This window comes from Carex rostrata, chromosome 14, assembly GCF_964058835.1.
Source record: "Carex rostrata chromosome 14, lpCarRost1.2, whole genome shotgun sequence".
Taxonomy (NCBI): domain Eukaryota; kingdom Viridiplantae; phylum Streptophyta; class Magnoliopsida; order Poales; family Cyperaceae; genus Carex; species Carex rostrata.
In genome coordinates, this window is record NC_135931.1 from 8,284,304 (window position 1) to 8,355,846 (window position 71,543).

At 34.3% G+C, this 71,543-nt stretch overlaps 5 protein-coding genes and 2 long non-coding RNA genes across 14 annotated transcripts; 2 read left to right on the top strand and 5 right to left on the bottom strand.

Moving 5' to 3' along the window:
* Positions 1–5,604: 5,604 nt before the first annotated feature.
* LOC144565110 (NAD(P)-binding Rossmann-fold superfamily protein) lies at positions 5,605–14,047 on the bottom strand. 7 transcript variants are annotated; one of them, XM_078314760.1, is made up of 13 exons: positions 13,919–14,047; positions 12,987–13,152; positions 12,389–12,529; positions 11,599–11,647; positions 10,997–11,014; positions 10,481–10,596; positions 10,011–10,124; positions 9,432–9,482; positions 9,005–9,093; positions 7,685–7,745; positions 7,501–7,578; positions 6,968–7,075; positions 5,605–6,105 (listed from the first exon to the last, which is right to left on the bottom strand). In XM_078314760.1, the coding sequence occupies exons 2-13, from the start codon at positions 13,119–13,121 to the stop codon at positions 5,974–5,976; spliced, it is 1,092 nt and encodes a 363-aa protein (XP_078170886.1). In that variant the 5' UTR covers positions 13,122–13,152; positions 13,919–14,047; the 3' UTR covers positions 5,605–5,973. The 7 variants fall into 7 exon arrangements, with proteins under 7 accessions (XP_078170886.1, XP_078170885.1, XP_078170884.1 ...); XM_078314759.1 differs by having other exon boundaries at positions 12,987–13,138; positions 13,943–14,041; XM_078314758.1 differs by having other exon boundaries at positions 13,943–14,041.
* A 2,145-nt stretch (positions 14,048–16,192) lies between these two features.
* On the bottom strand, positions 16,193–27,280 carry TOP6B (topoisomerase 6 subunit B). Of its 2 annotated transcripts, XM_078314834.1 has the most exons (19): positions 26,998–27,278; positions 26,832–26,884; positions 26,315–26,412; positions 25,519–25,624; positions 24,537–24,674; positions 24,177–24,228; positions 22,708–22,772; positions 21,808–21,914; positions 21,306–21,408; positions 20,784–20,869; positions 20,123–20,319; positions 19,557–19,672; positions 19,168–19,253; positions 18,606–18,678; positions 18,436–18,527; positions 18,198–18,336; positions 17,923–18,017; positions 17,273–17,453; positions 16,193–16,616 (listed from the first exon to the last, which is right to left on the bottom strand). In XM_078314834.1, exons 1-19 carry the CDS (start codon positions 27,128–27,130, stop codon positions 16,470–16,472), a joined length of 2,067 nt encoding a protein of 688 aa, XP_078170960.1. In that variant the 5' UTR covers positions 27,131–27,278; the 3' UTR covers positions 16,193–16,469. The 2 variants fall into 2 exon arrangements, 1 of the variants encoding a protein (XP_078170960.1); XR_013514849.1 differs by lacking the exon at positions 16,193–16,616 and having other exon boundaries at positions 17,400–17,453; positions 17,680–18,017; positions 26,998–27,280.
* Positions 27,281–31,791: 4,511 nt separating this feature from the next.
* Positions 31,792–32,993, top strand: LOC144565758 (uncharacterized). Its single transcript, XR_013514952.1, has 2 exons — positions 31,792–32,091; positions 32,666–32,993. It is a non-coding gene; the product is annotated as an uncharacterized LOC144565758 (long non-coding RNA).
* A 1,558-nt stretch (positions 32,994–34,551) lies between these two features.
* On the top strand, positions 34,552–38,635 carry PSRP2 (RNA-binding (RRM/RBD/RNP motifs) family protein). Its single transcript, XM_078315456.1, has 5 exons — positions 34,552–34,931; positions 35,628–35,729; positions 36,271–36,468; positions 37,291–37,392; positions 38,399–38,635. Exons 1-5 carry the CDS (start codon positions 34,686–34,688, stop codon positions 38,435–38,437), a joined length of 687 nt encoding a protein of 228 aa, XP_078171582.1. The 5' UTR covers positions 34,552–34,685; the 3' UTR covers positions 38,438–38,635.
* A 3,523-nt stretch (positions 38,636–42,158) lies between these two features.
* LOC144565112 (Rhodanese/Cell cycle control phosphatase superfamily protein) lies at positions 42,159–45,343 on the bottom strand. Its single transcript, XM_078314765.1, has 6 exons — positions 45,177–45,343; positions 44,266–44,477; positions 44,012–44,162; positions 43,318–43,403; positions 43,016–43,120; positions 42,159–42,362 (listed from the first exon to the last, which is right to left on the bottom strand). Exons 1-6 carry the CDS (start codon positions 45,215–45,217, stop codon positions 42,292–42,294), a joined length of 666 nt encoding a protein of 221 aa, XP_078170891.1. The 5' UTR covers positions 45,218–45,343; the 3' UTR covers positions 42,159–42,291.
* Positions 45,344–49,894: 4,551 nt separating this feature from the next.
* LOC144565674 (uncharacterized) lies at positions 49,895–51,006 on the bottom strand. The gene is made up of 3 exons (XR_013514935.1): positions 50,846–51,006; positions 50,435–50,763; positions 49,895–50,154 (listed from the first exon to the last, which is right to left on the bottom strand). It is a non-coding gene; the product is annotated as an uncharacterized LOC144565674 (long non-coding RNA).
* Positions 51,007–56,156: 5,150 nt separating this feature from the next.
* LOC144565703 (uncharacterized) lies at positions 56,157–60,802 on the bottom strand. The gene is made up of 3 exons (XM_078315525.1): positions 60,286–60,802; positions 57,584–57,717; positions 56,157–56,815 (listed from the first exon to the last, which is right to left on the bottom strand). Exons 1-3 carry the CDS (start codon positions 60,657–60,659, stop codon positions 56,286–56,288), a joined length of 1,038 nt encoding a protein of 345 aa, XP_078171651.1. The 5' UTR covers positions 60,660–60,802; the 3' UTR covers positions 56,157–56,285.
* Between the last annotated feature and the right edge of the window lie 10,741 nt (positions 60,803–71,543).

The following is a 71,543-nucleotide window of genomic DNA, read 5'->3' on the forward strand; positions in this document are numbered from 1 at the left end:
ATAGTTTATGATATTAGTATTACTATGGATATTTTGAGTCGTAATTTGGACTTTGTATTAGTTCAATATGAATATTGTAATTTTTTAATCAATTTGATATTATTTATTGTTCTATAAGACTTAGATAATGTTAGTACAAATATATGATATAATTTTTATAAAAATAAGAAAATGCTATGTAGCATAGCTTTCGCTATAGCGACGCTATTCGCTATAGCTTTTTTTGTAGGCTTCCCGCTATGACGCGATAAACGCTATTTAGAACCTTGGTAAATTGTAATATTAAATTATTAGGTCTTATAATCCTAATTAATTGGTAGATTGAATATACAATTATTATGTTTTATAACTGATTATCTAGTACTTGATTATCTAATGGGTTTGAACCCAATTAGTTATTTAAACCCGATTCAATAATATCTTGTCCTACCCTGCTGGAAATCCTGCATCCGCTCCTGCCCATGTCTGGACAAACATATATTTTTATTTTAAAAATTATAATTAAAAATAATGTATGAAAGTAGATGCAGGAGTGAAATTAGAATTTTTTGATAGAAGATATTAAAATTAAAATACTGAGTGGGATTTAAACTCATATCTTCTCAATTACAAAATAAATCTCTAATCACTAAGTTATAAACAAACATTTGATATCAATTAAGGGAAGCTTAACTATATAAAACGTTAAAAATAATCAATCAATTTTCATATATATAATTAAAATTTTGAAATCATAAAAGTATCTAAGCTAGATGGATGACGGTAATATTTCTATCGCAAAAAAAAAATCGAATCACTGATTCGGTTCATTTAGATTAGATACTTCTAAAAAAATCAAACCATTTGTAATACCCTCCCAACCGACGTCTTGTCACAGAATATTCTTCACATCCCTACTTTTTTTTTCTTTCAAAAGAAATCAGATCAATAATATAGTTCTTTAAAAGTTAAAACCGTCTAAAGGAACCAATTTGGCTCCTTTTATGAGATCAAAATTTCTAAACAATCCATCCATTTTTCTATATTCTTTTTAGAGTGACTCTATGGTACTATGTATATCACAGGTTGTTACCGTGCTACGGCTCTATATTCGAGTTTTCAAATCCTAACGGTCGATCCGAACCGTTCATCTTGTTCTCCATATTAATATGTGTTTGGAGACCAAATTTTACATTTTTTGAAATTTTTTTACTATTTTTTTAGATATTTAGAAAATCACTTGATCTGAAAATTCTGGACCATCCAAAAACAGTGATTTTCAATAAATCTAAAAAAATAGTAAAAAAATTTCAAAAAATGTAAAATTTGATCTCCAAACACATATTAATATGGAGAACAAGATGAACGGTTCAGATTGACCGTTAGGATTTGAAAACTCGAATATAGAGCCGTAGCACGGTAACAAATCGTAATATGTATACCATAGACTCACTCTTCTTTTTAATAAATTTCTGTAAATATTTTTCTGGAGTTCTAGACAAGTTTCGAATACTAACAAAAATATTGACCGGTGCAAAAAAATGTTTCCAAATAATGTTACTCAAATTTAATTGATATTGAATTAGATTTTGGCATAAATGCATAATCAACATTAAGATCGTCGTGGTTATTAATTATTATGCACTGGTTCCAACATTAGGGACGGTTTTTTTTTCCCCTCTCTTTGGAGATAAACATAAAAATAAAATCTCTAAAAAAAAATGTAAATTGGAGAAATCAAGGTTATCCTCACCTATAAATTAATCCAAAATGGAGATGGAAATTGGAAGGGAGTGCGTATCCTCTGAGATATCTCATATTTTGCGTGACCGACGTGTCCGGTGCCTATTTGGGGTGACGTAAGGGGCCTGTATTATTTGAGCTTTGAGATTCGCGCAGAATGTATTATAACGGTTCAGATTTTCCAAAAAGTCACGCAAAGTTTGAGATATCTCAGAGGATACGAATTCAATGGAAGGTACCTTCATAATTGATAGATAAAGATGGGTGGGTTAGGATCTTTTATGCGCTAGCTCTCAGTGATACTTGGATAAGTGTTTCACATACGCATTTTCTTGCTTTTATCAAAAGCAAAATTAAATGTATTCGCAGTATTTCTTTTTTATATTTCCATTTATAATTAGAGATCTCTAGCTGTTATATTTGATATTTTACAAAATTTGTATGATCTCAATTAAACAAAATATTATAAATTCGTCAGCTTAAGCTGTTTTACTACTCAGAACGAATACTTGTTATCGTGCACTCAAAAAGAAAACAATACATCAAACTTACGCCAATCTGTCCAATTTTAAGTAAAGTTAGCGTGTACTATATTTATTGGAGAGTTTGGTGGGCATAACTCTAAACCCTATCAGATTGATTTTAAATGTTAAATATAAATCACTGAAACTAATATACATTTCAAATGATGTGTATACATGCAGAATTTTGAAATTTATTTAGTAGAAAGTCCGGTTAATTTTTTTTTTTTTTTATATAAGTTATCTCAATACGTTATTTTTCACCATTTTTGACCGTTTAATTATGTACTAAATGTAATTTAAATGTACATCCAACACTTGTGAATTAAATCAATTTTAGTAATATAAATTCGTTATTTAAAACCCACTAGATAGAAATCAGAGTTATGCTAACCTAACACCCGCTAATTTTTGCTCCCCGTGCATATATTACTACATATTTATCTAGTATTATATTTATATGAGGAGGGTTCAAATGCCTCCATTTTTTGTGCCTCCACTATGCCTCCATTTTTTAAAACTTTAATAATTCAAAATTTAAAACTTAAACATCAAAATAAAACCGTTGGATATGATCTACATCATTTTATCTATGCACATGTAAAAAATTATGATATTTCAATTTTATTTTGATTGTCATCAAGAGCTTGTAAAAAATACACTAATTTGGATGATTTCCAGACGTTGATTTTTGAACTTATTGATTCACATAAAAATAAAATTGAAATGTGATAATTTTTTATGAGCACATAGAGAAAATAACATAGATCACATCTAACGGTTTTATTTTGACTTTTAAGTTTTAAATCTTGAGTTATTAAAGTTTTAAAAAATGGAGGCACGATGGAGGCACAAAAAATGGAGGCATTTGAACCCTCCTCTATTTATATAAGCAAACTAGCAGATTAGTGTATTGCTATTTTTTACTCGAAACTAGCTTTTTGTTCGATTCATTTCTATTTTCTAATGCTAAATTTTGAGTATACTGTTGGGAATCATAAAGGTCAAACAATTACGTTTTATCTAGAGATCAAATAATTACATCTCATCTAGGGGTCAAACACTTACATCTGAAGAAGAATAAACAATCCCCACCTTAACCTAAAACCGTCTTATGCCAAAGAGACCCAAAACATAATCTTTAGTGCGGAAGACAATACCTGATTCCATGTCGTTTGCCATGGAATATCAAACCCTAGGTTGGAGAAGCAACTGTCTCCGTGAGCGTGAGACAAGACTCTTGCAAGTTTTTCCTTTCACGCCCTTTTGGTTGAATCTTAGATTAGGTCTTCCAAAGCAACAAGATCGCCCTTGAGAAATCATTTCCAAGTTTCTAAATGGATTTCTCCTCTCAATTCTTTGATGGTGGAAGAAGGGAGAAGGCTCTCAATTCTACAGAAAATAACTTCTGAAAAAGAGTTGGTTCATCTTGTGCCTTGGGGACCCATCTATATATAGTTATACACTTCTGGCGACACAAGTGCGGGTGGTTCACCCGCACTGGGTCAAAACGTGTTTAAGTAACCGCCTTAAAATTCAGCCCCAAATTTTTTCAAGTCCTGAGTGCGGGTGGTTGACCCGCACTGGAGCTCAGTACGTCCGCACTACGCTCAGACTTTTTTCTGCATTGAACTTCCAGAAAATCGACTAAGTCCTCAATGCGGGTGGTTCACCAGCACTGCGCTCAGACTTTTTCCTGTATTGTCCTGAAGTTCCCAAAAATTGGCTAAGTACTGAGTGCGTCCACACTCAGATCCAGTGCGGGTGAACCACCCGCACTGGGCTCCCAAAAAATTGGCTAATTCCTGAGTGCGTCCGCACTCAGATCCAGTGCGGGTGAGCCACCCGCACTGGGCTCCCAAAAATTGACTAACTCCTGAGTGCGTCCGCACTCAGATCCAGTGCAGGTGAGCCACCCACACTGGGCTCCCAAAAGGCAGTTTTCTGAATTGCAAAGTTCAGAATCAGTCCATCAATGATTTGATCTTTGCTCAAATTGTTCTACACACTTATGGACCACATCCTATTGAATACATAGATTGTCTAACATCTTAATTTCATATTAGATCACTTTAATTATAACAATTATATATGACAATAAATAATTTATAATTATATCACATATATCCTCTGAATTAAGATCCAACATATACAACTTCCGCACGCGCAACTATACCTGCTATTTTGTTTAGGTAGGGGGGAGAGACAAAGATACGAAAAGGGCCAGCTGTTACCAATTTTGCTCTTTTGTCGTGCAGGTGCAGTATCACTGTATCAACTAACGGGCGTGGGGCCCACCGAAAGGTTATTTGCCTCAGGGGCCACCTATCAACTTTCGCAGCTGAAGCATTACGAATTTACGATGAAGGGAGCAAAACGTAAAAATAAATAAACAAGTCATAGAAAAGAGAAAGATACAAAACCAAAAGCCTACAGATGCTAACTTGCGTTCTAACCTTTTCTATTCTAGTCCAGACATTTTCCTTAATTCACTAGAAGTTGTCGTTTAGCTGTCAGGATGAATAAATGATCATGTCAAAATGTAGCTAACATCGACGTATACCTGTGTATTTTTGACGAAATATGTACTTAAACAATGCCATGGCTTCTAATATCTACTGTGATGCTAAACTCCCATTGATATATCTCTGACCCACGGGCTTTCTAACACAAAAGGAGAAAACTGAAATTGAAAGATCAAGAATAATCCATTTCCCGATATAAGTTACAATTGTGTATATACTTCATCATTTTAATATGACATGTATTAAATTCAGTCAATTTAAAAGCTATTTTTTTTTTATGAAATGGATCTGATATTTTCAGCACTGCTCTTTAACAACTTTCCGTTGAACGACCATACAAATTCTAAATTGAAAGTTGGCATTATCGTGTTTACATAATAAATATTGTTTTTTTAATTTTTTGATCTGGACAATTTCGAATTTTCGATGAAGGTAATTAATTACTGTAAGACAAATTCACTCAACAACAACTTTTTTTTGTTTGACCTGTCAACGCTGTCATCGTTGCATGCTACTGTGGATCCGTAAGTTAGCGTCGCTGCATGCTTGCATCAGATAATAAGTTGAGCATACACTGTGCATCTGTTTTACATCTAATTCAACAACACAGCCTATCCAGACAGCAAAAATTAACTTCACAACTAAGCTTTCAATAATCAGAAATCTTAGATATTTGAATTACTGGAATAATTGTTTTTTGAAAGGCCTACATAAGCAAGGGAGCGAGAGGGTATGATTATTAGCAAGATAAATAAAAAATATATATAAGGTGTCAAATTTGTCATTTATGATAATATGATCTAATACCATGGAAACTCAAAAAAGAAAAGAAAAAATAAGAAAGCGTTCCACAATATCTCGAACTATAAATACAAACGTTACAGAATAAATCTCCATGTTGCACTTTCTATCCGCTGTCTGAAATCTGCACCAAGACCTGTACCACTAGGTCAAGTTGCTTATACCTTTTCTGTTCGGTTCACCCCAATAAAATTTGTCAAAATTTCACTCGGTACAAAAATGTCCTTTATCATGATTTACGAATTAAATCCTGATATTAACCCCTTAATACATTATGTCTTTAATGTCTATTACGAAAAAAAAAAACACTTTGTAGTGGGAGTATATTCAATACATTTCAATGAACAAATGATATCTCGTTGTAGTACACCTCTCTTTGAAATCACTTCACACACAATATGGATTCAGAAATTCTTAACAAGGACGGAGGCACCTTCCTTGGAGCTGGATTCAAGCATGGCTTCTAAAACTGCCACGTCACGAGCCCCTTCTACATATAAGTAACGCGGCTCAGGTTTGTAATCAACTGTGGAACCCTGCTCAAGAAGAGAAAAACAATCAAAGAAGAAGAACAAATTTGACCAAGCCCATTGGCATATGTCATGCAGAGTATGCACAAAAAAGCGGATGGGATCCTTCGGCCTTCAGGCCCTTCATTTCTCCATTTAATTCTAAAAATGTCCAACTAATATATTCTCCTTTCTCATGGTTGGTATCTATACAACTACGAAAGAGTGTGATTTCGGAAGCTTTAAAAGGAAATAGGAAAGGAGTGATACATGACACATATTTTGGAAAATTTCTGAACAGTCTATGAAGCACGATGTTTTTGCAGATAATGTAGGATATTTTGATGATTGTAGGAGCATTCCTCAACTTATTCTTAAATAGCAGGTGTGCTTTACATGGAACATCACACTCCTCCCATATCAAAAAGGAAAAGAAATGCTCTACAAAAAGGATATAAAATTGTTCCTTTGTAAAGCAAGTAATCCTCAAACATCTGGCTCTTTCAAAGCTTAATATACATGTTGAGTTTTAAGCTTAATATACATGTACAACATCTGGCTCTTTCAAAGCAAATAAAGTTTATTTACAAATGTTGAGAAAATCACATAATCTCATAGAGCTCCTTTTTTTTTTACTTTTTTTTTATTTTATTCTTCTTTGTTATTGGGGGATGGGGAGAGGGGGAGAGGGGATGTTTAATGTTTGAGAGAAGTTCATGACTGTGATATTTTGATATTTTATTATAATATGTGATATGTGATTATCCTTGTCTATTCATTATTAATTTATTAATTTCTCCAATTTTTTCCTTAATATACTGGACCATTTTACAAATTTATACAACATCAGTCAGGTAAGGTACTACGTATCAGTACATTAATAAACTACCTTGCTAGCATGTAAGATGTCATGAACAAATGCCTTGAGCTCTTCGTTCACACCACAAAATGGATGAAAAGTCTTTGTGCATTCACCATTTTCTGAGAAATAGGATACCTGCAAGCATAGAATACATTTTAATTTTCAGCAACAAAAGATCCCAAGATTTTCAGCATTTACTCTTACCAATTTACCTCGCAAATTACACCATCAAATTCATCATTACCACAGATACAAAAAAAGAAAAATCTGGGAGAGTAAATTTTAAAAAGGTTTTGAGGGTATCAATGTACAAAATTTGTGGATATATTGAGTTCTTTCTTATAACCTTTGGTGGATTTTTTAATTGGACCTAACCAATATCATTACATATGACCTGACAGAACTGTGGATATGCTATTTGTTTTAATTGGTTTCTGTTCTAAAATCAAGTGCTTATTCAGGGTATTAATTGAACTTGCAACGAGCATCGACCTTTTTTTTAATTAATTAAACTAGAAACTGACAGCAAGCCCGGAGAAGGGAGGCAAGAGGGGGGTTACCATGTATCCATGCTTTCCTCGATCAACACTGCGTTGAACTTCAACTGCCCCTTTTGTCCCATCCACACGCCAAAGTATCTAACAAGCAAAACAGAAATATCAATTGGAGTGCTAGGCAAATAAAATACAAAGGTAAGATATGTAAAAAGACAAGGTTTTAGAGAGAGTAGTGATTTTATTTAACCTTCGGTGACCTTGAGTTGACTGCAAATAGGAGAACACCTGCACACCCATTTTCCAGCTTACTGCAGTATTATCATCAAAGAAACAAAATGATGTTTTAATATACTTCTAAAAACAACTAAATGACCATGCAAAGGGAGAAATATCCCATTTTATTTCCCACAACAAGATATCACATGCACTTCCACTATTCTAATTTAGATTTTCTTCTTGTAAGAAAACTACCCCCCTCCCCCTTTCTCCTTGTTGCAAGGAGTAATAGTCTGGGAATATTTCTTGAAGTAACAAAGATAGCAACTGAACAAGGGACATACGATTATACACTTTATTTCATTTCCCATATATCAAGAGATACAGTTCTACTTGTATTTTGGCAGAGGTATAAATTGACAAATTGCAGAGGTAACAACAACTAAGCCTTTAGTCCCAAACAAGTTGGGGTAGGCTAGAAATAAAACCCAACTGGACTCACAAAGTCAAGATAGATAGTAATAAAATAATTAAAAAAAAAAACTACTACCTACTAATGCTACTGTTGCTGCTGCTGCTGCTACTACTAATAATAATAGTAATAGTAATAGTAATAATGGTACAAATTGCAGAGGTACAGATAAAATAATTTGTTCTTCATAAGAATTCTTTTTTTACCTCAGTACCATCCAGTGTAACAAAATGCGGCCTATGCGGCCACATATGCGTATGCAGTTCCAAACCGCATAGAAAATTAATATGCGGTTCCGCATATGCGGCCGCATATTCAGCCGCATAATTTTGACCACATACCGCATATGAACCGCATATGATCTTGCTGTTGTGTATTCTTATATATGTATGTTGTTTTTATATTAGAGAATAATGGATATAAAATAGTTCTACAAACATTGTATTTTTATTCCTGTTGTGAGATTATGCTTCCAAATATACATGAATTCTTATTTTAAAATCCGCATATATACATCCGCATAAAAATCCACATATGCAGCCGTATACCGTATATGCAGTATGCGGTGGCCTTCCGCATACCGCATAGAAACTGCATTTTATAACACTGGTACCATCCTATCAGTTTTAATACAGATACACAGAGGTATGTATGGGATCTGTACTGGTTCTGTAACCAACCCACTTATTATTTATTTATTTTTAAATCTTGACAGTGGCCGTCAAGGTTATTATTATTTTGTTTTATTTTTCTCAGCATTTTTTCTTTCATTGTTAGATAGGGTTACCACAAACACACAGATTTTTTTAAGCTGGCCTAACTGAGAGGCAAGTAATTGCTGGACCTAACATTCGAAAAATGCCTCGCTTGTAGACTTACAAAAGAGAGCACAAATTATCAGGCGGTGGCAAAGTTACATCCACATGGCGAGCAATAGATGATACACTAGCAATTTCACATCCAACAAGCTATCAACAATACAAAACAAATAAATTAATTTAGTAAATTAAATATAATTATTTATAAATTATAAACCGACAAAATTTTGCAATAATACCACTGTTTTTTCAGTTAGAAGGTTGAAGAGCTACATTTTGGCTAACATAGTGGAGAGCAATCTCCTGATTCTCAAATCAGACAATGATCATGAGGACTATGTTTTGGGTTTTACTTGTTTTTGTTCCAGATATTTTGTATCAAAAAAATTTCCACAAAAACTTGCATAACATATGTGCCACCTATATTTTCTACATCTAAAAGTGCACTTGATTTGGAATATATGAGAGGGGAGAGAGAGAGAGAGAACCATCCTCAAGCCAGCAACAAAATGCACACCCATGTCTAGAATGAAACCTCCCTGAAATGATTGGTTAATGGTTAATTTTCAATGAGAACATGACAACTAATTAAACGCTAATGAGAAAAATTGGCACAACAGGCACTTTAGCATATCTAAAATAAACTGGAAAGCAAATGTAGTGTGTATTGACAGCACTTTTCCCTGGGAATCAGTCCTCTCTCTGCCAACTTGCCAAGACAAAAAAAAGTCCTTTGACACCCAGTTATTTCAGAGATGTTAGCAAACATGGTATATTCTCTTCCCTTTGCAATAATACCAACATTGATTGATCTATTACTAACAGCACCAACAACCAGAACTAGGGTCAGGTCCAGTAGAAAAAAATACAATTGGTCATCTCTTTATAGTAACTCTAGCAATATTTTCATGACTTGCTTGTACAAAAATTGGAAACTTGTTTGTAGATATTTTTGCATTTTTATTTGTATCTCATGTCAAGTGAACTGAATATCTATAAAATATTGGGTGCTTTAAGCAAATGGGCCCGATAAAAGAAAAATAAATTATCACATTTAGATTTCATACAAAAAAATTACGGCGCCAAGTGCTACTGAAGTAAGGATTAGAGCTGTTCATTGAGCCCTCCACTATTACTTGTATGTTCATCATTTCTCCTATTTCTTTCACCAGTTTTCCAGACTGTGTAGAGGAAAATAAGGAGTTAGCAAAAATGATAGTCTCTATCAAAAAAGGCACTGAGGGGCCAACAAAAGCCAAGAATAGTCATCCGGGTTTATTTTCTTTATTCTTATTACAGTGGCACTTTGTTTAATTTTGTACTATGCGTATCCCTTATAGATATGCTAGCACTTCAGACAGTGTCATGAAATTTATAAGAACTGTTCATTGTACTCGTAGATGGCAAGTTCTGTTTTATCGTTTGTTTTGCTTGGTTAGTTTGAATAATTATGGGATTTTCCTAATAGCATTAGCTGATTCTGAAATATATGCTTCTACTTTTCATAAATAGAGGGAAGGGAGGAGAGAGTAATGACCTCAACAAAAGCAGGTTCAAATCGGTAGTTTTCAGCAATAGCCCAAATAGGTTTTGTTGGAGATATGTTGTTCAAGGAGTTGTAGTATGAAAGTGCTGTTTCAGCCTCCGCAACAGCTATCAATTTAAAATAAATAATTTCAAAAGTTTGCAACACTGGAATTAGTTCCTTTCAAAACTGAATGTAATTGAATGCAAATTGAGTTCACTATAAAGTTTATGGGACGAATGGATGTAATCAATGTTTGCTGTGAAGGTGAGAGTTATTTAAGGCTTAAATACACATCATGGTTCAACTCAAACTGGGAAGCCACCTCAATACAATACCAGGAACTGGTCATCATAAAAACCATACCACTAAACATGCAAGTTGGGTTGGTGTACCAGCTACTACTGAAACCATATGGTTGTACTGTTTAAAGCCGTAATCAAAGCTGATTGTAACCTTGAGAGAGTGACAGTCATAATTAAGAAATAAAAAAGATAAATGAAACAATGCAATTTGGAAGGCACTCACATCCAGCAGCAGGTTTCTCTGTGTGAATCCATCAAGTCATGCACGGAAAATACCACAAAACAGTTAGGAACTAAAGGTTGTAGCAACATATTGCAGATTCCAAAAGGTACCATCAACAAAAATAACCATCTGGAGCAAAGCTCAAAAGGTGGCCCATAGTTTTAGTGATCACATCAATGTGACATAAACTTCCTTGTTTTATTGTTTGGTCCTTTAAATTAGTTTTAATGGTTAATATGTGGAAGGATTTGAAAGCCTGTTCACCAAGAAATATGATCTATGTTAAAGACCAAAAAAACATGTCAAACCTTTTCTACTCTACTAGTTTTCTATTTTTTCCCTCCAGTAAGTGTCAAGTCTTTTGACCCGGATAATAGCAATTTTCAATGCTGCAAGTAAATATCCATGACTCCAATCAAAAAAAAAAAAGTAAATGTCCATGAAACTTGATTTTATAAAAATTAAAATCTATGGCCCTGATGGAATAGAAAAAGGGTTCAGGCCTCACTGTGACAGCATACAAAAGTTAGAGCAGCCACTTTTGGAGGATTCTTCGTTATTCAAGACTTCTATATTTCCATGCAGAATGTAAAGTTTGGTACCTTGAATAACATGCTTTCCGGCCTTGAGCATCTTTAGGGAGATTTCTACCTAGAATGCATTTCGCAGTTGTTAGTTTTAATCTCTTACTTTAGTAACATGATAATATCTGTTCCAGAGGCAGAGAGAGGACACTCGCGCCCTCACCCCCCCACCCTGCCCTCCCTCAGCAATGAAACTGTGTAGTTATATGTTCAAATTCCATCAAACCTTTTCATTTCATTTCTGTTTTCTATTTCCGATGATAGACTTAAATTGTAGGAAACCAAGTGTTCCATAACGGAATATGAATTTCAGAACGCAAGGGACAGAGCCACTATATTGGTTAGAGGGGGGCAACAAATTTAGGACAGTGTAATTTTACAATCTGCAAGCATAATTTTGCAATAATTTTGAATTTAGGACAGAGCATAATAGGAAGTGGTAAGAAAATTCAAAGGTAATTTTGTAATTTTTCACCCAATTGACAATAGGAGTGGTAAGAAAATAATTACTAGAATTCAAAACCGCACTGTAGAAATGATAAGTCAGTCGGTGAGTTTAATTTTTTTATAAAAAGAAAATGGAGTATAGGTAAGTCATCTAGAATGGAACAAAATAAAATAGCCAAAAAAAGAAGGCATGCATTCTTAAAAAGATTATTACTCTGACAAATTCCAAAATTTAGAAGATTCTTATCCTAAAATTGGGAATCAGTTCATCAATTTCATCTACAATTGTTGCTACTGAAGCTGAAATAACAAGATCCAGAAAACTACTAAACTAAAAAGGAACAGAATGCCAAATACAAACCTGAACTTGACCTGCAAGAACGACAGCCACTCCAAGGATTGAATGGTCATTTATTATGTCATCAAGTCCTGAGTCACCCCACTTACACTCTATCTCTGGTGCAAAGTCGCGAGCAAGTTCAACAGCAGCTTTTGCTGATTCCTACACAGTTTTAATAGCAGTTTTTGGTTATTTAACCCAAAAATCGAATATTAGCCTGGAATTAAAATGGCCAACTGTAAGCCAATATAATTTATTAAACTATTATATTGTGAAAAGCTGTGCCCGTTATAAACCCTTTCTCCACAAAAAAGAGAGATAGGGGGTACTTCCTACAAAAATTAAGGATGAAGTACAAATCACCATTATGGGCACAAGAAATGGTGCTCATTGCAGAAATTAAAATTTTGGGAGTCATCTGCAAATAATTTCCACATCAGATGTAACATGCAAATAGGAAGCCAATAAGAACTTGTTATCTACCTCAGAACAACCCCAAATTATCTTTTACAACCCAAGGTTGAGTGCCAGTTGCAAATGTGATATTTTGAGTGCCGTTTGCAAATAAAATGTGATGTAGTTTTTAAAAGAAAACCATGGTAGAGAAACAATATTTTACCTCAGAACGACTCCAAAATGCCTTTACGACCACAATATCAGCAATTTCTCTTAACCTAGGGATATATTGGGTTCGCGCAAATATTCCTGCCCCAATTACCGCAATTCGAGGAAGAACCGAAGTTGAATCAGCCATGCTTACACCAATATTGTCTGCAATTCAGGTGCTGAAAATATAAATTGGTGTTTATTCAGTTACAGTGGTACTGGCAGGGTCATAAAATGACTGATTGAAAGCGTGCTAATGCTGGCTAAATATTCGTATGAGGTTCTATAGCTTTCGTGGTTTAGTTTAGTTGGGTTTTATTGAAGAATTTAACTAAAAAGTTCAGTTCAGATGCAAACATTTGGCAAGAACTGGTGTTGTTACTAAAGATTTATGTTGCTTTTTATGATAAAATTTAAATTAGAACCATCATTTTACTTGCATTTTCTTTAAGAAGTTGTGTGCTAAAACCTTAAATTAAAACTGTACATCAGATTTTAGTAGTACCTGAAGAAGATCACATTTATGCCAGAAAAAGATTGATCATAAAAATCAGTGAGGCCTGAGGGTGTATATATCTGATAATAACATTGCAAACATTCAATGCATCTAATCACTGATTGGATTGGAGATTTTCTGCATGATACGTAACTATATGAATGACACTCAAAATAAATCAAACCACTGTAGATTCAATATCATTTCCAAATCTACATGTGAATTTCCAATAAATTATACTTTCTTTAATATTTTTAAAATAATATACATATCTGGCGAGGGGTGTGTTTATAGCTGGTTTATGATCAATCACTGCGAGTGAAGTCTGATCAGTAAAGCTAAATATACAAATTTGTCAGACATTGGGAGAAAGATCATTCACGGTTGCATTGACTTGTAAAGAGTAAATGAGATCTCAGCTAAATGTACAAAAAAAGAAGCAAACGTACGACGAATTAGTTGGAGTGACGTACAGAACTAGAGAGACGAGATCACGAGATCCGACCTTTGCGGAAAAGAAGAGCGCTTGGGAGATAGATATAGAGAGAGAAAGAGGAACTTAATATGGTTATTTTATTTTTATTTTTATTTTTTATTAGAATTTAATATATGATCGGGCAGTGAGAGGAAATGGAATCTCGATGGGTATCCCTGCGGTACCCTACCGCGTAGAATAACTCCGCAGTCGAGCGTGCAAAATAATAATAGTTGTCCGTTTTGAGGTTCGTACCAAGTTAAAACTTAAAACGGAGATGCAAATTTCATTCTACGCGGTACTGATTTTTTTATTAATCGAAAATAAAATAAAATAAATATTGGGAAAGGATATCGTTAATCGAAATTTAGAAAAAAAGTGATGGTTTATCTGTCAGCTACAATGTCTGAACGAGATAAACCATTTCGTCCAGATTAGACTAATTAGTGCTTCGCTAATCTCGCTAAGCAGAAAAAAAATCTTGGATATGATAGATTATCCCGTCCAGCACTTTAGCATTTTTTGTTTATTTTTTTTTGTTAAAAAAAAAATATGTTACAATGCTGGTTCAAGATTTTTTTTTAAGTTAAATTGCTAATTAGAATCAAGATTAATGGGACAGGATGATTTATCCCGTCTATAGAGAGTTGAGACCGTCCAATGGATATTGGATCAAAATTGGTCTGATATCGTGTAAGTCATGTTAAAAGTCACACATACTTGTGATCAATATAAATTTTGAAACTAATCGAACAGTTCTGCTCGAACATCTGATCAATTTTGATCCAATATTCATCAGATATCCTTTCATAGCATAGGTGTTACTAATAGGATTATAAACAAACCGAATCAAAATTTGAACTCGGCTTATGCTAAAACGAGGGGAGCTCAGTCAGTTTGTGTTGTGAGTCACATATAAATTAAAAGTTTTCGTCAAAATAATAAAACAGTTGCATAATAATTGTCTTCTTCTTGTAATAAACTGAGAAACATACCAAGTTGAATCAAGTATTTGAATTAGTTATTGTCAATGAATCAAAATTAAACCAACAATGAATTTTTTTTCTTTCGAGTTTATCTTGAGCGAGTTACGAGCTGCTAAATTCTTTTACCAGCCGGCAGCCGTCGCTCGTGATTTTCCGCACTTGCGTTGTGTTTCAATATGTAGCAAAAAGTTCAAAATTAATTTGATTTCGCTGTGATCGCATGATCCTGACATTTTGTGAGGAAAAATATCCCAAAGTTATACTCTCGAGGTTACACATGGGAGTCTGTTTAACATTCACACAAATTCGATGGAATTGTCCGGATCCGATCTCAAACTTTTAATTAATCCTAATTCTAGCCCAAACACAATTCCACTTGGCCGATTATTCTTAACGATTTGGCCTTTGGGTAATGACTAATTTGAGAGCGTAATCGTTAAACTTATGGGGAGCGGAATTGGTCCGAAGCTCTTTGGACCATCTCTGTCCAAAGAGATTATTAAACCGTCCGATTCATATTGTGTTTTAATCAATGATGACGATGCTTCGACTCCCATTTTAACTAAAATGGAAATATTTTGGCTATATTTATTAGGTAGACCTGATAGCAAAAACGGAACCTTCCAGTTCCTTCCACTATTCATTACGGATTGAGTTTTATGAATTGCTAATGTCTCCATTAATTCACATTTTGAGAATAGTAATTTGAAATAATAAAAGTATCTAGATATTTCCGAAGCACATATTTTGATCTCCTTTTTATCTGAATTTATCAAGGTTCTTTAGAAGAAGACTATTTTTTAATTTTTTTAATTACTAACTTCAATAATATTTTCACTTAGTTTTAAATAAAGAGTCATGTAAATATGAAAGTGTATAGAATTTTAACAATAAATAAATTAATAAACTTAATTTGTCAATTAGTAATAAATACTAACTGGTTTGCATTTGTAACTATTAAAAGATTAAATAAATGGAAGATGTATTGGAGATCTCCATTTAAAAAGTTATTGGAGATTTGAAAAGAAAATTGTTATCTAGATTTCTACCAGTCGAAACAGCAAGAAATATTCTTTCTATATGAGCACGTTCAATACATCACCGTTCAAATAATTGTATCGCACGGTTTAAATACTTCTTTGGACGGATATGGTCCAAAGAGCTTCGGACCAATTCCGCTCCCAAACTTATGACGGAAGATCTTTCCATAATTTAACAGTTGTTCCAGAATTTTAACAAACGCATTATGTTTAATTTTAAGAAAATAACATAAATTTTTATGCTTCATGTGTGCTGTTTATTATAGTACGAATTATTTAACGAATCAAAACATAATGTGTGCAATTTGATTAAAACAATTAAATTTCTCAATTTGATAATAGAAGTCACATCACTATGCAGGAAAAAAAAAATTACATTTGAGAAAAGAAATTGATAAATAGAAATAATATTTATTTCCGAACATCCTATGTAATTAACGCTAGAATGAATGACTGTGTCAGTACAAAGTTTTCAAAGTTAGAAATCAGTGGAAGAACCTTACGAAACAAGTCTAAATACAAAAACAGGACTATGAAAATCAGTGAAGTTGTACGAACCCTCAAGTGAATTCAAATAAATATCTTCCCTCGGCTCCTCACTAACTCCACTTTGTGTTGCATACTCTAGGGCCATCTCATAGTCCACCTTTTGTCATTATATAGCAACAATTGAAAAAAGTAACACATAAGATCAAGATGAACTTTAAATTATCAATAATTTATAGGTCACATACACAAACAAATTTGCAAATATTTTTTTGTCATTGGCAAGATCTAATGACAATTGATAGCGATTCATATTAGTTCATACTGATGTGTGTTTATATATCTTAAATTTGCACTCACTGGACAACACTAATAAATAAAAAGTTTCCTTTTCCAAGCTAAACCATGGTGAATCAAACTTCAAATAAAACCCGGCATTTTGTGTTGAATTAATTGGATTATATTATTGGTGATAACAAGCAGCAAGAAAAAAATCAAGGGCATTTCAAGCCGAAAAGAGCAACAAACAAAATGCCCTACTTTTTTCATTTGAATCCCATCAGACCACTCGGTTTATATCAACTTCCACTCAACAAGTTAGTTGATCTAATATTAAATCGACTGATCTAGTGAGCTTGTACTATTGCAGATCTATACAAAATTATGAGTACAACATGCAGAAATGGAAACCATAGGTAATATATGCATAACACCAGAAAATAAACCATGTGTGTACCCCTTGAAAGTATTATTATTGCAAAAGACAAAAACAAATTTGAATATTCCTAAAGATTATAATTGAAATGATTCAAGTACCTGTTCAACATGTTGAGTGAGGCAATCCCGAAGAGTAACATCTGTCACTTGTTCAGATGCTACCTTTTCAATAAGGTCCTCATCTTCTTTCTCATACTTTTTGTGTCTCTTCGAACCTCTACCCTCATTTGCTATTTGTTCAATCACTTCCATAACAGCCCGGCATGCATCAGGGATGTATCTGCAATTTTTTTCCCCGTGGCAATATTAGAAGAAAATTAACTAGTAAACGGCAAGGATTTGATTGAGGAATAGTATCATGTGTGGTTGCCAGTAACAAAACCATAATGTCATTTGTTGCCACAAAATGACAAATATCTTATTTACTTCACAAAAACACGATAAACATAACATATATTCCCTCTCTTCATTTTTTTCTTCTTTAAGTACTTAAATGATGCTTTTACTCATGGGTATGTATAGTTAACAGCAGGGACTGTAGCCGCGTGTTAAGTGAATGGATGAGAGTCAGGTAATTTAGTGACATTTCACAGTATTCTAGAGGCATTTATAACATCCAACCAATTCAGTGTGCATCCATGATACTCGACATTGTTCAGGGTACGCAAAATATCCACCATTCATCGTTCATTAAAGACACTTTTTCCTTTTTATACTAGAACTCAGAAAATTAGGTAATTAGACTTTGCCTATTCAAATTTCTTTTTCTCTCCTGTCTTTCCCGTGCCTGGAGCTTCTTCACTATTTTTGACTTCAATTGACTGCAACACTGCTTAATAGCTGCCTGCACAATTTTTTTGACAAAAGAACTTAGTAAAAAGTTCCAGTAGCAGAAATTTCCATTATGTACCACTAATAAAATAAAGTCCGGTTCTAATAACCCTCTAAGCTAGCATACTTACAACATCATTTGAGCACTGGTAAACAAAAGACACAAACTGTGAAAACAGGCAGACTGAGTTACCTGGACAGCAGAAGCAATTTCAGTTATGTCGTCGCCTATGTACTCTTTGCCTGTTCCCTTAAAGGGTATTTTTGTACTTACAATGCTCACAAACACCCCAATTTTGTCTTGCCCATGGTTTATCTTGTAGCTACTCCAACTGAATAGTAGGAGTTCAAAAGACAGTACAACTTAAATGACATCATGTTTAGCCAACTAAATTTTGACAATGTCATATAAGATCAAATAAAATGCTCACTTAATTCTTTTAAGAGCTGTCCTTGTGATAACATCAGCACCTTGTTCAAATAAAAGTGGTATCCTGTTTGCAAACCTGAAGATATTTATACCCTATAAAAGAATAGCGATGTCACCAAAAGACCACTTATTAGGTATAAAAAAGGTCAAGATTTAAAAATATTGTTTTACCTGTTTGACGTCCTTCCCACCAAGGCTAACCCCCGCTTCCACCATAAATGGATGGCCTTCAAACACGCGAGGGCTAACGTGAAATAAAATATAAATTTATTGAACTCAGAATTAATATATCCAAGCAACTCACAATGTCTATGTTCAAAATATTATATTGGTAAGCACTCAGCTCCAAGCAATGTCATATGGATATATATGCGAGTATCCACAAGGTAGATACAGGGACACATAAATTTTTAAAATCTTAGATATGATATGCCTTTTGCCCCATATATGATTTATTGCTCATTTTGTTTAAATATCACACAACGAAAAGTGACCACCTAACTAAATGTAAAATATAGCAAGTTCAGTAGCTTCTGGTAAACAAATTGAAGTTTGAGTAACTATCTAATCCACTGCAGCATGTACTTCACTAAATTTTTGTAGGGGATAATGATATTAGCTGAGCTAGGAACTTTTAAAAAGTTTGAAAGCAAAAGATAAAAATTGAGTGCTTGGCTTTAATTAGACATATACAATCCTGAACCTAACATCAGAAAAGAAAGGCCGGTCATACCTGCCAGCATAAGTTGCAACCAAATCAGGCTGAAGCTCCTTTATTATCCCAAGTCTAAGATTGTATTCACCTGCTGGGCTCAGACACTGCATGCATATTTTATAGTACCTTTTATCAGAACACTCTAACAGCAAGCCAGATTTTTTCAAATTATCCCCAGAACACTTGGATACCCCCCCCCCCCCCCCCCCCCCCCCCCACCCACCCCACACACACACACACACACACACACACACCCACAAAAGAAAAAGAAAAATGAATGAAAGAGCACGCCTGCCTGTACCAACCACAAAAATTGTACTCGTGTAAATAAAGAGCTTTCCTGATGTACAAGTCATGCCATAATGAGCACGGAATATATCCATAAAAAAATAAGAAAAAAGATATACATCACCACTTGGATCGTCAAATCTAGCCTCGCGAAACAGCTGATGTATGCGGACTATTTGCTGAGCAGTCAGGCTTTTCACAGCCATTTTTGGGCCAAAGTCAGGCCCCATCTCCTCTACATCAAATTAATATCAATCTCAGTAAAAAAAATAAGTTGGGAAAGTTAAAAGGCATAGGGTCTTCTATTTCAGATTATTGATACTGGATCAGATCTGGTAACAGTACTAACTGGTGACAGTACTCCTTGAATAGAAAGACGCATATACAGGAAATTGTCTCATTGAAAGGTCACCTTAATTATTCAAGTCAAATGCTCCAGTTTTGATCAATGTGACCAGTCCATGAGCCTTGTAAAATAGACATTGGTACAGTACCGGATGATAAACTAGAACCTGAATCATTTTTGAAACCCAAGTAACAACAGAAGATCTGAATGATCGACGCCATCCATGTAACCAAGCGTGCAAGAATAGACTAGATGTAGTTTTCATGTTAGCAGGCCCAATCTCCCCAACCCCCCAATCAACAAAATGAAAAAAATATAATTAAGGACGGTTCTAATTACCAATTAACCGCTCGGCATGAGACTTGCTGATGTTAAGAAACTCATGCTGGAGAAACTGCTGGAGGTTTTGTTTTGAGGTCTCTGAGATCAGCCTTTTGATTAGCAGCAAATCAACAGCTGAGGGGTGATACTTTGTTTCCAGTGGGACAGGTGGCATCACATCAGTTCTTCTAGCAAACCTTATTGTCATGTTCTTTCTGGAAGATAATTGACAAATTTTAGTCTGCTATTCATTAATGTCGATCATAATATACATGGACCATGGTCACTCAGTACTTTTCCTCCGGCATCCACTTTATTTACTTGGAATAGGATCATTATTATGGTAAAATTAAAAGAACATTTTAAAAATGATCAAACTTTTATACATTGGCATTAGTCGTGAAATTTGCAGAGTCCCTCAAAGCCTTTTTGCAATTAAATCAAAAGGGCAAACTGCTGATCTCACTACTTTAGTTCTTATGCAAAAAGTCAAAACTCTTATCAAGGCTTGCATTTACAATATTACAGAGTCATTTTGTGATTTTGAAAATTAAAGACTAGCTAGCTTAAGAAGTGTACTAATCCCAAGGATCAATCTCAACTCAATGATACAAAAAACTGGTAATAACTTTCCCCGAAAATAATAATTATTAAGTAAAATAATTAAAAGGGAGCTTACTCTGATGTGTCAGATATGAATTTAACAAGAAACTCGGCATATGGGGTAATTACAGCCATCTGCCTCATGTATTGCAGTATCTTCGACTGAAACATGCTAATGAAACTAGTTAGTAAATCTTAACATAGCTATCAATTATAATACATCTCTTTTTCTTTGTACATTTAATCTTTAATTAATTTTGTGATTACTCTCACCAGAACATGGCATTAGGTTTATCTTCAGACAGTTTTTAAATATACTGCCCATTTCACCCAGCTAGGCTCAGCTCAAAATAGTACATGACAGTGGGTTGACTGATCAGTTTGGTAGCGCGCACACGTACACACACACACAGAGTAAAGAGGGAAAAATATTCAGAATAACTTGAGACTTGGTGTTTGATCTGTATGCATCTATACCACACTAATTTAGAAGGGTGGACAGCATAAAACTTCAGAAGTGTAAGAAAATAAGGTAAAAGAAAATTCTAATTTTAGCTCTCTGAATAGGATATGCAAAAGGATCTGATAGGGTACTCACACGGTGAGTTGTCCAGTTACCCTCTATTATAACATGAATCTCAGCTCCATGCCACCTATCCTTGTTCTCTCTTTTCTCATGCAAATGCACATATGGTATATTTCTGGAAGTTTGGATAGTCAAAGAAATATCAAACAATAATATTCTAAACCAAAATAGGAGCCAGTATTCATCCTGCACATTTTGTTTAGAAATGATGTTTATAAAATTTGGTGTGATTTGGAAACGGCCTGGTCTCCATAGAGCAATTTAAAGATAACGATTCCATTTTATCAGCACTTACAATTTAGATGTTGGCTAAATTCTGTACAGATTAGCGAAGGTTTATCTTTGAGTTCATAATGCTATTCAGGGGCAATTAGTCATCTTTGCTTAATTCTGGTTCTTAATGACTGGGTGCACATTTGCAAGTTAACTAGAAAGCATAGGCACTAAATAAAAAATATAAGAAGCATAAGCTGCAATTTGCCAAAGCCACAAAAGTAAGATCACTTATTAATACTTGTGAATGTCAATATCAAGCCGGCAGAAGGTAGTGAAGTTTTGACCCTTCATAGACGATATAATTTCAATTGGTAGCCCTGTACTCATCTTTGACCATATCAGTGCCTGTTAATAATATCACAAACCCGATTAGTTATCTTTCACATAAAGCACAAAATTGAGGTAATAACAATAAAAGAGAAAATTGAGCTTTACTATAATTTTAAAAACTACACCCAGCAGAATTTTATTACGTTTCAGATGAAAATCATGTTTTCCCAATTTTGTATCTAGGCTGTGTGTATGTTTAGTTATTATGTAAAAAAATACTAAATAACAAATAAGAAGAAAAAACAAAGAAAATAATTGGCTTAATGGAGATAACATTTCTGGAAAGCTTTGTGAATTTAATGCAATATTCTTTTAACCATATTTACATATAACATCAAAATTTATTCAATTTGGTCTATACACTCTTTTTCCTTTTGACTTATTTTGCCATTATTTTAGTGAGGTGGAAAGAATATATTTTCCTGAAACTTTGACAAATTTGCCAAGTCCAATTGGTGAATACTTCTTTTCCCTTAAGAGGGGAAGAATAAATTAAATAAAAACCAGAATAAAAGAAGGTTTATTTTGAGTTTTCATCTCTGATCCAAAGTTTCATTTATGGAGCTATATAGAACTCCATTAGGTCATTAGTACTTCCATGTTAATTTGGTATTGAAAAATTAGCTCATTAGATTTATTTTCCTTCAGATAATACTTTTGCTATTAATTGATAATTGGCAAGTGACTTCGAGTTCAATAAATGCCGATCTCGGTGGCATCCATATGCATCATTTCCACTCTCTTTGGCCAGAGTTAGAAAGAAAGTCCAACTTTATTATTTGTTACATATATATCCAATATAACATACCATCTTGGCACCAAGTCCGAATTTCCCACGTGTTTGTCTTAAGCCATACTTAGTGCCAGATAGAACTGCAAAAAACAAAATATGGAACCCAAGACATGTTAAATGGAGCAATTTATGCGTAGCCCTGAAGTGTCAAAATATATTCACCTGCCAAATAAAAAGTTACCATCGAGATCCCCTACTAAAAATACGACCTATCACATAACCCAATAAAGCCCAAGGAATGTCCTAGGTAACAACCCTTTCTCATTTACTTCGAAATATAACCAAACTATCCTCCTTCCACACTGTTCTTTCTCCATGACTGAGGAAGATACTTTGAAAATTTTGGACAAGAAATTGGTGATATTTAGAATGCTCCAAAGGGGCAAGTTAATTATTTCTACTTTAGGAATATAAATGCTAGCTTGATGTTTTTTACAATAATGGATGCAATTGCTCACATACACACAATACATGACCCTGAAGTCCACATACAATCCCTAGATTTGCAATTACAGCGCACGTTAAGAACTTTTAAAAGTTTTAGAAAAATCATAGTTATTAGAATAGTACAGCTGTCTTATTTGTTTGGGCTTGTGCAGATTTATCATACATTTAACCATATTTGCAAGGTCACAAAATTTCTCTCTTTTATTGCGATAAATGCCAACATAATTCAATGTAATTGAAATCTCACAAATAACACCACTGTTATCAAAATTTACTTGAGCAAAAAATAGTAAAGAACCTCAAAATATTCTCTTCTAAACAACAAATTGCTCCAATACTGGTTCTTACAAACTTTTAACCAATACCAGAATTGTTTGCCTCCTTTCAGGCAAAGAAAAAGAAAGTGCTTCATCAATGTACAGGCAAAACTGTCAGCATTAAACAGAACCCACCTTTTTCCATAAAAAGAGTCTACATGGAAGGTATCATTTGGAAATAAACCATATACTACAGAGTGGGGCAATGATGACAGATGCTGGATCTTATTTGCATACAAAGTCGAAACAAGCTCGGTATTATTTGCAAAAAAAAAAAAAAAAAAAAAAAACTTATAAAGAAAACCTCAACTGCAAAGGATCTGGTATGGGCTAGGATGTACTGGCACAGACTTCGTATTAAATAGTACCAAAATCCAGGATTGGGTTGTTAATATATGTTGTAACCAAGGTTGAAAGCAATTAGCGGTCCTTAGCGGTGAGGGATTCATTTAGCAGTTACCGGTGACAAAAAAAATCGCTAAATCATAGTACCGGTATGCCTTTTATATTTTTTTTCCTGATCTAATAATTATTCATGAATATGATATTAACTGCGGTAAATGACACAATATTTTCAATTGTTCAATGTAAATTCATATAGCAGTAAAAACCGTTAAAATGTGGATTTGTGTATTTCGTGCAGTAGGATTCAAAAGAACAATAACGCACAAGACAGTGATGATAAAGTGTGGTATTTAAAAGCTTGATTGTTACACATACCTCTCCCAAACATGTTAGGGATATCATCATGCGGCATCCCTTTGCCATTATCCTGATAAATAAGAACAACCAAAACATAAGTTATAGTACTGGAATATATTCTGGTACCATTCTGATGAAATGTACTTATTCAAAGCTTAAACAGTGGACTGAATGTAGCCACATAGATACGAGATTTAAGAAATATCATCCTGTTTATGGGTTGATTTCCCTCCCTAGAATACCTAATTGTTCCATTATCATACCTGCTTGAGTTTTTTTTTTTTCCTAATGATCAAAACTATTTTTCTATGTTTAAGCTTAAAACAGCAATTAAAGAGCTCAAAAAACTAAAGAAACCAAGAGTGAAATATTTTATACCTTACAAGTTACTTTGAAATATGCAGTTTCACCTCTGCTTTTGGTTTTATTCCCAGTCGCAGATTCCTTGACTTTCTTCCCAAGAGCTAAATTTTTTGCTTGGCTTTCTTGAACTTTTGCTTCCTTTGCTAGTCGTTTCTATGATAAATATTTGATTGCAGTGCTCATACAAACTTTTGTTCAAAAGGACTTTGATAGGAAAGTATCATGAATAACTCTGAATAACCCCTAGGTGAATATTAACAATAAGCGTATCATAGATAAACCCTAAAGATATTAGGTACTGTTTTTCTTTGATAAGTACCAAGTGGCAGTCAATGACCCTCCTTTTATTTCTACTCCAAGTCCGTTGCTGTGTCTGAAAAATTGGGCAGGGATGTGCAATGATCCCTAAAGTTTATATGGGTAAATGAGGTAAACTCATTTCTCGGTGTTATATGCAGTAATTGAGGTTTTGCATAGTGCAACTAAAACTACCCTTTATCTTCTTTAAAGATATCATCCTTTTAAAAAAAAAAAAAGATAAAAAAGTACCAGTCAATGTTCTTTAAACAATTTCAAATTGCTGCTAATATGGAGTAAAATCACATCTTTAAGTGCTCTACACCAAGAGTTGTAGTTTTGTGCTTATTTACGGCACACTTTAGGTCTGATGGTCATTTAGTATACTCAAAATAAGTTCTGTTGACAAAGACTTCCAAGTGTCCTGTACTAATGACCAAGCATTGATACAATCAAATTTATAAGAAGTTGAACTCCTCGCAAAGGAACTACACATTCAGATGTAGTCCTGATTACTGAAAGAGGCTTAGTAACTTAAGTAATGAGGTGCTAGGATGACTAATAAGATATCATAGTTTTCAGATTTGATCAGCACAATAAGATCAACGATTTGTTAGCATTTTCCATTTATGAGAATATAACTTAGTACAGAGGGTTTGCTCCTTCTCAAGTAAGACTATAAAGAGAATAAAAATTATACCTCACGAGCCTTGTTAGACTCAAAACCATCATAAAGTGCTTGATCCACACGCTCTCGATCCACTAGACCAATCAGTGTATTGAACTTGCTCTTGTTTATCTCTTCACTGTTCAGCAAATGATAAAACATAAGGGAACTTAGTGTCATTGACCATAACGTGACCGAAAAAACATGTATACTGGTGGATACCAGATCATACCAGGCTAGCAGCAATGTTATCTGACTAGCCTTTATATGTTAACATAGGTTTTACATAAATAATAGATGTCAGAGACCCAATTTATCATTAGTGGAAACATGGAATTAAAATCTAGTTGGGTGGTTTCCAAACTGGTAAAATAACCTTTGCAACTTTTCCTTGCATGATTAGCATTTAGTCATTTACTGATCAAGTTTGGGCTTAACTCAGCTAAGTTGCACATTTGAGTAACCAGGGTGAGACTACCAATTCTATGTTATTACAATAGTAGGGCTCAATAGCATAAAATATGCTTAATTGACACTTCCATTAGCTCAGATGGTGCTTAAATACACATTTAAGGGAGCTCTACGATAAAGACAAAACAGTGTTGCAACCATTGAAAGGCTGCATCGCACATTTATTAGGGTTTAGATCTTTGTTGGGCTTGATAGAAGATTAAGAGGGCACCATCACAAGTAAACCGAACCATATATTTCTCAAAAAGCTTGGTTGCATAACTGAAGTTGACAGAGGTCACGTTGAGATCACTAAACTTTAGTTGGGCAATTAAAAAACTTGTACCATAGCAGTCATGAAAATTGCAACGATACTCACATTGTAATCTCAACAGAAGGCAGCTCCGAAATAGACTCAGCTGAATCAAGAGAGTTCTCTACAAATTCTCTCACGGTAGTGTATAGTGATTTCCCCGGCTGGACATATAACCATGTTTTACTAATATAATTGAACCTCAGATAAATAATTATTACATTAATCTAAAGGACAGGACATAGTCAATTTTATCAAAATAATTTTAAAAAGATCACTAGAATTGTGACATTAATTAAAATGCATCAACAAAAGTGGTATTTTATTACCTTAGTGATAGTTTATAATCCATCTGGGACATTTTAAATTTTAGCATGCAAATTAGCACTGCATTTTAAGGATTCACATCCGCTGCCAAAGTAGGTGATGGCACCATGTGCCATTGAGTCCCTGACAGATGGCCCCCAATAAACCCCCTAAAAAGCTACAACGTGTCAGCGACTCAATGGTGCACGGTGCCGTAGCCAACTATGGCAGCAGATAAGAACACACATTTACAGTATGAAAGTTAGAACAAACATACATTATCAAAGCCAGCAATGTTCTTGTTCTCAGCAAAGAACTCAGCGGGAGATTCTGCAATTGGCATTTTTTTGTTGGAGGGAAAACCATTAGCCGCACTTTATCATCAAAATGACTTGAAAAAACAGAGAGAGAAAATGTGAAGTGGAAAGAGAGTAGGAATGTACTCTGTTTGAGAAGGGAAGTATCCTTAGATTTATTCTTAGCATTAGAGGAAGAAGAGGGATTTTTCTTCGGTTTGCCCCGACTGGGTTTCTTTTTAGGTTCGTCCGAGCTCGCGTAGCTTCCATCCGACTCCATTTTTGGGCTCAAATCGAATTTGAAAACGAAATTTGAGGACTAGAGGGGAGGGTTTCGGTGTTGACGGGGTTTAGCAGTATTGAGTTTTCGTTTGGAGGTCACTGGCTCGGGAGGTAAAATGGGGAGGCCGCGGAGGGAAGAAGGGGGTACTTCTCGAAATGCCCTCGCTAAAAGTTCAATTCTCTGCTAAGGAGTGAATTACGAGTGGGAGCAGATCACCTGCCCCCCGTTGCAGGATTTTCCTGCCCCCTCAGTCACTGTGGGGTGGGGTCGAGTTTAGGGTGGGTGGGACCGGGTTTAGGGTTTGAGGTGGGTGGGACCCACTAACAGTGACTCTGGGGGCAGGAGATTCGATCCCATTACGAGTGCGTATCCTCTGAGATATCTCAATTTTTGCGTGACCGACGTGTCCGGTTTCTATTCGGGGATAGCGTAGGGGGCCAGTATTATTTTTGCTTTGAGATTTGAGCAAAACTATTTAAACGGTTGAGAGATTCCACAAAGTCACGCAAATTTTGAGATATCTCAGAGGATGCGAATTCGTGAATTACAAGAGGCCAGATCGAGGGAGTCCGCATCGTCTGCATTAACTCAAAAGAGCATCTTTGGAGTTAATAGATATTGGCCGTGCGATTGTAAACGGAGCCCAGCCGGCCTACGCCTAAAACATAGGGGGTCTTCAATATTAGTGCGGATTTAATTCACACCAATCTTAAAGCTGATCGGATAGTCCAGATGTATTTTTTTTTTTTTTTAAAAGAGGCATAAGCCCATTTCATATTACTGATATTGGATAATTACAAAAAACTAGTCTCAGTGTAGCAAACACCTTGACTAGGAGTCATAAAGTCTCAAACCACAAAAATAGCAATAAGTTCATACATCAGCTATAATAAAACTAGAGCTAAGTCCCAAAAGTAATCCATATTAGCTAGAACTAAGCCACTCCTAATGGGGCTAGGGTATACTATATAGTTAGAGCAAAATGGTAAGGCTTTCTTCATCAGCATCAAAAGTCCACAGAGTCCTCATCTCCGTCAGTACTCTGGTGTATCACCATAGGTAAAGGCATGAACTGGCTAATAGGAATCGCATCCTCCACTACTGGCATCCACTCTCCAACAGAGTCCTTGGTCTTCTTTTTCAACACACCTATCCAATACAAACAAAGAGATTTTATCATAACAATCAAAGTTCTAGCTGTTTTAATTTGAACGTTATTAAAGCACATGTCATTTCGATTTTTCCAAAGTGTCCAAGTGACAGCACTTAGAACAATTAGAAAACCTGTTCGATCTTCATTTTTAAGAGAGTAAGCAAACTGAACCAAACTATCCCAATTATGCCAAAGATGCATTACTTCTTGACTTTTCCCTAACCAAAACCAAACCTGTTGAGCTAAGTTACACATTAGGAACAAATGATCTACTGTTTCATGTTGACCACAAATGTGACATTGGATGTTACCTATCCAGCCTTTTTTAGAAAGGTTATCTTTGGTCAGAATGAGATTGTGTGTCACTAACCACATGAATATTCTTATTTTAGGAGGAACTGGTAAGTGCCACCAAATCATAGCATTTGTTGGTTGGTACCCACCAAAATTCAGAATAGTGTAAATAGAGTGAGTTGAGAACTTCCCTGAATTTTCCCATCTCCAACCTATCTTGTCATGCGGCAAGGTGAATGAAGTAGAGCTAACAATAGCAAGCAATTCTAACCATTCTCTATAGTTTACACCTAACAATTCTACTCTAAATTTCAAAACTTGACCTTGAGTGTGGATGACATCAGCTAACATTACTGTTTTATTAGTGCATTTAGAGAACAAGGAATAGTATTTAATAGAAAGGGAACAATTTTGGTACCACTGATCTAACCAGAACCTAACTTGAGTTTGTATACCAGGAGTATAAGTAGAACTCATATCCCCAATATGACTAATTTTGTTCATAGTAGACCAGAATGGAGAAAGAAAATGTAAATGATTACTCATATATTTGTTTATAATAAGTGTTTTCCAAAGGCCAAAATATTCATTATTTTTAAGTTTCCACCACCATTTAAGCATAAGGAAAATGTTCATTTGTCTAAGGTCTAGTATGCCTAATCCTCCAAAAGTTTTAGCTAACCTAGATGTATACCAGTCTAAAAGGATGTATTTTTTTTTCCTAGAGTTACCTTGCCACAAAAACCTTCGCCTAATTTTGTCTATCATTTTAATAACAGTGAGAGGTATCTTATACACCGAAATAGCATAAAGTGGAATAGCAGCAAGTACTGAATTTAACAATGTAAGTCTACCACCTATAGATAGCATAGTACTTTTCCACAATTGAAGCCTACTTTCTACCTTATCAACTAGGAAAGACCAATCGGAAATTTGTAGTTTTTTATAATGTAATGGAAGTCCTAAATACTTCATTGGAAATTCCCCCCAGGAACATCTAAACTTGTGATTAAGAGCTGAATTACGGTCTATATTTAATGAGAACATTTCTGTTTTATCATAGTTAACTTTGATCCCAGATAAGGATTCAAAAGCTAGCATGGCCCACCATGCAGCTTCCACATTAGCTTCTTGAGCTGTCAGAAAGAGAATTGTGTCATCTGCATAGTGGCAGTTAGTAATGGCTCTACCTTCTATACATTGGGGTCCTAAACCTTGTATAACATTAGCAATTCTACCTTTAGAGAATATTTTACTCAATGTATCTGCAGCTAAGATATATAAAAAGGGAGATAAAGGATCCCCTTGTCTAACTCTTCTTTTGCAATAGAAATATTGACTAAGTTCCCCATTAAAAGTCAGACATGATTGAGAGCTATGAAGCCATTGGGTAATCCATTGGATCCATCTATTACCAAAATTCCTACCATATAGTATTTCTAACAGATATTCCCAATTAATCTTATCATAAGTTTTTTCAAAGTCTATTTTAATAACTACCCCAGCTTGCTTATTAGTATGACAAGAATGCAAGATTTCCTGACTCAGGATGACATTGTCTAGGATGTATCTATTCTTAATAAAGGCAGATTGACTATGATCTATTAATCTATCCATAACTATTTCTAGCCTATTTGTGAGTAATTTAGATAGAATCTTAAAACTACAATTAACTAGACTAATGGGTCTAAATTTCTTAACATTATTGACATCTTTTTCCTTAGGTATGAGACATATACAGGACTTATTAATGCTATGCAGATTTAATTTGTTTTCATAGAAAAAATGAGTGAGAGTCATAAGATCATTCTTAACTAAGGTCCAAAAAAATTGATAGAATTTAAATGTGAAACCATCAGGGCCAGGTGCCCCATTAGGATCAGATGCAAATACGGCATTTTTAAGTCCAGATGTATTAACTCAAAAGATTCCTTTTTAAGTTAATGCAGAGGATACCAGCTCAGATCGAGACGGCCCTGGGCCCTGGGATCTGGCAGATTTTTTTTTTAAATAACTAAATAAACCCATTTAAAAAAAAAAACCAATGTGCTGAATTTCCGAAGAGGGTAGTCTAGGGGTGAAAACGGAGCGGATAATGCTGATAACATATCCGCATCCGTCGGATAATGAGCGGATACGAATACGGATACGGATAGTAAACAGATATCAAAATTCAAAACCAAATCCGCCTTAAACGGATACAGATACGGAACGGATAGTCCACGGATACGGATTCGAATACGGATATAAAACAAATAATGGTCGGATAATTAAGATTTATGGACTTCTAAGATACAAATATTAATTAAAACATTAAATATAAATATTAATGAACTTATAAAAGATGAGAGATAATCTATTCATATAATATATATATCAAATAAATGAATGGTAACAAAAGATGTTGTGGTCTAGTGGTTTGAGTCTTAGTCTAAAGACTTTGAAATGGGAGGACATGGGTTCAAATCCCACCCTATAGTAAATTTTAATTCATCTTTTATATGGGTCCAGCCAAACTATCCGAATCCGGATAATCCGGATATCCGCTCTGTTTAGGACTCCGTATCCGAATTCGGATCTTTTATGGATTTTCGATAATTATCCGAATCCGTATCCGGGAATTATCCGGATTCGGATAATTCCCGGATACGGAGCGGATATCCGCCGGATAATCCGGCTCCGTTTTCACCCCTAGGGTAGTCTTACCGATCTAAAAACTTGATTTTTTTAAAAATCTATATTGGGATCGGTGAAAGTCTTACCGATTTAAACACTTGATTTTTAGGATCGGTATAATTTGTGTTGGTCTTTTTATCAATAATAAAGTTGTTGTAATTTTTTTATTTCTCTCTCTTTTTTTTATTAATTTTTATCAAAAAAAAATTTCTCAAATTGAGAAATCAAATTATGTTTAAAAAAAAAAGAGAAATCAAATTAATTACAAAATTTATATTTGTACATGATTGAAATTTGGGAAATTTTTTTTTATGCCACTCCAAAAATTTGAAATTATGGAATTGCCACTCTAAAACTTCAAATTAGATTTTTGCCACTCCAAAATCACTGAAATTATGAAACTGCCCTGTTTATACAGCTGATATACTTATTTAATTAAAATTATTTTGAAAAGTGTTGTATAAAAAACGTATTTCTGTATTTCCAATTTTACCCTTCCAGAGAAAATATGAAATTAGTTAAACCTTCACTCTATCGTCTCCTTCCCGTACCCTAGCACCCTTCTTCTGTTTCTCTCGCCGAGCACAACAGCGAAGGTGGAAACCCTCGTTGAGCACCCCGCCACGGAGCCTCCCTCCTCCGCCCGCCTATCTCTCCTCCGTTCCGCCGTCGCTGAGCAAAACCTACCTGACTAGACGCTGGCTGTACCCCCAAATCAATAAATAAATCAATCAATCCCAATTCGCATCTTCCAAGCCAAGGCTACCACTCAATAATTGATCGGATCCTGAGGTGCCAGTGGTAGAGAGTTCTAATTTCAACTAAGCCTGCCAAGGTACTTCACAAACTAACTTTTGTCTTTAATACAATTTACTATGTTATTTAATTTCAACGGGGTTTGAATGCAAGAAGTGATCTTTAGTTACAGACACTTCAACTACAAAAAAGAGGAATGACTATTTCACTAGATATATATATAGCATTTCTTTGCAAATTGTTTGGAGATAAGGGCATATACATTCGTCTAAAGTAGCTTCTCCAAATTTACCTTGGAACCAGTTTAGTGATTTCTCAATTGTACCAGGCAAGCTATTTATTTCCTGCTTCTTGTTATTATGTGTGCCTGTACCAATAGATGCAACCCTGTACCGGTTTTAGTGCCTTCTCAATTGTATCAGGCATATTATTTATTCCCTGTTCACTGATGTTATGTGTACCTGTACCAATACATGCAACCCTGTACCAGTTGTAATTAGATAGACACACAAGAAAAATCTGAATGGACATACTGGTCTAGAGAATATAGAAGAATTTTTTTTCTCGATTAGTATATACCATAAGTAGACATCTTTTTTCTTTACTGTAGTTTCCAACTATATCTTATTTTGAAATGGCTGTTTTTATTCTAGGCACATGGAATGGATCATCTAGTCCTACCAACAAGAGATTACTTATTTGCTGATTTGCACCTTCATTTGGGAACATCTGCCGTGCAGGTTTATGCCGAGTAGGGAAGAAAAGGAACATTGCTATGTATTGTATGTGAAATGTAAATTAGATAAATTAGAACGTTGCTATGAAGAAAAAGTCATGATTTTTATGTAACATTTTTGGAGCTGTCATCTTGTACATCTATTTATGATGCATGTATCTTTTTGCTATTGATCTTAATTTTATTATTGTGTTGTAACCTATGTACTTGATGCGAAATTAAAATTACACATATTAGCAAGGGTATTATGGGGATTAGTAACTACTAAAACTGAAGGTGTATGATGTTTGGATTGGAGGAATATGTATCCTTTTATTTTGATGGAATAGTGTCTGAATTGACAATTTGTTCAAGTTTTTTAATTTTTTTAATTAATATCCATTGAATTACTTTCATGTATCATGTATGTGCTTAATGAGGACCTAATTTGCATCATCCTTTATGGTAACTTCAGTGCTTTAGCTAGTAAGCATGTAAATTGTACACCAAGTCATTCATATTTGGTAACTTCATTTTAAGTGATATATAAGTAAAATAATTCATGTTCATTTGATAAACCTCATATTTGTTTCAAGATGACTTTTAATTATATTTTATTTTTTCTAAGAAGATGCTGACAATTGGAGGAAAGTATACATGAGTTCCATTTTAATAGAAGTCCCGGGTTACAGAAAATTGTACCAGATGAGAGTGCCGTATTTTTCTATTACAAATAATATTGCTGCTAATAATTTTCAAACAAAAGCATTGTAACTTGCAAAATAAATTTTTATTCTAGTTGTTTTCCAGTTCTATTACTTGGTACCTGCGTACCAGTAACTAAAATAATATAAAATCACAAAATATAAAATCTCTTCAGGCCATCAAGTCAAAAAATATATATAAAATCACAAATTATACTTGTATTACAAATTAGGAACCATTACATATTAATTATTGAAACCTAAAAAACAAAAAACAGATTAGATGCTTCAGCTACTTGTACACTATCTCTATTTGGATTATAGTTTTTGATAGATCAAACTGTACCCCAATTACACTATCTCTAACATATACTTACCTATTGTTACATATCATCAAAATCTATATAAAAAATAATAATAATAATAATCTTATTTAGCTCCTGATCTGTTGTTGATCTTCATTTGTGGAAAGAAAGAGCGACTGAACGCTGGTACGAGAGAGAGGCCGGTCCGAGAGCAGGCTAAGAGAGAAACTCCGGTGAGGAGAGAGAGAGGAGATAGCCGGCAGAGGGTTCGTGGGCGCGAGAGGAGAGGGGGCGACGCGGCGAGAGAACGAGCGAGAGAAGAAAGAGCGACTGAGAGGCGAAGAGAAATGTACTGGAGACAACAGTTGAATATGATTTGTTGAATTGAAGGGTAAAATTGGAAATATCAAAATACGTTTTTAATACAATACTTTTTAGAATAAATTTAATTAATTATATATATTAGATGTATAAATGGGGCAATTTCATAATTTGAATGATTTTGGGGTGGCAATTTGATAATTTTAAGTTTTGAGATGGCAATTTGATAATTTCTAAGTTTTGGGGTGGCATAAAAAAAAATTTCCCTTGAAATTTCGATGCATCAGAATTCTTACACATGCTAGAAATTTGCACTATCAGTGTTCTTAAAATTTATCTTGATAGTCACTGACTCACTGTTAAGTTAAAAAAGAAAAGAAAAAGACACTGTTCTTAAAATTTTATTGTAATACAATTATCCGTGCATAATCTAACGGTAAAGATCGTATGGCCGACAATTATATGCCGTGTGATCCCACTCCCAGGAATACAAACACTTCTCGTAGAACCGTCGAAGCTCGAAACGGATAACGCACTCTTCCTCACTGTCCATAGCAACTAAACCCCATCTCCCTAGCTCCCCTCCCTCGTTCCTCTCTCTCTCATCCTCTCTCTGTGTCCCGTAAGCATGGCGTCTCTTTCTTCTTCTCTATCCCCAACTTCACACATTGGTTTCTTTTCAACTCCAACCCATCGCGCCGTGTCGATCTCCATGGCTGGACCAAAAACAAGACGTCCTTCTAGAAGCTTCTTCAGCATCGTCGCCGTAGCCGAGGCGAAGAAGCGCCTTTATGTTGGCAACATACCAAGAGACGTGACAAATGACCAGCTTACCAAGATCTTCGCTGAACACGGTTCCGTAGAAAAAGCTGAGGTCTTTAATTATTCCTCTTATTATTTTGTTAATTTAGTAGGAAATATTGCGCATTGCTATAATATAATACCAACATCTAGAGTCGTGTTCCATTTCCTTCATTTTTTTCTGTCAATTAAACTGTGTTGAAACTGAGAACTTCAATTTATCATTACCCATCTCCATTATATTAAAATTATCCGATTTATGAATTTGTGTGGCTAAAGAGAAGGTTTTATATACATAGAAACAGTACTCATTTTCTTCTACTCCAATGAAGAATGTACTGCAAATTTGGTTTCATAATTTTTCTATTTTAAATATGTTCATCTAAATAGTAGTTACCCTACATTTCTAATTTATTTTTGTGTTACTGTAACGCAAATTCCCAATAAAAGGTCACAAAAATGAATATATTTGTAGGTTCCCCTACATTTTTGCATACTCCAGCCAAATATGTTCCCCTACATTTCTAATTTATGCCTTAAAACTGTGCAAACCTGGCCTTAAGGCCAATGATTGGAAAGATAAACCATTGATAGTGGTTAATTTACAACAGGAAGCTCTTCTAAATAGCAAAACCAGCTAGTTTTTTACATCTACAGTGTAATTTATTGTAGTGATTAACTTCATCTAAATGGTAACATTGCTTTTTCCTCGATATTTCTCCTTTAATGGGAATTAAAATATCTTTAATATTTGCTTCCTGTGTAATAGGTTATGTATGACAAATATTCGGGCAGGAGCAGGAGATTTGGTTTTGTGACTATGTCAACCTTTGAAGATGTTAATGCAGCTATTGAGAAGCTCAATGACACTGTAAGTTCTAAACCAGCATTTTAGCACCTCTACCCCAGTTATGGTGGTATTAGACTTGTTTGTTGATCCAAATTCTGCCTAAACTTGTCCACTTCATTTGCAACAAGAGAGGTAGTAGCACATTACAATGTCACCAAATGGAGTGCTGCATTGAGCTGGCATATCTATTTTTTCCTTATATGTTGTTTCTCAAATGCACAAACTGCTGCACCTTACATAAGAGAAAATGACGGATTGAAGGTTGTGATATATTGCTATTTTAGTCATTTCAAAGCAACACAATAAGATGTTGGTTGTGCCAGTAAAGAGAAACTTATCCAGAAGACCACTCTTACCAGATACCGGTATATCCACTCTTATTTTTCAATAAATTCAATTATATCAGATTTGGTGAAGTTGCTATATTTCCATCCAAAAACCAAACAGGTCTGATCTGACTAGTTCCATCAGCAGATTATTAGTCATTTGAAATGGATGTTACTAGATCAATTGTTCTTTATTATTTTCTTTTGTTGAATTTCATGATTTGCTTTTTCAATAGGAGATAGGAGGTAGAAAAATAAAAGTAAATGTAACTGAGAAGCCGTTACAGCCAGTGGACCTCTCCCTTCTACAAGCAGAAGAGTCGGGGTTTGTTGACAGCCCATACAAGGTCTATGTTGGGAACCTGGCAAAAACTGTCACCTCTGAGTTGCTCAAGAAATTATTCTCCGAGAAAGGGGAGGTCCTTGGTGCCAAGGTACTTCACTAAAAGCATGTGCTTGAATTTTGAGAAGTACCGTATCCACATGCATGCACATTAAATTAACATGATTTTGAAACTATTATATCATGCAAACAAAACTTTTGTAGCATTTGTTATCATTGTTAAGGAGGAGGTTCACTACAATAAGAAATTCTATTGTAAAACGGTACTTCCATGAATTGTACCATTTCAAAAGAACATACTTCATTAAAATTAATTTGGATTGCTGTTGTTGTTGGGTAATGTTAAATTAAATGCAACAGCCAACATAAGTTTACACAGAAACTGTTTCATCTTAAAGGGTTCCGCTGCCATAGGTTTGTTATGGCACAAATTGCCAAAAGCCATCTTTTGCAATAATATTTCAGAATTAAAAATACAAAAAGGAAATTCGAACATTGAACTTATTCTTCTTAATGAGGGCTGCCCTCACGTGAAATTTATAATTTTTTTATAAAATAAAAAATGTCATAAATGATTGCTTCAAGTTAACTGTAATGTTCTGTAATAAAGAAACTAAAAATTTATAAAATTTTACATGGGTGCATCACTCTGGAGAAGAACAAGATAAATTGTTTGAAATTGGTTTTTCGATTTTGTATTTTAAAATGTTAATGCAAAAGTGGGATTATGACAACCTGTGCTCTGGAAACCTCTGTATATTATATGTCTAGAATTTTACAGATTAGGGAAATAAAATTTTGTTATAAACGGATTGCAAGTTGATGAATAAAAAATTTCTTCCTCCTTCCTTCTTGTTCATTGTTCTTCTCTTTTTTATCCTTTGGACTAAAGTTATTCTTCTTATTCACGAAGGTATCTCGGGTTCCCGGCACTTCAAAATCCAGTGGCTTCGGATTTGTCACCTTCTCATCTGAAGAAGCGGTTCAAGAAGCTATTTCTTCGTTTAATAATGCTGTAAGCCCTTTTCATGTTTATTTTCTCTTTTTAACACGAAACATTTATCTCCATCTTTTTCTTCGAAAAGTTATTTTGGAAACTGGTATCTGAAAGATAACTATGCTAAAAAAACAAAGAAAGAAAATATTTGAAATGAAATAGTAATCAACTGCTCTAGAAGAGAAGGGTTGAAAACTTGAAATGTCATTTGTTGCGAGAGAACACACAATGATAGCAAATTACTCGTACTTTTTTATCATGACTTGAAGTTGGGCCAGTATAGAACCGCTCTTTGATTTTGGTGGGCTTGCAGAACAAGAGAAACCTTCCAAACAGTTGTGTTGGGACTATGCCTTTGCATATGCCTTATTAGTGCAACAAGAGTAATCCTTGTTAATGCAATATTGTTGGCCCAAAGACAATGAAGAAGGAAACCGATAAAATTTACAAAACATGACATAAACGGTATCTTGCTTCAATTTTGCAGTCCTAAGTCCTGAAAAAGCCCAAGCTAGTTAGAAATTTATAGGAGTGATCACTTGATAATAATTTATCTTGACAATTATGACAATATTTTTCTAATCAATTCAAATAATGTTGACTATATAAAAAAAAAATTAATAGGTATATTGTTTTTTTTGAAGAATTGGCAGCGACATTAATAGGTATATTGTTGGATGCTTAGATAGCCAACCAATCAAATTTATGCAATTTGAGTGCCATTTAGAAATGTATCATGGACAAATAATTATAGAGCATTGAGAATGCAACTCACTTGATGAACGGTAAAATATGCATCAAATGACATAATTTTTTATAAGAATGATATGTGTATCATATACATCATTGCCTATAATATTGGGTTCTAAATTTAAATTATATTTAGAAATGGGCTGTTTTGGCCTTTTATTTCAAAAAAGTAAAAAATTATCTAGTTTGCCTAAAAAGTCAAATAGTGAGAACTATAAAATCGCGTGTTCCTCAAAATCTGATATTTTTAGTTTTATGTTTGAGCTTGTTTCAGCTGCTGGAAGGACAAAAGATTCGGGTGAACAAAGCGTGATGATTAATTAATTCTTTTTGTGCAATACAATTGTGATTAAAGGCACTTGAGGCAGGAGTTTTAGTTCAATAACTTGGACATTTTTTGTTAGAAAGCCGAAGTCATTTAGTTCTGAGCAGTGGACAAACAATTTTGTATCATAATGTCAACTCGTTGCTTAGTTGTAAAATTAAGATTTATGATATATTTGCTTTAGCATACACTCTTATTTATAGCCGTAATTTATAAAGATAAACAAAATATACCTATCTAAAAAAATAGTAAAAAGGTTCTAAAAAAAAAATGTAAAATTTGGTCTCCAGGTGCATTTTTATACGGAGATGGAGGAGGAATAGGTTTCTCGCAACTGGGGTTTGTTTTTGTTTTTGTTTTTCTTATTTGAAGATAAAATATTCAGTACTGTTTTTCTATGCACCGGATTAAACAATTTCTTTGAGGGAGGTCTTACATATCCCACAGCGAGCATCATTATTTATGAAATGGAAACAGAAGGCAATGGATGCGGCAGCAAGGTTTATCAGGGTATTGGCGTAGCCAGGATTTTTGTCAGGTGTAGGCAAGAAAAATATATTATTTTATTTTTTAATAAAAAACTAGAATTGTAAATACATCATTTCTTTCAAACGAATATATGTTGCATATTCAAATAATTTAGTAAAAATTGTCAAAGCTAATTAAAATAACCTTCTTGCGAGCTTGCATGACTGCATTGAACTAAATTAAAAATAATGAAGAGAAGATACAAGATATTAACAAACAAAAACCTTCGAATGATAAACTATTTTTGACCAATATTACCAGTTTTTACCAAATTAATCTCATGAAATTCTCAAAACCTAATTTTCGGAATTTTACCATATTATTTCCATTAAAATTGGTAAATCAAATGAAAAAAAGCCTCAATTTCATAAAGATTGTTAAACCAAAATTATAATTTGTATGAAACAAACACATGTAAGAGGAAAGAAAGAAAATTTGGAACAACAGAAAACAAAGACAAATGTTTGTTTAACTAGTCATTTTACATTTTAATCCAGCTCACAAATCTGTTTTATTTAAACTTCAATTCTTTTTAAGAAAATTTCCAAACAAAAATGTAGAATTCAATGATAAAGTTATCAGCCCAATAATTATATAGATTCATATCTTAATTAGTTTCTGAACATAATTTATAAGTCAAGCCCAAATTATTATTTCACTTCTATTTAGACATGGGCTAAAAGAAAGGTTGAATATTTTTGGGCCCATATCCCATTTTTCCTCTACTAAAAATTCAGACGTCTTGACCTTTCTCTTCTCTGTCGTCCAACACTATCATTTTCTTATGCTAGATCCCCTTTCAATCCGCCATTAATGACTCTGTTCTTCCTAAAAAATAAATATGCAGTTACTCTTATCTCTAGGAGACTCGACTCCTTGCTCTCTTCGGTCAAGACAGGGGTAGGCAAACACATATTCAAGGGTAGACAAAATCCAAATCCTAACATGTTTGGTGAGTTTGTTCAAAATCCAGGGGTAGGCAGCTGCCTACCCCTGCGTGGCTGTAGCTTCGCCTCTGGATTCAGATGTGTGATATGGAAGGATGACAAAACATAATTAGCATCACCTCGAGTACCATACTACCATACGTAGGATTATAAAATCCAGACCGTTCTTTTAACTCTAGCACGAATCTCAAATCAGTCCCATTATATCTACGACTAAATTTCTCTTGGCCCGGCTGATATTAAATCCACACCGTTCTACGGTACACCAGAGGATACAGATTCGACAAAAGAGGGGTGCTTACAGTGAAGTCGGTTTATTATACAATAAATATGGGCCCCTTTATTAGATCTCACACGCATAGACTATGGAAGCTGGAGGTGCCACCAAGGATGAATATTTTTTGTTTGTGTGACTGATGGTGCAGAACAGAGTTTGAACCAAGGTTTTAAAATACGGTTTTGATGCGGTATTCGGAAGACCAATGTATACCGCATATGCAATTTTAATGTAGACTTATATATACAGATTTTTTATTAAATATTAAATATTTTGTTTATTTATGAACTTATATGTGCAAATAAGATCATGATTATAACAGCGTGGCTCAAAATATGAAAGAATCCGCATGATTAAGTCATGCATAATTTGATCTAAAACTGCATAATTTTCTAGTAATATTGCAGCCTCCATGAAGAAAATAAAATGAAACCGTAGCATGCATGGCCCAAATACTTGTCCCAAAAACGTTGAAATAAAATGAAACCCCGTGAAAGGAAATAAAATATTGAACCTGAGGCGTCTCAACACAAAAATGAGATATCTTAAGTCCCACATCTGTAAAATAACATTATGAAGACACGGGAGTCTCTATAAAGGAAGCCCTCCCCATTCCCTTCAGACCAACTTAACTAGACAATTTAGTCTAGACTCTGGATGAGGATTAAGAAATGGGATCCGTTTTATACCCGATATCCTTTCTGAATTCATTTTTTTTTGGATCCAAATCTAAACTTTTTTTAATTAAAAATAAATTATTTAAGTGAACTGTAAAATCTACATTAATCCGTATAGCTGGATTCTATGCGGCCGAGGACCGCAAACGGCCGCATAGATTGCATTTTATAACACTGATTTGAACAGAGTTTTTTATCTGATCTAACTCAAGATAATGCGTTTAGTTTTTTTTTTTTTTTAAGTTTTAAACAATAGTTCGTAGGCTCTATGCCACTCCCTCACATATTTCATTCTTGCACATATAAGATATAAATCAAGGGGTAAGGAGAACTTATATCACTACCAACTGCATTAAGCTGTAACACATGATTGTATTCGACAATAGTCTCCAGCGGGCCCAATTGGATAGAGATGATAGCCCGTAAATTTGGCGACTTTGGACAAATTTATGTACAAATTCTCCTAGTTTTCTAGAAAAGTGAAATGCTTGGCAGCTTGGGATACTTTCGTAACCTTACCAACTGTCTATTTGGTGAATTTGATATGTCGAAGGTCAAATATTTGAGAGTTAGGCTGGGGTGCTATGGATAGCATAGTGGCCTCTATGCTACGGCTCAATATTCGAGTTTTCAAAATCCAAACGGTCGATCCGAACCGTTCATCTTATTCTCCATATTAATATCTGCTTGGAGACCAAATTTTACATTTTTCTGAATTTTTTTGCTATTTATTAAGTATTTTACAAAATTGTTGATCCAACGGTGGCTGCACAAAACAGTAAAACCGTTGGATTAGCGATTTTCAAAGTGGCTTAATAAATAGTAAAAAAATTCAGAAAATTATAAAATTTGGTCTCCAAGCAGATATTAATATGGAGAATAAGATGAACGGTTCGGATCGACCGTTTGGATTTTAAAAACTCGAATATTGAGCCGTAGCATAGAGGCCACTATGCTATCCATAGCACCCCAGCCTAACTCAATATTTGAATTACTTCCATGAGAACTGAGCGTACGCTTTCAAGTGGATCCAGTTCTAGTGCGATTCTAAGTTGATCCCATTCTAATGTAGCATTTCGAATCGCCTTACAAAGTTATTTTATCAGAAGAAAATAATGCCACATTTAGTTATCAGGATTTATTGTTTAAACGTGAATTGTAACTAAACGGCATGCTACAAGGAAAACAAACGAAAATTGACGCAAATGAGATACATAATTAGCACAACTAATTGTTAACTAAGCGGCATCGCAGCTCAAATATCACCCTCCCCTACCCCCAAAAAAAATCTTAACAAATAAATGCAGAGTCGCAATTCCAAGTACCCGAGGAAGTACCTCAATCAACAAAAATTCAAACATCAAGAAACCAAAAGCTCGGGAAACTATCTTGGAGCTACAAAATTTCAATACATCAACTAAGTGGGTTCATTTGAAGAAGCTTTTCAGCTTGATCCGGGAAAAATGTGATGAACAGGAATGCACCTGAGAATATAAATCCAAACGTTAGACAAAATAATTTGTATTCTTTTACAGTTTATGCAACTAAACCCTGGTACAATCAAAACATTAACAATTGCTGAACATTCAATTCTCTTTCCAACCACCACCACCACCACACACACACACACATCTGTCTACGAGGGTTTGAACTCATGACCTCTTTGAAATCATGCCACAGAGCTACTAGGCCATTGGGTGTGGATACATTTTATTCATCAGGACTTGAAACTATGGTATCACTAGTGAGGAATAGCAAATAGAGGAAGAGATATTAAGGGATATGGCACTGCAAACTAGGATAAGACAGATTGGAACTTTAGAAAACCAAAATGGTGAGTTTTAGACATCAGAGACCAAATTGAGGAATAGAGAGACTAGTATGAATTATCTGTGAATTGTTAGATAAGGTAATAACCGATTCACAAGAAATTACCAGACCCACTGGATGATCTAAGTTTCACAGATAACCCAAGCTGATAACATGACGGGACCATATAAATGGTTCAGGTGGGATGAAGTACTAAGCTTCTGAGATTAATGATGCACAGATTGTGACAAGTGTCAAGAGCAAATTAAATTACTCAATTTCACCCAAAAAAAAATGTATGAGAACAGGAGATCCATTAAATGCTTACATATCAGGACGGTCCCAAGTACAACAGAGATTTTCCCTTGCACTTGAACCAGACCAGCCTTTCCCGCATTTTCAATCTCAGTTTTTCCAACAGATTCGAATGTACCTGAACTCATAATTAGTTTTCAATTTACTTAAGTTTTTTTTTTTTTAACAGAGCAGACCAGAATTTAGTGCTATCTATTAAAATTAGGGATATTTCTTGTACTACAGAAGTATAACATATTATTTCAGGGTTACATAAGATGCTCTCCTTATTTTTAGCGTCTTTTCAGAAATGAACTGTGACTGGCATTTAATTACCTGGTTGGAGAGATTGAAGGCCAGAAACGATGCATGCCAAATTTTGATAACCTACTCTCTCTAGCTGATTAGCAGCTGCAGTAGACCTACATAAAATAGTATATTATTTTTTTTTAAAAAAAATATACATTTTCAAGAGCTTTGTTTCATCTGTACAAAAAACATAGCTCATATTCTGAAATTGCAAGGACTCTGTAATTGGTGCTTCATAGAAAAGGAAGGAACATGGAGGAACAGTAAAACTGTTCTTTTCAACAGCATATGCAGAAATTTTTCCTAATTTAATGAATCAACAAGGGTGGTTTGAACAAATATGTTATAAAAAATTGTAAAATTTAAGGTGCTGAATAAGAATTTGCATGCTGGCAAGGTAATCATTAAAGGGTACCCACACAATACAGTAACTGATTTATGTGCTCCTTTATCTGGCTATATCTTGATATTTAAGCATTTTTTAGATCTAAAATATCACTTAGGAAATTAGAAGAAGCAAAATACAGTAAGTTCAACTAAGAAGATCAAATTAGGACTCGGCCGGTACATGCTGGTAAGTGGTAACACTAGAGACAAAAACACTATCAGAGTCTGGTGCAGCTGCATACAGACAATTGGAGAAACTCTTTTGAGAATTACCAAGGAGTAGATCTATAAAAATACAAAGAAAAGACGACAAAAAAAGGTTTAGAAAAATAACCGAAGGCCTTCTTGACAAACAACCAATAATTTACTATCTGTAGGTAGCTGCTCTTTAATGGATTTAATGAAATCGGGGTTCTGTTTTGTGAATGGAAGGCCAAAGAACAAGCCTGAGAAATTGTTGTGCACTGTTCTTTTTATAATTGTTCCTACAAGAAGTACAAAAAATAAAATAAGTGTTGTGCAACAATACATGAGATGATTTACAAAATATTTTCAGAAAGACAAAAGAAAAGATGGAGTGTTTCACACCAACGTCATTATCATTGTTCTCAATGAAGAATGGTACATGGTAACATGATTTAATGTGGGCCCGCTCAAATTGGGTCTTATCTCTAACATCCAAAATCTTGTATCCTTCATTCACAAGTTTCTTAGCTTCATCTCCATTTACAAATATGACCTCAGCTCGTATAGAACTAAATTTTCTCCTCGTTGATATTCTACCAGATGCTCTAAAAATCCTAAAATAAATAAACAATAAACACACAACAACTCAGCCAATGCATATCAATCTTGTTATTCTTTCAAAACATAAAATAGACCCTTCTTTCTTTGCTTTGAAGAGGCTTAGAGCCTTTGTGGTTCAAGCAGAGAAGATGCTTAAGCTGCAGGAACCTCACATGCTACCTCTTCATTTCAACAAAATTCTCACTTTATTTTCACGCATCAGTTGTAGCTTGCATTATTCTATTTCAAATTATTATATATGAAGTGGCCTTAAATATGAGAATTTAGCCAAACACATAAGACTCACCAGATACAGACCAAACCAGCATACAGCTGGCTCCATTAGGTTAGTACTTGGTAACTCAGTTCTTTTTCTGAAAATCCTGACCACCATAAACCGTTAAATAAATGATAAAAAGAAGATGGTGACCAGAATCTCAAACTGGACAGAATCAACCATACATTTTTGCTATGCAGCAGTTTATTTTTACCATAACTCAAATTGAACAGTTTGATTCGCATTTGCAATCAGAGAGAATGGAAGGAAAAACGTCTTTTGGTGCTTCCACTGTCAATAACCAGATATCTGGTAACTAGAAACCAGCGTAAGTTTGGCCATCCTTTAAAACCGTTGTTTTGTAGGGAGGAAATTGAAATTTCAGTCTTGAAAGATTACCAGTTTAACACAAAAGAAAAAAGTGCAAAGATTTTACCTTGGGGAAAATACGGCACCACCTAATCCCAGCACCGCCATTTTTCTACGGTTCGAGTCAGGGTTTGAACTGAGATTCTGAGAAGACAAAAATGGCACCGGTTGCCATGGCAGTGGTTTCGCCACAGAAGGCTGGGCTCCGTGAAATCGCGCTAACCAATAAGGCTGCACCACGTGTGCAAAGGTTCAGTCTGGATAGGTCGAGACTTTGTCAGGGAAATCAAAACTCGTATCCTCTGCATCAACTCAAAATGGAATCTTTTGAGTTAATGCATCTGGACCATCCAATTCACTTTAAAAGTCGTGTAGACTAGATCCGCACTAATATTAAAGAGATCCTGTCATAAAATTAGACGGTCAAAATTTATTAACTCAAAAGATTCCCTTTTGAGTTAATGCAGAGGATACGTGTTGGGGAAATCAAGGGGTTAGAGATATGACAAATCTATTTTTACTTCAGGCAGAGAACAATCAGTCGAGACAAAATGAAAAAACAGTATGACTGGTGTACTGCGTGACACAAAAATAGCTTTGTCAATATATTTACCCAAATCAAGAAATGTATTTGAAATTTTGAATGCAGTGCTCGTCGAATTCACATCCTCTCCCATACCTGATAAGGGAATCTTTTACAATTACTAGATCTGGAGCGTTCTTTTTAACTTGGCACGAATCTTAAAGCTCAAAATACTCCCTATGGTGACCCGAATTCCAAACCGGTTGAGATTTAATCTCAAACCGTAAAGTGAGGGTAATCCTCTGCAATACCTGAGAGGATACGAACCCGTGCTCGTCGCGGGAAATAAATCTGCTGTGATTCTAAAGAGATCGCAGCTTGTTATTTCAAATTCATTCATTTATTTATCTAGAGATTCGTGCATAAAAAATAAGTACTGTTGAAATTTGTCTATTTCAAAAAATAAAAGATTAGATTTGAAATACAGGTCCTGCAATCCCTTTAGAATCACAGCAGATTTATTTCCGCTCGTCGCGTCGTTGCCTCGTTGGTAGGCTGGTAACTCTCCACTCAGCAATAAGCCAATGGCAGGGTTACGCAATTATTCCCGCAATCTGGTACAATTTTTTTACCCACCCCCAGGCCCCAGTTCACAAATTATTTCAGTTTTGACCAGCGTTAAAAAAAATCAGAATGCGCTTGGCAGGTTATAGTTTTGGACTTTTGACCAGTGTTGTAAAAATCAGAAAGAGCTTGGCAGACGAGCAAGGAAGATGAAGTGTCGTGAGTGATTAATGATTATCCAGCCGATTAATCAAATTTTGTATAAATAATTTGACGTTCATATTTTAATGTACATAAATATTCACGATTCAATAAAATATATTATTTATATACTTGAGAATAGAGTATGTACTCTCTTTTTTTGGAAATAAATCTGCTGTATCATGTTATTCTTCATCCAGCCGTTCAAATTTTTTGATGTGCGGATTTCAACAAAAATATTTTATAATACACGAATCTCAACAAAATTAAACGGTTGGGTGAGGAATAACATAGTCATGTTATACCAAAGGAATGACAGCAGATTAATTTCCCATTTTTTTAGAACACGTGCCACCTATTATTTCTAGTTATTTTTAAAAATAAAAGAGATCTAAAAAATGTAAAAAAAAATCTCTTGACACCCAATTAAAATAAATAAAAGAATCTTTCAAAAATATCATTAATTTTAAAGATTCATAAACTTAAACTTTCAAAATTCATTTTCCAATTAGAGAAAACATAATTAATGATATTTAATGAATCTTTCAAAATCTCTTGACACCCAAGATTCAAAGATATTTTGGTAGCATAATCAGGGTAGAAACCTGCACTGAACATTGCAGTATCGGGTTTTGGTAGCATAATCAGGGTAGAAACCTTCATCTCAGATGGAAACTTTGAGGATATTCGCATCCTGGTAGATTGTTTTCACCCGATAGACATACCCAATAACCTTGTTGTATCTGTTCCTCCATACTCACAATCGGTACAAATTGAGTTGGAAGGGTGGTTACATTCGACTGATGTCAGTATAACCAGGGATGTGTCAAACATACCAGATGGTATGACGGATCAGAGTCACAATACTCCACAGAGGCCAACGCAGGCGGAAAGGCCGTTGCCGATATACCGAGCAAGAAACACACCATCACAATCCGAAGGGCGCACATCAAGATCAATGCCTTACACCAGGCCGAACAACGATGGGACAGTACTGGGACTGGAGGGGAACATTCGGGTTCCGACGGGAGAAATTCAACAGACTCTCAATGGAGGGGGGGGGGGGACAACAAAACTGGAGAGAACAACACAGATGCAGATCTGGGAAATTCAAAAGGGAAAGAACTTTGCAAGCTGGTGCGCAGAGAGATTCACTGTCAGTGGACAGTTAACGGTCTAATGGTGTACGACGCAGTGTACGAAGGGGGAAACGGCGCACGCTTCATAAGTGCAATAGTTCACATCATTCCCCTGACATTTATCCCCCAAATCTTGTACTTATTTCACCTTGCAGGGGTACAACTTGTCTTCTTTGATGCAGCGCCTATACCGCACAGAGAAAATGAGGGAACAATTCATCAGACAGACCCTCCCTCAGACCTAGAACCCCTGGGCCTCACAGAAATTCAATTGGCCCAAGGCCCGCAGGAAGAACATAAGGGACACCTCAACAACAACCTTCTGCTGGAAGGAGATGTCACGGGCCCAGCAACTCAAGCCCAGACGCCGCAAAAGGTAATTCAAAGGCAGGCTGCTGATGATCTGGCCCTCCAATCTGATATTACCAACAACCCACCGCCGGGGTTTCCGGGACCTCCGAGGTACACAAACAGCCCTAGACGCAGCTCAAGGTTGGCAGAAAAATACAAAGGAAATTACAGCAACATGGAAGAAAGGGCTAGGAAAAACACCAAACTATATGCAACATCGCTGGCAAGGAAAGCAATGAAGAAGAGAGTGAAAACCAAGGTAACTCATGCCAACCTCGACTACTTTAAGACACTTGAACCATTGACAGCAGCCCAGGCTGAGGTGGTTCTCATGGCGGCAGGAGAAGGCAAGGAGGGAGAAATTGATGCGCAGACAGAGGAAGCCGTCGACCCTGGTGTTGGCCAAAAGGGCAGCAATGGGAAGGAGCAGCTTGAGGCTTTCTAAGTTATCCATGGTTTAGATTGGGGGAAGGGAAGGATTTACCAGTATGTTTAATTTTTAATGTCGTTAAGTTTTAGGTTTAGGTACTTGATTCCCTCCTTCAGAGGGACAAGATTTATCTTTTGGAACTCCTCATGTGGAGGAAGTAGTCAGAATAGTTCCTCCTTCAGAGGACTATGCTTTTGTTTAGGTAAGAGATGCAGGATGTACCTGTCAGACTCTTGTTTTATCAAAAATTCCGATGTAACTGAATTGATGAATGGAAGTCTTATTTTCCTTTCCCAATTTGCAGTTCCAGCTCTTTCACAAACAGATTGTCCTAGTGTAGATGGATTATAAAGTTAAAAATAAATACATAAGTTGGAATGTTAGGGGTCTTGGGCAAAGAGAAAAAAGATTAGCAGTTAGGCAGTCCGTATTACTGCAACAACCAGATATACTTTGCCTACAGGAGACAAAGCTTCAAGCAATTGATGATGCAACTTTGAAGGAAATTTGTGGAAGGAGCATGAGCAGATTTGTAACACTAAATGCCATTGGTTCAAGGGGGGTGTGTTGATAGCATGGCAACCCAGAAAATATGACCTTATACAGACAGAACAGACAGCATATGCACTCACAGTACGATTGATGCATAAAGAACTACAGCAGCACATAGTAATTATAGGGGTATACGGGCCCACCAGAAGAGCACTACAAGATCAATTTTTCCAGGACTTAAGGGATGCAGATCCAGGAGAGAACACACCATGGTTAATTTGCGGAGACTTCAATGAAGTACTGTCATTGCGAGAAAGAAACAACACAAGAGGCGACTGGAGAAGGCCTCTGCGTTTTGCTAACTTGATCTCACAACTGGGATTAATGGACCTTCCACTGCAAGGCAGAAGGTTCACATGGTCTAGCGCAACGGATAGGCCGGCAATGGCAAAGCTTGACCGGTTTCTCATTTCGACTGCTTGGAATGTTTTGTTTTTATTCAGTTTATTTAAACTTTCAAGATTTTTGTAATTTTTTTTGTTGTCAAATTGATTGATATGAAAAATTTGCATGGTCTCCAGTATTTTCTGTTGGAATTGGTTGTAGGCTTAAACAAAAGGATATATACCTTGTTTAATTCAGTTGGATTGATATATATACCTTGTTTAATTTGTTGTCATATAGATTGATCTGCAAAAAAACTAGACATATATCATGTTTATCTAGTTTAATTTATGTTTCTCAGAAGTTGCAGATATAGCCCAAACTGAGCTATCCAACCAGAAGCTGACTATAAAGATTAAAAAAATAACATTATAAAACAAACAAAAGGGGATATAAGGGCTTATAAGCACCGAAAATTCAGCCAGCTAGGTTGGAATTGGTATCCAATACCAACACTGTTAATAATTACATTCACTATTTTCAGTTTACCTCTACTCAAAACCTAAAAAAAAACATCAACAGAATCTCAATGCAATAATAAAAAAGAATTGTTTCGATTTCAAACTCTTTATTCAAACATTATGCTTACAAAGATAAGTATCTGAATCTTAACATAACTTACAAAAAAATTAAAATACCCTAATTTACTATTTTCCACCCACAACACTAGATAATTATGAGTTTGTTACCAGTTACATGATTAAAAAAAAAAACTAAAACTATATTCAACTCATGACATCCATCTCTTGATCTTTTGTGTTTTTGCTTCTTCATCCCAGCTCAAAGACTAACTCTCCTCCAATTTTGCCATAAGAATTGATGTTAAGCAAATCCATCTTGTGTAGGAGCTTTGTGTGCATATTTAAGGCCTCTTTTGCATAAGACAGCCTGAAAGAAAGGTCTAACAAACTATTTTCAAGTGCTTTTTCATAAGAACAAAATTACATAAGAGTAGGTACAACGGAGAGGTGTAAAATTTACCTAAGATTACCTCAAAATGACCTATTTACCAATTATTAATTCATCCCACATTGAGTGATCTACTGGTTTATTTTTTTCACATCTAATACAATTGGAGAAAATTCACAGTTGAATCTGCTTTTAATTGTCAGCATTGATTGCTTTATAGCAGGAAGTTACAACATGACCAATTACAAAGGCACGGGTTAATTTAAACCAACCTGGACTATGCTTCCTTTATTCCAAGGAGTATTTCCCTCATTAGCTCTTGAAATCCTTGACCGTCTCAAAATCTCTTTCTCATCGGTACCAGAATCCTCCTGAGAATCATCTTGAGACGCTCCAAAATTCCAATCAGAACCAATCTGTGTCTCTGAACTAGAACTCAGAGCTATCGACTCACTCTCAATGGTAGTGAGAGCACAAATAGCATGCTCAAATTTGAATTTTGTGTGCAATTTAACATAAAATCCTCGCCCTCCCACTAATCTCTTGTTACTCGGTAAAGGAAATTTCAAGTCGGCATGTGAAAACACCTTTGTATTGCTCACTGCATTGAAAGGATAAAATGCAATTGAATCCAATTGAGAACATTAAAGTAAAAAAGAAAAAGGTTGTTCGAGAGCAGTTACAAGTGGCCATAGGAGAAGAGAAAAGCAGCTTGAGAAGCGAGGGTTTATCTTTCGCTCAGTCTCAGCTTATGATTTGTGAGCTACTATTCAACTCAAATGACGGAGAGAGGAGCTAGGTGTTGCGCAAGAGAGGAGAGATCTGTAATTTGGAGGGGCGCAGAGGGGTGCTAAGACGTACGGAGAAGCGCCGAAGGTAAGGACGCACGAAGAAGCACGGAGAAACGAGATCTGAAGAGGAGGCGATTTTGAACTGGAGGCATGCGCGCGGTGACAAAAACAAATTAATTGTGTGAAGGGTATAATTGGAAATACATAAATATGTATATCAAAATAGTATTTTTTTTTTAGTTTTTTTTTAATAAAAATAGTATAAGAATACACTATAAATGACATTTTCGTAAATTAATCAAGTTTAGAATGACATTTTCACAATTTCAAAGTTTATAATGGTATTCTCCCAATTTCAAGATTTTGGAGTGGCATTTTCACAATTTCCCTTAATATTTTTGTAACTATATACATATATAGTTGGTGATGTATATCAATGTTGTAAAAAAACGTTCGTTTAAGCCGATTAATCGGTCGATTAGTTGTTGGCGGTGACCAATCTATCATGAATTTTTCTGACTAATCGATCAATTATTTCCGATTATGGCTGATTATTTCCGATTATTTTTTATTAATCGCTTGACGGTACCCTGTCCGTCCGACGACCGCATACCGTTATTTACAACACTGGTATATCCTACTCATACATAATATAATAAGAAATATGTAGTTTTCAATTCTTCATCTTCCATTCAATTGTTATTTTTATCATTTTTACAAAAAAAAATTGAATATGCAAGTGGATGTATATTGGCATATATATAATAGTCAAGTGCATTAGTATAACGCTAAAGTGTCTATTAAATTATAGTCAAATGTGTATTTTAATGGGTTTGAAGAACGTGTGTGAAAAATCAAGACAATGGTTGACAGATGTTAATAATTAACACATGTTTTGACTTGATCAAAACCGTGTGATAACTGTAAATGGTTATATCATAACTGAAATAAAGTGTGCTTCCAATAAAATTGTATGATAACAAGTTAACAACTAATATATAGTTATATCATAACTGAAATACACTTCATCACTGCCAATATATAGTTATATCATAACTGAAATAAACAAGTGTGCATAGATATTATAGGTAGGTGGACACAACACAATAAACTTGTATGCTTAGATACACGAGAAACATGAATTCCAAGATGTATGAATAGTTCACGTGAGATGTATAAAGACGAGTTCATGACATATTATGTATGTTTATCTTTAACTAGAGTGACTATATTTATCATATACTCTTTGGTTATGTAGTTGTTAATTTTAAGAGTTTCATAATTTCACTATAGCATGATGTTTAGGGCTGCAAACGAATCGAACCGAATCGAACTTACCCCAGCTTGAGTTTGGTTTGAATTAATTTCGAATGGAATTTTTTACGAACTCAATTTCGAATTTTTTACGAACTTTTTTACGACAAGGAAGAGTAGTCGTAGTCACCGAAAGCGAGAGGTGAAAGTCGTCTAGAATTTTAGAACTGAGAACAAGAGTTACGAATTACGAGTTATGACTTATGGCTGGGCGGCCTTATGTTTTAACTTTTAAATCACCAGCGAACATAAGTCATCAGCGGAAATCAACGGTTCACGTTACTTTGAGATTCGAACTAGAATAGTTTGTGAACCTATTTTGAACGAACCAGATCCAGTTTGAATTTGGTTTGAATTAATTTCGAACTATTTCAAATCAATTTTTTTATGAACTTTTTCGAATCAAATTCGAATCGAATCACAAACTACGAATTTTTTGTGTAGCCCTAATGTTGTTTGTGCATCTCAGCATCTCCTATTTAATTTTCATGTTCGTTTTCAAAAAGTGTTTATCCTTTGAAATTAGGACATTTTTCAAGCTTTGTTTTTCTTTTTCTAGGAAAAAGTCTCCTGGGTCCGTTTCATTTCAAAACTAATAATATTACAACCAAAATAAAAGGTTTGTCTAGGCGCGCTGACACAATGAGCCTAATCTAAACATTCTTCTAGCATCAAAACTGTATACAAAAGATAAACAACAAAGTCTTACAACCATTATTAAACAAAAGAATAACATAACAAAGATAACTGTAACATTAGTTTTTAAACATCAAACAAAGCACTGTAAGCTACTGTCTTTGATTAGATAGTAGAATTGTCTTCCTCATCAGAAAGTGAATCCATCTGCTCTTCAGTGTTATGAGGAATTGATTGCATGAGTATGAGGTTGGTATCCTTGGACATTCACTAGTTCAGCTCCTCATCTTCAGCACCCAGTCATGTCCAATATACCATGGTTGCCATTTTAAAGAGAATAATATGTCTTCTAGGAGGGCAAATTTTATTTTCAAAACATATTAAATTTCTTTGCTTCCAAATACACCAAATTGGAGCTCGAAAAATAATAAAAAAATTGTGTTGTTTATGTCTGAGCAAAGAGAAAGCAAAAGACATAATATCCTCTATTGAATGCCAGGAGCGAAACGTGTCATGACAAAAGGGCATTGGATAAAAAGATGATATATAGTTTCAACTTGATTACAAAAATAACATTGAGAAGATCTAGATCGTTATTTATCTAAAATGTTATCTTTAGTGAGAATTATATCCTGAGTTAGTAGCCATATGGAAACCTTGATTTTTGTAGGGAGTTTAGAACTCCACCAAATCATACTATGTTCAGGTTGGACTCCCCTGAATGTAATGAAATTATAAAAGGATTTAATAGTAAATTGTTCATGTGACTCCCTGATCCAGTGAAGAATATCTTGTGATTGTGAGGGAAAGAAGTTGAGGATAAGTGATTGTAATTCCTCCCAATCTCTAGCATCCACTACAGTACGTAGGTGTCTCCTAAAAGAAATTACCTGACCTTGGGAGATCAGAAGAACCTCATGTAACCCAATGTTTTGATTAGAGCAAATTTTGAATAAAAAGTTATAATAGACAGATAGTGGACAATTACCTAATCAGACATCAGTCCAAAATTGGACCTCAGTGTTTATTTCAGAAGTGATAGTAAGACTACAATCAAGCAAAGATTGTAAGGACATAATTGTTGGAACTTAGTTTGAAAACTCAAAATTTGCAGTTCAATATATTTGCTCAAATCTCTATATGTCATATTAAAATATTTGAGGATTAAACTGAAAATGATATTTTTCTTAATTATGGACAGTTTTGATATTTAGTGTCATATTTATTCCTCAATAATGATTCATTTCCGTTTGTGTGTTGAATTCTCATTATGATCATTAAACTTCATAAACTCTCGCACCATTTCTTTGATTATATATTGTACCATCTTATCTCTGTTTGAGTAGGTGAGAAGATATCAAAAATACAATCTCTTTCTTGATTTGCCCCCCAGAAAAATGAATTTATATAATTTATTCTCCTCTTTCCATTTTATCTCAATTTTATCAAATTCTGATCTATGCTAGATATTGCGGAGTTATCGTCAGTTGCTTCCATGGCGTGCCTAAGGAGCAACAACCCCGGATTATCTTGGTTGCGGTTCCATCTTGCACGATGAGACGGAATACGCTTAAGGAAAGTGTTTCGTACACGATCCGGGTAACTCTATTTCAATTTGATTTATTTTAATTAATTTCTAACTATCCGAATATTCTGAAAATTTATACCAACAATAATGCATTCAAAAAAGAGGAAAGGAGGTATATTTTGTAGTAGAATGTGATAAAAAGGACCTCTTTTCAAAGCCTTTGACAATTTGGGTTTTTAAGTTTCCATAATTATTTAGTAAGTAAAGCTATATTCATGTGATCAATTTTGGTTTTATAATTTCCACTTCGTAAATGATATGTGTGGTAAATGTTTATTAGTTTTGTTCTGATGTGTTGATTACGTATACCTTTAAATCATCTATAGTATATAGATACTAAAATTTTAATCTACGAGTCGTACATGAAAGAATATCTTAAATACTAGATTAATTGGGGCGCTTCAATACTTTAATTTTACTTGTGTCTTGTTGCAAAATATATATAAAGATGCCCATCGTGCAACATTTCCAAAAATTTCAGGTATAAATTTGATTACGCTTCAAGTAGAATTAATTTCTAATCGTTTCTCAATTCACGAAGAATTTGTTTATAGTACTACTTGCAGGCTAACATGTTTATATATTGCACAAAATGCCTATTCATATCTTCTGTAGTAACTAGTAACATAAAATTGGAATTTGCTCAAAATCAGATCAACAATTCAGATAAAGAATGAATAATTTTTAATGAGTAAGGCTATAGTAATATGCATATTACAGATGGACATGTGCTATGAACTCATATTTTCATTCTTCAAGTTTAAATAGTTAATCCGAACAGTTAAACATGATCTCCATATAAAAATATACTTGAAGATCCAATTTGATACTTTTTTTATAGAATTGTGTTTACTATTGTATTGTTTAAATAGGTAGAAACCCAGTGCTTTTAGATGATCCAAAATTTTAAAATCAAGTGATTTTATACCTATCTAAATAATAATAAAAAAATTCGAAAAAAATATTAATTCAGTTTGTATAAGTGCAATATCATATGAAATTATGTTGAACAGATCAGATTGATAGTTTGAATTTAAAAAAGAAAAGAAAAAGAAAGCGAAGATACGAATCATAGTGCATATATATAGTGTGCTCAATTTAAATTTCTAAACCCTATGATCCCAATTCAAAATTTAAATTAATACCAATTCGTTCGTGATCTAAAAGTAACCGCTGTCAGATGTCATCTAAAATTCCGGGACCACATTATTGAGGTCTTGCCTGTTTCTTTGAAATTGCTTCCAAATTAATCCTCACCGTTAATATTTTGCAAACTTCCCCACTCCAGCGTTGCATATATCTACGTACGTATTTGTATTACATGCATGCATGATGCATTATCCGTTCAGTACTGTTCAAGTTCCTGGTATTTTCTTTCGTCACCGTTATTAAAGTCAGCCATAAAGTAATGTCTTTAATTACCAAAAAAGTACATGGTAAAACATTTTTGGTATCACACATGCATAATAAAATTTCCGGATCAGTCCAATTGCTTGGCTCAAAGAATCATGTTTGCCTTTGCTTAAATAGAAGGACAACATATTGAACATTTGAATATATGAATCATGCAGCTTGCTTTACCGTTTCGGTTGGGAAAACTATGATACCTGTAGTATTTAATGGAACATTTCAATTGAGTCGCAACATCACAAATTGAAGCTGGTGCTTTCAAGAAAACGAATCATAATTTCTTCAAAGAGCATAATTTGGGTTAAATATACCCTCGAAATGCTCTGAAAGAACACAAAGACTAGAGGTAATAAAAAAGAATTAAAATATGTATATATGTACATACTAAAGAGACCAGTGGATCAAATCATGACCATTACCACCATCACCATGCTCGTAATTCCTAGTGTTACCATCACTGCTGCTTTCGTTATTCCCGTGCAATGCCGACCCAAGCAGACCTGAATACTGAACTGTCTCAGTGACAGGTCTCTCCATCATGTCTAGCCCAACATGTTGTTGCACAGGAACCGAACTTGCACTTGCGTAGCCATGATTGGACCTACTTGAATTTCCTTCATGGAGGTGTCTAAAGCTGAATGGACTCTGAATGCTGTCACCTGCAGGCCTGCCCCATTGTACCGGAGATGACAGAAGAGAGAGAGCACAACTTGAGTTCGGTGCACCAGCGAGGTTTAGGGTTTCGTTTGAGCTAGATAGGAATTGCTGGTGAGTTGGAGTTTGCACAAAAGGCGGCATACCAATCTGGGGCTGAGTTGGGTTCACCTGAGGTGGTTGGTTGCCCACAAACGTGACTGTTGTACTAGGTCTGGTGAAATCCATGACAAAACCACTTGATACGGACCCATCTACTTCTGTATTATTTGATACATCGAATGAAGTGTCACAGTATGTTCAGACAATAAAACAAAATCAAAGGGAAGTTTTGTCATGTCTAGAAAGATTTCTAATGTAGAACTATATTGTTTGCTAGAACAACAAGAACCAGGCTTTACTAAAAAGTAATCAGTGCAGTATATAGTGCTTATTTTGGTGAACATGTTAAATGAAATATGGCTATATTTGAGTAAGATAATTGGAATCATGATTTATTTTGTAATTAAGCCTCGCATAGCATCATATAAATGCAATAATAAGGCACAAAACAAGAAAAAAAAAATACCAATTGCAAATAACAAATACCAGACCTAGTTTCAGTCTACGATGCGGATCATGCCAGTATTGGTATGAGATAAATGGTTAAAAATTATGTATTTTCTTCCTCAAAATCATATATTGTTATCCTTGTCTTATGTGAACTTGAACAAAAGACTACTCAATATCTGGTCACCTTGATTGCAATTATTTTGCTTTAATTACCAGAAATCTATTTCTGAAAAGCATCAATATACATGTTTCTAAAATAACTGCTTGCATCATTAACTAAAATAATATCTACAAGAATATTGTATGAGAGTGTTTGCTTATAACATAGTAAACTTCACTGGGTAAATGATATTTCATTAAAATTATAATGAAAATCATAGGAATAACAAAATCGAACTCATGATATGGAAATGATATTTGTCTCTAATCTATCTATCAAAGAATTCAGAAAAAAAAAACTAATAAAAAATTCTAACCATGGAAGAATGGCGAGAATGGTCTGCCATGAGACAATGGCCCAGAAGGAGGCTTTCGGCGTCGCTCATTGTGCCCTGCTAGGCGACGGCGGCAACTGCGCTTGTCTTGGTCAAATTCTGATAGCAAGTGGAACCTAACAGAATGAAAACAAAGGAAAAACAAGTACTTTAGAATGCTACAATCTTTCAGACCAGCAGGACAGAATGAAAACAAAGGAAACAAGTACTATTTATTATATTATAATACGATAGCTGTTACAATCCAGACCAGCAGGGCCATATCGATTGCCTAACACAACACTATTTGTTGATACCTTAATCCGGTAATTTGAATTTTTCCTCAAAAAATATCAGTAGAAGACAAATCACTTCCACAGAGAAAGCTGCTAAAGAGCTATTTCAGCAGAAAATAGTAACATTGCATGTAGTATTGCAATAATGTTTGCATTAAGATACTATTCCATCAAATTAAATTAAATTGCAAAACTTAGTTTATTACAGAATAAGATAAAATGAAAAATACAAGAAGAAAAATAGCAGAATTTAGGCAAGATTGTTGCCATTTGTGTATTTTCCAATTCTAAAATAGAGCAGAATCAAGCAAGATTGTTGCTGTTTGTGTATTTTCCAATTCTAAAATTTTAGATAATAAAATGTAATCATCAGTGCATGTGAATTATGTATATACTAGTTATAAGAAGAAAAGGACCAGGAAAAACCGGAAAAGCTTCCCTCCAAATAAGCACTATATATACTTCTTCTTATATTACATGTTACATAAACACCGTATGTTAATAGAAAAAAATGTTAATCTAGATGAACCAATACATCATATCATCACATATTGTCTTATTTAAGAGTTATCAAAGTAAAAATTTGCCAAATTGAGTTTAAATTCATAACAAAAATTCTTAATATCCTCTAGTCGTGTTCATTTCAAGACGCCAGTCCATAGAAGTTGGTAGCCACCAATAGATCATTATCACAAAGTGATCAACATGCTAATAAACAATACACATTGACCAATATAGAATATCTAAAATCCATCATGCACAAGATTCAAACACTCTTGTACACATGTTTCGCAACACTCCCCCTTAGTATTTAAACTGCATGCCTTGGACAGAGTTACCTCATAATTGCCCATTAATTAGGTGCGCCTACAGAAATGCTTTCTACATATTACTACTACAAACTTAGATGATAATACCATTGATCAGTTTTAGCCTTAATTCAAGAGTATATAAAGAAGTTGAAATTGTCCACATATATATGGCGGATGAATATCAATATATAGCTTCAAGAATGGATGGGATCTTAAATACTATGAATAACTTATCCATAATTTATGTATGATTTTGACCGTACACTTATATCACCGCAGTAATTGAATTTCAGAACTTCCACCTTGTGTTATATATATAAATTGGTTATACATATGATGAGTATGTTTACAACTAAAGGATGGACAGGAATTACATGACCAACTTAAGTACGTATAAAAGCTACTTGGCCAACATTTCATGATAAAAAAAAATCAAGTAGAAATATATTTAATATATACATCAAAAAGATTGATTGCCCAAAAGATCAACAGCACCAAAGGAAAATAATTAAGACCAATTTGATGTGCATCCATACAATTTATTGAATTTAAATGATCTATAGGCAATCGAAACCTTAATCTATTTTTTTTTTTTAAATAGTGGTATATACCACCGATTTTATTGAAGTAAAAAACCATAGCATATCTGACCTGGTACCTAAAATTGGTACCAAAACCAAATATGGTAAGACTGTACAAATGTTCAAAACAAAAACAGATACAAAAGAAAATACCAAAACATCATAACCACAACTAAGGCAGTAAAATAAGAAAATACCAAAACATTATAGTATGCATAAAACTAAGTACTAAAATCTAATAAGTCTTCATCCTCCTCTTCTCGTCTTCTCGAGACATTGAAAATGGAGGGTTGCCATCTCCAGATTCCTGCAACAGGAGGTCCAAATATAGAAATGCCTTTTGTTGACTTTATGGCCCATTTAATTACAAGTCCACGAGAGAATTAGCTTAAAGTAATGTTATTAGTTATTACAACAAGGCAGTGATAAATAAATCAATATGATCAAATAATTTTGTGGCCAGTCTGTCAAAAGAAAATTTTATATACAGGGATGTGCCAATCACTACATAGCTACTAGGCTAACTAATTTTTTGTAGTAGGCTTGCCTACTAGATTAATTAATTATTAATGAATCTTTTAGTTTGTATGCCGAATAGGAAAGTGAATTGATATTAGAATGCCATTGGAGCATTGGATCCGGATGAAAAGCAGAAACCAATAAAAGAAAATTGGTTTCTATTGCAGAATTACTCCACATAATTTTCAACAAGCCGTTACAATATTTGCCACATAACACATATCTATATTTGATGCGCAAAAAAGAAGAAGAAAACATATGTTGCTACAGTCCAAAAAAGAATATATGCATTTAATGTGTAATTGGTCAAAAGGAATCTATAAGCTTCAGAACAAAGGAAGATCAACAAAGAAGGCGTATAGGGAAGCTCTAATAAGCTAGGAAATTAGGAAATCGCACACACGCAAAAGCAAAAAAAAGAAATAGTTCCGCAAAACAATTCTTCAAAATGGAAAACAAAATTCAACAAGTGATGTTAAAAAAGGGAAAGAAATTACCTGCTGCACTGTTGGCAAAATCTCTGCTCAATACCTCCGACAACCACTCGAGGTGCCTTGGAGTGGGGCCCGCAAACCCTATGCTTGCAATAGTATGCTTTGGCCCCACTTAGGTCCACCCCGCAACCCTCCACCTGGCACCTTCCCATTGGCTGTTGCGCGGGCCCTTGTGGAGCACAGCTTGGACCCGGCCTCTTCGAGGATGACAGGGACGATGGCGATGACGATGAAGTGGAGGCTCGAGACCCCACCAATCGTCCTGCATAAACAGTACTCGTGCTGATACCACTTCCCATGGCCATTGTTTCGTCAAAACGGATCTTCTCTTCACCAAAGTTGAAAGAGCTGGAGTTTGCGTTTGAAGGCGAACCCATCCGTTTCTGTTTCGCCTTCCCCTCTCTCTCTCTCTCTCTCTCTCTCTCTCTCTCTCTCTCTCTCGCACGCGCAGGAATTGAGGAAAAGGAGAAGAATTCTTGCTTCAACGCCTCTCAAAATTGCGGTACGGTTTCTCTCCTCTCTCTCCCTCAAGAACTTTCTGTTCGAGGGGTTGTTTGGGAGAGAAATAAGAAAAGAGAGTAGATGACCGACAAATGGTGGATTGGTGGATTAACAAGGGAAGAAGAGAGAGAAACACAGACAGCTTTTTGATTTCTCGCTACAGTGCCATTGTTGATGGGATTGAATGATATGAAAGGAAATATTTTTTTAAAAGAGAAACCCTAAAGAAAAAAAAAAAAAAAGAGTAAAAGAAGAGTGGTGGTTTATATATTTGTATGAACAGTAACGTTGGAAGACGACATGTTGAGTGTGGACATGGTAAGAGCTTGGGATTTTCTGTTGCTATTGATTATTGTACTCAACAATTTGACATGTGATCTCTCCCGAGTCCCGACTCCCGACTGCCAGTGAAGAACCTTTTCAGAATGTTTTCCCCACAAATTATCATATAAAGGTTCTGGCATATAAGTGATGTCATGTATGATCTTGCAGGGGAGTACCTGCGTGTTGTCAGGTTCATGTGCTATGTATTGTTTTTATTTTATTTTTTTGCTTAGATCATGCCCGTAGGCCAACTTACAGAAAACATTTGAGCACTTACACTTGTCTTTGCCCTTTTCCTAAATTCTGTCCAGTTCATTTTCTGTTTCGGTTTTTTAAGAACTTCACCGCGGAGAATTCGGACCATCAAATACGTATTGATGCGAATATTAAACAAAGTTAATTTTGTAAAATTTTAAATTAGATTGAATTAGTTCGATTTTGATCGGACTGTTTTTATTTATTTTTTATTATTGACAGTGGTTGTTAAGTATAATTTTAATAAGTAAAACGTAAAGTACATCTATTGTTTTACATTAAAAATATCATCAAAACTACATCAACATCTAAAAAACATCCACATCTAAATATCAGCATCTAACAACATAAACCAACAAAAGAAACAAAAGAAACAAACTATGTCCTTTAGTGGTAAACACTGATGACCTTTAGTGTTGGCTGGTTAGTTACCAAAGGAAATGAGACATTTTTTTTTCTGTTTGGGTTGCGAGTGGAGAAGGCAGGGTGTCGCGGTGGTGGGAGTGTAAAGAGAGAGAAGAGCCGACGACTAGAGCTATTGCCGCCAATTGTCCTTAGTTCTTCCAACAATGGTCAAGGAAGAGAAGGTGCCGATAGACAAGAGAGATGATGATTAGGGCTATTATCGTCAACTTTCTCTTCTCCCAATAGATAGGTGCTAGTGTAGGGGATAGGAACGAGTAGCGTTTGCTGGCGGCTATGATTTTTTTAAGAGAAAGCGATGGACGACAATGGAAGAGGGTGTAGAAGGGGATGGAGAAGGCAAAGAAGAAGAGGAGAAAGAGGACAAGATTCTTCAGGGGAGCGGGAGGCAAAGGCGGGCTGAGGAGGCTTGCTGGCAAAGAAAGACAGCGCGAGATGGGAGGAAGGAGATGACAGAGGCGGCTAGAGTTTTCTTCTTGTGAAACTCTTTTAATTGGAGAAAACAAATTTAAAATCTAGACTGTTTTAATTTTTAACTCGAAATTTTTAAGTATTGTAGATAATAGAGCTCTTTCTTTTTGTTATTTAATAGTGAAGAATCTCCAACTGAGAAGAACTGCTCGTGAGAAAAGGAAATTTCATATCAATTTCGTAGAAGTCTGCACAAATCAAGATAGTAGATTTCACCGAAATTTTCCTATTCATTAAATTTACAATTTTGCATTCTTCTTGCTATTTTTTTCTTTTTGGATCACGTAAAAAATAAGTCTTGAGGAAGAATAATAAGGTCTTGTCCTTACTTGTTATATTGATTGATAAAGAAGTTCCATTTTATTTATGAGGAGTGTTGAGTTAAGCTATTACAATATTGAGCGGTGAGATAGTGTCCAAAGGGTATGCTAAAAAGTTTCAGTACAACGAGATGTATCTTTTAAACCCTAAATACGCTTTTGGTTCAGATTGCAAGTATACAATCCTATCAAAGTAGTATATTGTCGAGTTTGACTTCACGGTTAGGTTCTTCACCAAGTCCCTAACTTTAATTTCTATAGTTCCGGCTTAGATTAAATTGGTTACAATCTTAACCTAAACCTAGGGTATTTGCATTCATAGTTTGGTACTATCCTATTGATCACAGTCAATTTTGGTTCTTTCGAATCCAAAACGGGATACTACAATTCAAGTACTAACTATGTAATTAACACAAATTATTAAATCACAGAAATTAACAATCAAATCACATAAAACAATCATAATAGAAATAAATAACCGAATAAGATAGAATTAAACAAGTTCATGCATTGACCTAAACCCCTAGAGAGAGAACTACTCTCTCTTAGAATGATCCATTACAAAAAGTTGGCAAAGTAAGAAGAAATGAAATAAAATAAGTAATTACACCCTTTAACAAATCAAAAACCTCTATCTTGCCGAATCTCGCTCAGGAAACCCTTCTTCTCCTTGCTTGAAAGCTTTCCTTACTTCAAAATTTATCGCTAAGTATTGTGTATGTGGAGAGAGAGAATGAGATAATGGATTGATGATGTTTTTGAATGGGAATGAACCTCCTCTTTTATAGCCAATGATCATGCCCAATTAAGAGCCTAGGAAGTGGAGTTAGTGGGTGCTATATTTGGATTGTTTCTCAGGATGCCTTGTCCACATTTGGCTGTCAAAACGCGTTCATGATGCGTCAAAAATAGAAAAACTGTCAAAAACGTGCAATTTTGGCTTTCGCAGGTCCAGTGCGGGTGCTCAGGGCTGCACTGCGTATGGTCTCACTCGCACTGGGAGAAATTTGATTTTTTTTTTTTTAGTTTCTCATGTTGTAGATCTTCTCACTAGCTTTCCAAAAAGTGATCACAAACCTTAGTCAGAGTTACGAGTCAAAAGTTATGACCGTTTTAAGTTTAGACTCCATTTTTTGCTGACTGCTACAGTGCGTCCGCACTGGCATCCGCACTGCTACAGTACCATCTTCTAAATTGCTACAGTGCGTCCGCACTATACTCGGATTTTTCTTGTGCGACCAGAGTGCGGCTGTATCGATATCCGTGCGTCCGCACGGATTTTTGATGTTTAGGTTATTATACCTTTTTAAAATTGGCGCGCGTCCATAAATCCATCTAAGTACTTATTGCAGCCATATCGCAAACAGTGTGTCCGCACTGAGCATTTTTCTTCGGCTTTCTTCATTTTTCTTCATTTCCTGCAAGTTAAAACCAAGCAAACACAGTAACTTGATCCTAGGTGCATTATATTCACTTTATATTCAAAATACAAGATATTTGATGTTATTTCATGATAAAAATCAGACCAAATATGTATATAATTTAGGTCTATCACGATGGACTTGATTACCATGGCTGGGAAGGTGTGTAGTCATCAGGTTTTTTAATTTTAGACTGGAGGTACTGCTTTTGGTTTGAATACGCTTGTCTGGTACTGCTACTTGACTGTTTTAAAATACAATTCTGCAAGTTGTGGATCATGTGTGATTGGGGCCTAGTAATATGGTTTAGGTACATGGGATTTCATCTTGTGCTTTTGTTTTTTTACCATGTATCATGGAGAGTCGGTTAAAACTAAGAAGTGCATTTGTGCTTTGGATCACCACTACATTGATTTGTCAGATTGGTATTCCGGATTTACGAGGGGTTGCTGGATGTAGCTTTTGCAATTGATATGATGTATTTCATGGATTTCTCCAAATATAGCTACTCAATCTGGATGTATGTATTTTAACTTTTTGTTCAATGAATACCTACGGATTTTATTTGCCAAAAAAAAAACCACAAGCTAAATGAGGTGCCTAGCGCGTAGGGGTTGTGCTACCCTGCTGCTGTCCATTGTTTAAAATAAAGAAAATTAATATCTATCCCTTTAAAAATAAAAAATAGAATATTAAGACTATAATAAAATTTATTGGTTCAATTCTTTAATACTTGCATCTGTGCCCATTAAATAAAAATATAAATCACATAATCAGTGGAAACATTCATATCTATAATAAGGATTCTGGAGAATGGTACACTTTACACATGCTTACATAGTTACAACGAACCTGAACCCTTTTTTTTGTGAAAGAAGCGTGAGAGTCAAGTCAAATTTCATTTATGATGACACAAAGTTATTTATATATTACATGGTTTAGTTACATAAAATAAAAACATAAAAACAAAAAGTAGATAAGAAACAATAGTAGGATATGAGATGCAATTATTTTTTTCCTTTATTAATTGTTTCCTTTGTTAACTTGATATTAATTAAGATAGATAATAAAGAGAGAGAATAGAAGGGTAAAATAGATGGAAGCTGATATGAGTACCCGCGCTACAGTACCCGCACAGTACCCGCACCTAAACTACCATATATAACTGTTTGTGGGGACCAAACTGCCATAACTGCACTTTAGATCTGTAACTTTTTTTTTAATATTAATAGTCAAATCTTGAAGTATGTAGTCTAAAGAACACAAATATTTATATCTATATAGTAAACAATGTGAATGATAAATTAATTATTTTTAAATAATCGTACCCGCACTTTTTTTTGAAATTTCTGATGTTGTACCCGCATCTAAACTGCCATAATTGCTTGTGGGGACCGCAACTGTTCTAGATCTGTAACTTTATTTTAAAATATTAATAGTCAAATCTTGAAGTATATAGTTCAAAGAACACAAGTATTTATATATATATATAGTAAACAATGTAAATGATAAATTAATTATTTTTAAATAATCGTACCCGCACTTTTTTTTTGAAATTTCTGACATCGTACCCGCACCTAAACTGCCATAATTGCTTGTGGGGACCGCAATCGTTCCAGATCTATAACTTTTTTTTAATATTAATAGTCAAATCTTGAAATATATAGTTCAAAGAACACAAATATTTATATCTATATAGTAAACAATGTTGTAATTTTTACATAACTGCTTGTGGGAACTTAAACTGCCATAATCTTGTAATTGGATCCCTCCTCTTTTTACATATGACACTGAAAGTATCAATATCTAAGTATCGAAGGTATTTATATCTATGTACTGAAGTATTTATTTTTATGAGGTGAACTATTTTTGTTAGAGAAATGTTGACGCGGAATTAATGTCGAGGCTTTGAAAGGGTGCTGCTAGGATTTTAGAATAATAATTAGTTGAGACTATATAATATTTTTTTAGAATAATAATTAGTGGATATAATATAATTAGTGGGACCATAATATATTATTTCTCTAAATGTAATTACTGTAGCGTGTGTACTGTGCGGATACTGTAGCACGGGTACAGGTACAGAAATTATTATTCAAAATAGATATATAGTGAGAAAATTTTCTCTCACTGCTCAATATTATAATAGCTTAGTTCAAAATAGCACTCCCCTTTATTTATTTTTAACAACATTCAAAAGTTGTACTGGAACAAGAAGTTAATTAAACTTGAATCAGCCATTCCATCCTCTCTATCTTTGTCTTGAAACAAATAATCTTCATACATGATATATATATAATTTGATACATATAATATCATCAAAACTTTAATTTATTTCTATCATGAGAATTATAGCAGCTATACAATACGGAATCAGAGTGATAGAAGTAAATTCAGATAATTTTGTTGTCTTACCAAATATTTGGAGAGAGAATTTATTTTGGACTCGTTAAATTTGATCAGCTATTTCATCCTCTATATATATCTTTGTCTTGATACAAATAATCTTCATAAATGATATATAATTTGATGCATATACTGTTATCAAAGATTTTAATTTGTTTCTATCATAAGAATTATAGCGGCTATACAATACGGAATCAGAGTTAGAAGTAAATTCGGATAATTTTGTTGTCCTGCCAAAGATTAAGAGAGAGAATTTATTCTGGACTCGTTAAATTTGTTTCATTTCACTAATTTAAATTAGTCATTACACTTTCATTTATCACATTCTACATGAATTATTATTCACACAGTTTTTTTATATTTAAATAATACTGTCACCCTTTTCATGCCAAACCTAACACGATACAAACATGCACAATTTACATCACAATACAAATTTGTCTCGATAGTGTGCGAAGGAGAAGTTAAAGCTCAATAACTAATTTGCAAAGTGGAACGAAATTTAGTGCGCCACAAATTAACCAAAAGTGCTAATAATTATTTTACAGCTACCCATTAACAACATGTCATCATGTCAAATCGCAAATAATAATCTCGCTCATTATAAGTGTAAATTGTTAATTCAAGATTATACTTAATTCACACTATATTAATCAAGGTTCTAAATAGCGTTTATCGCGTCATAGCGGGGAGCCTCCAAAAAAAGCTATAGCGAATAGCGACGCTATAGCGAAAGCTATGCCACATAACGTTTTTTTATTTTTATAAAAATTATATTATATATTTGTACTAAATATCAACATTATTTAGTCTTATAGAACAATAAATAATACCAGATTGATTAAAAAAATTATAATATTCATATTGAACCAATACAAAGTCCAAATTGCGACTCAAAATATCCATAGTAATACTAATATCATAAACTATCGATCTTTTTCTATTCAAAATATCTTCAACATCATAACATAATTTATCTTTTTTCTATTTAAATTTCAAAATAACCTAGAAATTGAAAAGGAAAAAAATTTCATACTTCTAGTAAAATAAACAGATGATCCTTGAAGAAATTCTTGTTAGTCTCTAAAATTTCCATAATTTAGCAATTATTTATTTGATTTATCATCAGTTAAAAAAAACCAAGAGCAAAATGAAAAAATTATTATAGCGGACCTGAATTTGATATAATGTAATATTCATCAAAATTAAATAATATCTTTACCATTTATTTATTTTAAAGCCCATATAAATTGAAAAAAAAAACAGCTCATGTTGCATACGATATGCGCTATTTGCGCTATACGCTATGCGCTATAGCGGACCGCTATTACCGCTATAGCGTCCGTAGTTCAAATAGCGTGTGTTAATGCTATAGCTTAGCGTTTAGAGTCCAAAAACGCTATATATAGCGCGCTATTTAGAACACTGATATTAATTGACAATTAAAAATGACACGATGACATGTCTCGTTTGTAAGCTAGTGAGAGGCGTGTGCAAAGGTTGGCTAGCGGAATGAATTCTAGAAAATAATTATTTATTTATGCCACTGGGTCTGAAGCAATTTGGTCCAACCAACTGCAATAATAGCTGCTGCTTGTACGGAAATAGTATTCTACGTATAAATTATAATGTAGAGTGCAAATTGTCCGTAAATTTGACAACATCATTAATTCATTTGCACGTCTAAAAAAGTTCTTTGATTGGATCGTAGATAGGCTTAAAATAATCGTATAAAATTAAATGCTCCAATCATATTCATCAAGAACTAAAACAGTATAGAACCTAGCGTTTGCTTTGCACAGTTGCTGACAATTCAGCTTAGATTTTTCGATTATATTATTTTTTGCTAAAATATATGTGACAAGAACTTAACTTCTTTATTATACTAAAATTGGTACACTTTCCTGTATATCCTTCCAAAAATTCAAGTTACGATTTTTTTCTTTAATGTCATATTTAAAAATTCAAGGATATTTTGAAAATATATTAATTGGTTGTTGTTAGCTTTTGAGAACCTGTCATATTTGAAAATTAATAATGCTAAAAGTGAGATGTTTTCACTCAATTTAACTGATATTGAAAGTAGGAATCTTTGCTACTGTATTTTATTGTCGGATGAAGACTTTACCTCTGACATATTTTGGTGTGCCTATTAATAGCAAGTCTTTGTGTGATATTGATTGGCAAATACCTATGGATAAAATTAAGAAGCGATTACAAGGATGGAAGAGTTGTCTTCTGTCCTTGGGAGGCAAAGTCACCTTATTAAACTCTGTTATTTTAGCTATACTATTGTATTTGATGTCTATTAACATATTACCAGCTAAAATAAGACATACGATTGATAAAATTAGATGTAAATTTTTGTGGCATAGTAGTAAATACGCAAAAAGAAAATACTCTCTCATCTCTTGAGATGTTATTTGTAGAGGTAAAGATCAAGGAGGCTTATGTGTAATTGATCTAAAGCAAATGAACAAGACTTTATTAGCTAAGTGGTGTATTAGATTTTTAGATAATAATGTTATTGGTAGATGGAAAGATATTTTACTTAATAAATATAAAAATAGGATCTCTTCTTATACTTGTTCATTTTTTTGGAAATCTATTTTTTAAGGATAGATATATTATTAATTAGGACTTAATAAAGAAATTGAAAATGGTCCAAATACTACTTTTTGATTGGATAGGCGGTGTAGGGAGCATGTTGTAAAGCATCATTACCCTAATTTATTTTCTATTACTCAAGATAGATTTATTTCAGTGACAACTATCTTTTCCACTCCTTCTTTAATTATACTTTTCTTTAAACAATTGACTGGCATATTTAAAATAATGGCTTGCTTTAAAACATCAGTTTTTTTACATTTCACACTAGATAAATACTTTAGAAGATAAGTTTATGTGGAGATGGTCCACTAAGCATATTTCTTCAGTTCATTTTTTCTATAAATGGTTAGATAATGGAGGTATCTCTAATAAGGAATATAGTCCAGCAGTCCAAATTACCACTTAAGATTAAATTTTTCTTGTGATTAGTCTTAACTAGGATTAACTTATTAAAGAAAGACTAGCCTGGTTCACCTGACTGTCTGTTTTGTGGTCAACTTGAGAGTATTGACCATCTTTTTGTAGAATGCTCTTATATCAAGATGTTATGGGATTAGATAGCATCTTATAATGAATTTCATTTTAATTGTACCACTATAGATGACTTATGGTTATTAGATGCATGTATTCATTTTAAAGAAAGGTTATTGGTAGAAATTATTAGAGGTGCAGTAATTTGAATAGTTTGACTTGAACGTAACAAAGTATGTTTTAAGGGCATTGGCCCTGTCACAACTAAAACATTAGGGACCAAAATTAGAACTTTAATTAGTTTCTGGTTTTTAGTCTAAGAATGATGATTCATTTTCAAATTTAAACCTCATAATTCCCTCGATGTTAAGGAATTATATCAGATCATCTTCGGGAGAAGGAGGAGGAGGCGGCAGTGGAGGTCCTCACATCCATGGCAGAGCTAGAGGACACAAGGCCTAAGGACCCTTTTTCGACCATTATCAGAGAGGATTTTGGTCCTGTCAGCCCTCTCAGTCCAATGTCTGACGAAGACAGGGATAATGATGTAGATGTTGACTGGGATCTGTTAGACTACTAATACTTAGTGTTATATGATGTTTTTGTATGTTTTGTGCAGCTCTTTTGTTTAGAACAATTATATATTACTGTTGCGTGTTTCTTTTGTTGTTGGGTATATTTATTGATATTTTGATGGTTTATGTTTGTAACTGTGTTTCTTTTGTTGTTGGGTATATTTATTGATATTTTGATGGTTTATGTTTGTAACTGATATTATGGTTGAGTTTTAGGTACCTAAATTTAGCCCTCTTGATTTCTAGTGAAATCGGTAGATTTTGAATCCACTACTCTTAATCTTTAAATATATATATAATGAAGAGATTTGTAATTTTGCTTTTCGTAATAGGCTTTTTCGAGAAGAGATTACAAGCTTTCAATTTTAACTTTTAAACATTTCTTTAATTTTTCAAAGCAGTTAATCACCAAAAAAACAGATTATCGCCTTCGAAGGCATCTCTGTTAAAGTCTGGTGCGTAGTTAATTTTTTTGTTAGGAATATGTGAATTTTTTTATGGTACAACTAAAAAGGATAGCACAGTATTTTTGCTTGTATTTCTATTTTACTAATTGATACTAAATTAGGATTATCTTACCAATTAGTTGTAATTTTTAAATTACTAATTGATACCAGTATTACTAAAATAATTATTTGTACTTTGACTAATTTCTAAAACAATTGGTATCAATTTCCAAACTAATTTGCAAATTCATAATTTTATAAAAAAATCAGAGTTACCTTAGCTGCAGCGAGTGCAAAGACAGAGAAAAATTGAGCACAACACACACAGTGCATACAAAGAAGTGCGGAGGCGAATTGGACACAGCACACGCACAACAATCTCTGTTTCTTTTTATCCTCCGCACAAAAAATCAATGATGAGATTCTCCTCTCCCTCCGTTCATGTTTTTCTCGGTTAGAATCATATAGTGTGACTTTTTTTTTCAAGACAAACGGGTAGCATAGGTAAGCAGATTTGATTTGAGTGAGGCGAATTTGATTAAGGTGCAAACGCGGGTTAACGGGTAGCGTGCGTTAAGTGGTTAACGGGTAGCATATTTTTCAATTTTTAAATACAGGTGAAATTCTGCCTAAAGAAATGAATAATAAAAAACCAAAAGACATGAAATAAAAAATCCTAAATTTGGTTGCTCAGCACCATTAATTTCTCACATAATCATTTAACTTTGAACTTTATATTCGCTACTTCAGAAGGGATAGCAACGAATATATTTATCATCAATTATATGAAAAAATGTTATAAGTATAATATCAAAATTTTGGGACGATATTCGTAATTCGTATGTAAAGACGATGATGAAGCAAAATCGTGGCAGGAAGCGCACGTGCCACACACGCCCTGAGAAAATTAGTAGTTATACTGCTCATTATTATGCTACTCTTAAGATTACAAAAATATATTATATAATTCCATTTTATTTTATAAAAATGGATATTAATCCCCCGATTCTATTGAAAATCAATCACTGGTCACATGCT

Excerpts from the sequence above, each read along its gene's own strand:
- LOC144565110 (XM_078314760.1), bottom strand. The coding sequence starts at position 13,121 with ATGGCTGATTCAACTTCGGTTCTTCCTCGAATTGCGGTAATTGGGGCA. Across the intron at positions 11,648-12,388 it reads TTCTTGCAGGTCAAGTTCAG|GTAGAAATCTCCCTAAAGAT; the intron begins GTTTGTATTTGG and ends AATGCATTCTAG. Across the intron at positions 7,746-9,004 it reads GATAATTTGTGCTCTCTTTT|TAAGCTGGAAAATGGGTGTG; the intron begins GTAAGTCTACAA and ends ATAATACTGCAG.
- TOP6B (XM_078314834.1), bottom strand. The coding sequence starts at position 27,130 with ATGGAGTCGGATGGAAGCTACGCGAGCTCGGACGAACCTAAAAAGAAA. Across the intron at positions 20,320-20,783 it reads TTCATATCTGACACATCAGA|AAAGAACATGACAATAAGGT; the intron begins GTAAGCTCCCTT and ends ATTATCTTCCAG. Across the intron at positions 18,679-19,167 it reads GTTGCAACTTATGCTGGCAG|CCCTCGCGTGTTTGAAGGCC; the intron begins GTATGACCGGCC and ends ATTTCACGTTAG.
- PSRP2 (XM_078315456.1), top strand. The coding sequence starts at position 34,686 with ATGGCGTCTCTTTCTTCTTCTCTATCCCCAACTTCACACATTGGTTTC. Across the intron at positions 36,469-37,290 it reads GGGAGGTCCTTGGTGCCAAG|GTATCTCGGGTTCCCGGCAC; the intron begins GTACTTCACTAA and ends TTATTCACGAAG. Across the intron at positions 37,393-38,398 it reads TTTCTTCGTTTAATAATGCT|CTGCTGGAAGGACAAAAGAT; the intron begins GTAAGCCCTTTT and ends AGCTTGTTTCAG.
- LOC144565112 (XM_078314765.1), bottom strand. The coding sequence starts at position 45,217 with ATGGCGGTGCTGGGATTAGGTGGTGCCGTATTTTCCCCAAG. Across the intron at positions 44,478-45,176 it reads GGTGCCGTATTTTCCCCAAG|GATTTTTAGAGCATCTGGTA; the intron begins GTAAAATCTTTG and ends TATTTATTTTAG. Across the intron at positions 42,363-43,015 it reads ACTTGGGACCGTCCTGATAT|GTGCATTCCTGTTCATCACA; the intron begins GTAAGCATTTAA and ends TTATATTCTCAG.
- LOC144565703 (XM_078315525.1), bottom strand. The coding sequence starts at position 60,659 with ATGGGTTCGCCTTCAAACGCAAACTCCAGCTCTTTCAACTTTGGTGAA. Across the intron at positions 57,718-60,285 it reads TTTTGCCAACAGTGCAGCAG|GTTCCACTTGCTATCAGAAT; the intron begins GTAATTTCTTTC and ends TCATTCTGTTAG. Across the intron at positions 56,816-57,583 it reads ATTCTCGCCATTCTTCCATG|AAGTAGATGGGTCCGTATCA; the intron begins GTTAGAATTTTT and ends CAAATAATACAG.